Source organism: Ostrea edulis, chromosome 7 (genome assembly GCF_947568905.1).
Source record: "Ostrea edulis chromosome 7, xbOstEdul1.1, whole genome shotgun sequence".
NCBI lineage: Eukaryota > Metazoa > Mollusca > Bivalvia > Ostreida > Ostreidae > Ostrea > Ostrea edulis.
In genome coordinates this window covers 77,628,998-77,693,983 of record NC_079170.1, presented here as the reverse complement: position 1 = coordinate 77,693,983, position 64,986 = coordinate 77,628,998, and the positions used below count along the sequence as shown (strand labels likewise).

The 64,986-nt window shown below is 33.2% G+C and overlaps 2 protein-coding genes across 2 annotated transcripts; both read right to left on the bottom strand.

The window, feature by feature from the left end:
- Positions 1-17,529: 17,529 nt before the first annotated feature.
- On the bottom strand, positions 17,530-35,289 carry LOC125653704 (ryncolin-1-like). The gene is made up of 6 exons (XM_056145399.1): positions 35,158-35,289; positions 34,600-34,731; positions 31,327-31,472; positions 24,076-24,175; positions 22,662-22,832; positions 17,530-17,833 (listed from the first exon to the last, which is right to left on the bottom strand). Exons 1-6 carry the CDS (start codon positions 35,243-35,245, stop codon positions 17,580-17,582), a joined length of 891 nt encoding a protein of 296 aa, XP_056001374.1. The 5' UTR covers positions 35,246-35,289; the 3' UTR covers positions 17,530-17,579.
- A 13,015-nt stretch (positions 35,290-48,304) lies between these two features.
- Positions 48,305-51,645, bottom strand: LOC130048542 (ryncolin-1-like). Its single transcript, XM_056145400.1, has 3 exons — positions 51,527-51,645; positions 49,136-49,306; positions 48,305-48,592 (listed from the first exon to the last, which is right to left on the bottom strand). Exons 1-3 carry the CDS (start codon positions 51,609-51,611, stop codon positions 48,411-48,413), a joined length of 438 nt encoding a protein of 145 aa, XP_056001375.1. The 5' UTR covers positions 51,612-51,645; the 3' UTR covers positions 48,305-48,410.
- Positions 51,646-64,986: the final 13,341 nt, after the last annotated feature.

The following is a 64,986-nucleotide window of genomic DNA, read 5'->3' as shown; positions in this document are numbered from 1 at the left end:
ATAGCTGCAACTGTTAAATAGTATGGATTTAGTCAAATGTATGGTATAATAATAATATTCCTAAAACGAATGTATTTGCCTTATCAAACATATCCTTTACTACCCCTGTCATACGTGAAACGATGCATTGATATCAATGCAATATAAAACATATTTTCAACTTTGTTTTTTATTGTAAACATGATTTTTCGTCATTCGTTTTTCGTTTTTCGGTTTTTGTCACTTGTTCAATAGGGGGTAATAACACTAATTTAGGTAATGATGGATCAAATGATGCCAATATTTATGCAATTCTTGATCCAGCTACATATAAAAATATGCCACTTTAGAATTAGTGTAACAAATAATGCGCTTCAATAAGTAAAGCACCGTGCATCATGTCTTCATGTGTGTTCAAAAATTATATATATTTCTATATCTATATTTTTCTTTCATTTCTGTCAGAGTATTGCTAGCCGATAAAATAGTGTTACTATATTTATCAATATCAAAGGTAAATACATTCAAATATAATGGAATGAATATACCATTATTATAGATAGAAATGTGGTAAAATGTCATGAAAGGTAAATATAACGAACAGTGATGAATCTCATAACTCCTATAAAAATACGAAAATAGACAAACAGATTTAGACAAACACGGACCCCTGGATATAACAGAGGTGGGGTTATATGCCTAAACCGAGTAAGCATCCCCTGTAGACCGATTACCCCCGCCATGATCACTATAACTTGATTATGCAAGCTGAATTATTTGTTGTCAAAATCAGTGTGCCAAGAACGGCATAACAATCGATATGAAACACATCAGACAGCATTTGTACCAATGACAGGTTGTATTGGCGAACTAGATCGTAATAACGATCATTGGTTTTGCGAAATGCTGACTTTTAAATGACACTGTTCAAAGCCCTGCACCATCAACTTCGTTGTCGTTAACCTGTCTAGATATGTGTTTTGCAGATTTCTCTTAATAATAAGGCAAACTCGCTCTGAAGGTTTTCTATACAACTAATCAATATTTCCTATCAAAGTGTTAGTGAAATTATACATACAAAGGGGGAAATAACTTTATAACAGTAGTAGAAAAAATAATTAAAGGTGTATCATATGTTCTCCAATGATGGTTAGAAGAAAACGTAAAACATGTCCAGAATGTTATCTGAGTTTGCCATACGTAACGTTTTTCATGTTGATCCAACTTCAGGGGAGTTCAGGAAATCGTTCTATTAATGACCCCATCCTCCCGCTACGTGTGGGGGATAGCATGAGGGAGTTGATAGAGAAGGTGAAGATAATGAACAGTGATTAATCTCAAAATTCCTATAAAGAATACAAAATGGAATGTTGGGCAAACACGGACCCTGGATACACCAGACGTGGGATCAGGTGCTACGGAGGAATAAGCATTGTCTGTCGACCGGCCACATCCACATTGAGCCCTATAACAGTATTAGGTAAACGAAGTAATCTGCAGTCAAAATCAATGTGTAAAGAATGGCTTAACAATTGGAATGTAACACACCAAACAGCGTTTCACAGGAATGACAGGTTATATTTGAAAACTAGATCTGTTTAATGATAGAGTATGAAACTAGATCTGTTTGATGATATAGTATGATAATACCGCATTCTTTTTAAAATCATGTGTTGTCCTTTTCAGAAGATGACTGATTGCTAAGCATCACGAATCAGCAATGGTGTTAATGTGCTGTGCAAAATCATCTCTGATAATTGACTTATTATCATACAGTACCTAGTGAGAAGGCCCTGTCATATTGTAACAGTTTTGTCGCGTTAGAAAAACAGCAATACAACTACATGTGATTAGATAAACGAGTTAACGAGTTTTTTTAAATGAAAAATACAATATTGTATACGCTTACTTGTTTAACAGTTTAATTTTTTGGTTTAATCTATGTTCAGCTCTGTTTTACATGCAAATGGCTAACAAGATGTATTTGGCTTGAGCATCACTGAAGAGACATTATTTTTCGACATGCGCATCTGGTGCATCAAAATTGGTACATTGTTTTTGTTTGAAAGAAGAAAACATTGAAGCTAAACGTTACATCACAATATATTGTTTACGTCGGGTAGAATTATATTTCCCTTGTTGAATAAGTAGCCGAGTCATATAACTATCACTGTATATTATGTTGCATAGTCATCATGTGGATGTTTCTGTGTGTTTAACACAAGGGGAATTTCATGAATAATATTCATTAAGAAGTGAATCAATATTTCGATTTCTAATTTATCATTCTGAAGTGAAGTATGCTTACCACTCGGGACACGTGAATGACATTTCATCCCACCTCTGGGATATCCATGAGTCCGTGTTTGTGTCTATTTTGCGGGGGTCTCCTTGGCGGAGTCGTTAGAGAATTGCTCTCTAAATCACACGATATCTCACCTTTGATCGGTGCGGGTTCGATTCCCGCTCGCGACGGTAAGTGAGAACGTTTCTCAGTATACTTGCGGAAGGTCGGTGGTCTCATCCCAGGTGCATTGCATCTGGGTTATATCTTCCACCAATAAAAAACTGGGCGTCACAATATAACTGGAAAATTGTTGGATGTGGCGGAAAACATCAATCAATCTCTATTTTGCAATGCTTTATAGGAGTTGTGAGATTGATCACTGCTCGTTATATTCACCTTGATAGGAGTTGTGAGATTGATCACTGCTCGTTATGTTCACCTTTCATGCTCTGCTGGGTCTAACAATCACACCCTATATACATATTTTATAATTGAAAGATAACTTTGTATAATAATATTATTATGAAAGCAGATTATAATATTTAATGGCATTAAATTGATATGACGACCCCTACGTGCAACATGTCTATATGAAAAGAGAAATAGAGAAAGGGGAATACTAGTGTGCTATTCAAAAGAGAAAAGATACCAATGTAAAATGATATATGTATATATATATATATATATATATATATATATATATATATATATATATATACATACATACATACATACATACATACATACATACATACATACATACATACATATATATATATATATATATATATATATATATATATATATACTATTGTTACAATGCTCTTTGATTAAGTGTTGTGCTTTTTCCCATACGTCCATAATATTGCAAATACTATCTCTCCGACAAGTAGCTCTAGTACAAACCTATGAATTATCGTATTACTCATTTATTTTTCAATATAAACTTGTTTCACTGATATCTACTTACGGTTCGCTCTGTGTTCTTGGTCCAGTAAAACAAATATCAATTTCTGACAAGAATTTGGTATACAAGAGTTTAGATACTTAACGATGTTCGATTGATTTCAAAGATAAAGCTAAAATATGGGGATTGTTTCTTCATAGGATTTCTGAAAACTATAGTACAATTATCTCATGTACAGGTATAACAAGTTTAACTTTGTTTTGTGTTACATTTAATTTCGTATTTCCCCCGGATATTCCGATCACTTAAGCATTTTCTCAATCATGTACGTCAGTATTATTGCATTTTAGTTTTGCGTCAATTAAGTTTTGAACATTGAATATAATTACCATTTCTAGATACTTGCAACCAGGTTGTTCATCCACATGTTTACTTCCAATTGTCTTCCATCCACAACAAACACGACATCGAAAACTATCGTCCTTGATTTGACAGACCTCTAGACCAATGCAGCGCTGATCCCCATTACAGAACGTAGAACATTTCTTCAATACCTCCCCATAGGTTAATCCTTTTGCAGAAAAGATCGTTTTATAGCCTTTGTTTGACAATCTTCCAAAGAATTTGAAACGAAATTCCAGATGACGACGACACTGTTGGTACACTACCGGGACAGTAGTTATAAGGTAGATAAGTGTTAGAGAAATAGCTAACTTATACATTGCTATCTGTTATCTAATAAAACTAGTTCAACTGATCTGCATGTCTTGTAGTGTTTCTTGTTATCATGATGCGAGTTGTCATTATAAAGCATCTAATGAACACAAAAAATAGAAAAACGTGGGGATTGTTTAAATTTTTATATTCAATATCATTTGAGTTTAGATACTGTTTAATTATTTATATTCAATTACATTTGAGAGGAAATTATTCTTTTAAATCTAGTGTAGTCAAACAAAAAAGTAATTAATCATCTCGTAATACAAGATATAGTGTACATTGCGTAACTTTCGTTTTAATCTACAAACATCAAAATACTAAACGAAGTTTACCATAATAAAGTCATAATAAAACAAAATTCAACTGTGACATGTTGTAACTTTAATCATTGAGAATTCAAATTACTGTTTTATTTAGTTATATGTACATACATATCGTCATCTTCCATTAAACGTTAGGGTTTCCCCCAATACTACATATCTGTATCTTTCATGTCGTCAGCTATGTTGTAGGCGATTGCTAGGATTTATTTGGTATTGTGTTGGCCACATTATCTCTGTGGATAAAGCGTTCTCCTCGTGACGAGAGGTTGTGATTTGGAGTGTGAACGTGGCCGGTCAGCAGGATTCTTTTACTCCTCCTAGTCGCCTAATTGAACATCTTGTGTGTCCAAGGAGATGTGTTTGTTCTAATATCGATTTTGTATTCTTTATAGGAATTGCGAGATTGACTAATGCTCGTTATATTCACATTTTCATTGTGTGATCAATATCACTTATGTGATTATTTTATACATATTGATAGCAATAACATTGTTTAGTCTGAGAAACATACACAGTATTTTACGTAGGTAAATCACGGAAAATAATGGGAGTATTTATCCTATCAGCATTTTTTAAATATAATATTTTAATAAAGAAGGTGGTAATTATTATACTGCTATTGGAATGTCATTTTGTCTGCAGATTAATTGAAACTTCCCGACAAAAACATCATGGGGCTTCACAAAATAGCATCACAAGGAGACACGGGACGTACAGGTTTAAATTCCAAACAATGAATGTCATATGTTTCTATCTACAACAGCATTCACATGTTTAGTAATATAGTTGGGAATGTTCTTATCAAATGATTATTTCTTATTTATTGTTAGTATCATATATTTCTAATATTTGTCATATTACATGCTGTATTTTGAGTTATATATCAATTTGAAACATCGAATCGTCCCCAAAGAGCACATCGATTTTGATTTAAAAGTCACTCATCTGCGAATATCGACTTGGCACACACAGAATAACTGTTCGGCAGATGTTATCAAAGATTAACGGTACTAGACATTTTTTCATCGTCCGTCACATTTCAATTATATTTGTCCACGCTTTAATTATCTTAATCCTTTATTTTTCAATGTAACGACGTCTTTCACTTCTACCGACGATATTGATTGCAGGAACTTTGATATATAAAAATATTGGTTGATGTGACTAATACATGTACGATCATGCTACACTATAATAGGGGTATCCCTGGTATGTAAAACACTCTTAATGCCGTCTAAATACTGGATACCTACATAACGATCAAGGTTTTTGGCGACCTAATAACATTTTTTGAAGTGTTCTTTTTACAACTTTATATAATTCGGTGCTTGGTTGTATAGCATATTATGAAATAACTTTTATAGAATGGAGCAACCAGATTCGCACTTTGTCGTGTGTTAACTTACATGTCACTCCATTCACAGTTACTTTACCACTTCAGTAAGTGTTGAATAAAAAATATGAATCATTTCACGTTCGAATAACTTCAACATAGATAGCATGTAAGCAACAACAAAAAAGTTGTCAGATTTTTTTTCAAATTTATCTAAAATATAGTTGCTATAGACAGCATTTCGTTTGGCATTTTAGACTTTTTTGACAGGACAACAAATTCAAGAATGAGTCGTATGTTGAATCTATTTCATGGTGATGCGCCAAATCCTCTCTGTGATCAATTTACACTGTTTGATAATGCTGGAAATATTGCCAATAATGATTTGTTTTCATATATGAGATAAAAGGAAAATACTCTTGCTTTTTTCACAATGTCTTTAAGGATTTGACAACAAATCATTCCAAACCTTAATGACACTGCAAAAACATTTCAATCTAATTATCTTTCGTGTATATCTGAAGGAAAAAAAGAGTTTCAACATTTTTATGTTTTGATGAATACAATGGCTTTATTTTCGATTAAGATTAATGAGATTGATCACTGTTCATTATTTTCACTTTTCAATGAGTTAATATTCACTGTACTTATTTATATATGTTTTCTATTCTAATTGAAGACATATTCTATTTGGCTTTATGTAGACGGATTAATGAAAAATAGTGTGTACTGACGATTTGTATTGTTATAGGCTTGCTCGTTATATCTGGACCTTTTCTGCAATTACGTAATTCGTTGTCTCAGATCAATAGTTTATAAACATTCTTTTGTATTTGTGTGGAACAGTTAGCATGTTTTTTCCAATTAAGTCATTACAGTTGATGACCCAAAAAGTATCGACAGTTTCATTTTCAGATTGGATCGATTGTGACGTCAACTCAATGGCCTCGTTCTCATATACAAACAGAATGAGATCACCAGTGGCAGCTGGTCGAAGGAAAAACCACATGGGTATTCCGCTCTATGTTTTGTGACGTTTACATACACATTATTTAGTGTTTCACCTGCAAATGAAAAAGAAAGTTTGTGAGTGTATTTGTCTGTTTTCACGATATACAATTTTAGTAATTTCCACTATCTTTACAAAAATCTACGAATAAAGTTAAAAACCGTCTTTAATTCAACTACAAATCCTTCTTTAAATCTCATAAGTATTTAGTATAAGTGATGGTGTTAATGAAACATATTTATATGTAAGAGGTTTTAGTAATCTTGAAATCGCAAAACCTTTCGCATATTAACATAAAAAAGTATGAATTTTCAACACTTTACTCGACCATTCCTCAAGGTAATTTAAAGACTAAACTTTTGGACATATAGATAGTTGCTTTTTTCAATAAAAATGGAAAACGCAAACATTCCCATCTAGTAGTCGGTCATCCAACACGGTATTTTGTTAAACGTCACTTTGATTCCACGCACAAGAACACTGAAATTTAAATAAACTATACTGGAGTTCCTCATTGACAATGTCTTCGTGGTTTTTGGTGGTCAGGTATTCCAACAGTCTTTTGAAATCCCCATGGCCATAAATTGTTCGCCTTTGTTCACTGACTTATTTTACATTCCTATGAGGCAGATTTTATTTTTAAAAAAAGTCTACGTGAGAAGAAAAAAATATCTTGCTGTGACCTTCAAGTTGATATTTTGATATATCGACGACGTATAATCTTTTAACAATAATACTTTTCGTTCATATGTCGATTCGATATGTCCCAGTGAACTTGGAATAAAAGACACCACAGATTCGTCCATTCCTCCTTGATACTTAGATATTTTATTGAAAGTTGATATTAACGGCAAACCAAGAACTCAACTTTAGGACAACCGGGATGATTTCAGCTTTTCGATCGTCAACTTCCCATATTTATGTAGCAATATTCCACTATCACCTGCAAAAGATGTCTATATATCTTAACTTATTCGATACGCAAGAGCATTTAAATCGAGGCGGGATACTAGCTAAAAGTTGATGGTGTAGGTATTCCAACAGTCTCTTTTAAAGTCAGCATTTCGCAAATTCTATGGTTTTTATAATGATCTAGTTCATCAATACAACATTTTAATGGGTCAAATGCTGTCTGACCTTTTTCATAGGGATTGCTAGTCCGTTCTTTGTAAAATGATTTTGACTATGGATTACTCAGTTTACTTGATCAAGATATAGTGTTCACTGCGGGTTTGAACGGTTGAAAGGGTATGCTTACTCCTCCTAGGCACCTTATCCCAACGCCGGTGTGTCCAGGGGTTCGTGTTTGCCAAACTCGTTAGTTTTTATTGGTTTTAGGAGTTATGAGATTGATCACTGTTCGTTATCTTCACCTTTCAAATACAATCATTTATGAGAATGATACATAGAGTATTGCATACCCATATCATTTTATATCAAAATAACCAGATTGTAATGTGATTTTAAAAAGTCAATGTTTGCTTAGATTTTAATGCAATTAATACAATGACCTTTAGAAGTCATAATAATTTGTATCTACCATATCACATTTTTGGCATATGTATATTTCAATCATTTTGGAACAAAGGATAAGAAAAGAAATGACATAAAATCTTATCTGGTTTCTAAAAACAAAATACTTATCGATTATATATCTTTATTTTTGGCAGCATGTATAAACGAAATTAAATCTTCGACGAAATGTAACCCATATACTCCAGAATGTACAGTTCAATTTTGTTATTTGTTGACCATCCTCAATATGACTGCTAACATTGTACGCAATCACTTTCTTTAAATGTTCACTCTCACCATTTATAGTCAAATTAATTATGTAAAGCGTTAGAAGTGAGTATAACAACTGTTTTATTACATGATTGGATGATGTCCATCATTGAAACTTGTGTCTAGAGCTCACAAAACGATAGCAGGTATGTCATATTTGCCTATGGTGAAGTACACGTAAAATGGATGATCAATACATGGTGATTAGAGATACGGGGTATTTTGTTTATCATATGACTTATTAATGCAATTACAAAACCTAAAAACAACCCTCAGAGCATGTAGAATTTTTCAAATTATATCTGATCGGTCATTTTTAGATCGCGCTCGATGTTACTATAAATTAGCAATTATTATCTGTGATAGAAGTTATTCTTTCTGTACGATTAGTTCAAATTAGTAAAAACTGAAAGGCGACATGAGTAAAGACACAGGTTGCAATCGAGTGACCAAACAATATCGATTTTGAGTTTTATTTTAGCCCGATATTAAAGAAATCAAAATTAAAGTTACATCCACGTCGAAGGCACGTGCTCGTGATTGGTTTTGTCTATTTATATTAAGTCCCTTCCAGGATATTTTGTGCGTATTTAGAGATCACTGGTTATATGAAGTATCAAACATTTAGACGTATGTTTTGGATCTACAATTCTATATAAGTAACTTCCATTATTTGTTCGATGGTTGTCTACTGTAAAAACAAAATCATTTGATAATGAAATACATAAGCACTGAATACTTTCATATCAATTGATGTAATGCACATAATCAACCAAAACGTTTGAAATACAAAGGATTGTATTTTAAAGTGATACTTATCATAATGAATCGTCATCAATTTTGTTAAAGATTGCCTCATTACAAGACTAGATATGGGAAATCCGATTACTAAACATAAAATTCAATATTTAAAAACTTGAAACAATTAATTGCTTGGTGATTATTCCATCACATTTGTTTTTAAATTCATCGATGATGATATCGTTTACCAAGTTCCCTTTCAGCTTGAATTTGAATTCGGCCATGCTTGACAGAAACAAGCGTGTTAACACGTAACAGAGACCGGGGAGAATCCCATGATCATTAAAAACGAGTCTGATGTTTTGCCTTCATAACTGATTGGTCTTACGCGCTTGTTACGCGCTGACTAGACATTAATCTTATACGACTCGGACTTTTCACAGGTCACGAGTTCCATCCAGGTTAGTGTGGAAATGTTAATATATATGTGCTTTATACTATAATCAGGTATGCATAATTCCTGAATCAGTTTTAAATAGATAGGTAGGTAAATATACATCACTAAGATGATCAAGCACACAAACAATACAAAACTTAATTTTTTTGATTGACTTGACCACTCCTCAGAAACAGCGAGGGAGTTTTATATAAGACGGGTAAAGAAAATGAAAAGTTTAAGAAAACATACCACATCTGCAAACATATCTATATTGCTTGTAGTCTTTGGCTTGCCTATCAACTAGTATTCTAGGGTGTGAATTATTTTCGTTAGTAAGATTAATTATTGCAAAAAGGTGAAAAAAAGGAACATGGACCAATCTTATAACTCCTATAAGGAATACAAAATCAAGAGTTGGGCAAACAGGGATACCTGGATATTCCAGATGCTTATCAGATGCAAGGAGGGGTACAAATATTCCATTGACTGGTCCTATCCGCCATGGGTCCTATATTCTAATTCTATAAACGGAGTAAAACGTACTCAAAATCAGTATGTAAAGAAGGACCTAATAGATTATATTTCAGAAGATTATGGTTTTCATTTTGATAAATTTTCTACCAAGCCACTATTTTACTCTTAACGCAAATATTAACTGCCGTGAAAGAGTAATTCAAAATGGAATTTGGCAAAACATATCAGTAAATCAGACAGGAATTCCTAAAAATTGTTTGTAAAGAACGTTTAGTAAATTTGAAATGGAGAACCTTTTCAAAATCAACAGCGTTAAAAGTTACGATTTTTCAACATTGTACACTACTAATTCTCACAATAGAATACAAAGGGGGATTTATGACATCAAATACAACTGCGTACCTTATCCTATGTTCTTACCTTGTGATGATACATCAAAAAACCACTTTGTTCAACATCATTCTAATTCTACCCATTATATTCTAATTACATACAGTACGGCCATCGCGGATCCCGTATTAGACCGCGCTCCCCCCGCGGTGTGTTAATCCTTCCCGCGCTATCACTCCGCGGGATTTCATCGCGGTGCTGATTTACACCGCCGCGGTGTGAAGTACCGTTATTTACCTGTTAGGACAAACTAAATGTACGATAGCTATTTCATTCGTCGGCAGAAAATGAGTACGGCTTGCTTATGGACAGCTACCTCGCATTACACAGTTACATACCGGTGTATTAAATAAATCATTTTATAAAAAATGAAAAATAAAATCAGGGACGTACTAAAACCAGATATACTTAGGATTTAGCATATTTAATACACCTCCAATTTTTTTATTCTAAAAAATAAAAGAAAAAAAAAAAACAAAAGGAAAAACCAGCATTTAATTTTGTTTTTTATTAGTATTTTTATGCTACATTTAATGATAAGGATTAAGAGCTGTGTCCTAATATTTTTACAGTGACAAAATAATACAAATAGATCTACAAATGACCATATACGAGTGCAAGATTAATATGTTCTGTCTGTTTTAATGGTGTTTGTGTAGATTTCGAGAATTGGTTAAAAATTTATTAGTAACAAAATATTATTTTGTATGTTTTAAGAATAAAAAAAATGTAAATTTTATATTATGCTAAAAGAAAGATTTTTTGTTTTCTCATTTCAATCGAACATCGTTTATATGTACATCTGTTGGGTCCCTGCTGCACGTGTTCTTAAAACAACACACGGGGAGAAGACCCTGTGTGTCGAATACAGGATGTCAAAATGGTAATGTCTCTACTCGAGGGCATGCGATCTGCTTATCAGCTTACAATTACCTATACCCTCCAAATTTTACCAGTAATTAAATTAGGCTGTTTGTTTTTAATTCCTTCGTCAAGTGCTAGTTTCCTCGCTTACAACTTACTAATTCCTTTTATAACGGTACATATGAAAGTCAGTATCATCAAAACTACTATCTAATTGCATGTTAAATCAAAATTTAAAATACGTTGTAGAGGAAGGTCACACATATACGAGAGGGGTGGCGTATACCCCAAAACTGTGTTTTACTTGTTATCTACTTTTTGGTATTATATTACTTCCTTTAAGATATGCATTGCGTTATTTTTCCCTCTCTCTCAGATGTTTAAAGCCCCCAAAATGTAATTAAAATTTGAGAATTCGGATCTAAATAATATTTTATTATAATTAGATTGATGCTTTATTTGTATTGATTACCAAGCGGTGTTTGTGTGGCTAGTCTAATGTTGTCTTAGCAGGTTCACGGGTAGAGCGTGCGCTGATCGAGGTATGGGGCGTTGAAGCAGACAGGAAGTGTTATGTAACATATATACACATACCCGAGACGTTCTCTACACAATGAAACCTGTTACGTTGGGACGTCTTCACAATGTCTAGAAGAGAAAATGTACTGTGTTAGGTATAGCTATAGGGACACCTATATAATACTATCTTTCGAATTGGGGGAAAATGGTTTGGAGATAATATTAATATATCTCTCTCGCTCTCTCGTTCTCTCTCTCTCTCTCTCTCTCTCTCTCTCTCTCTCTCTCTCATATTTTCTAAAGATTAGAATTTGCTGATGCAAGGTTTTCCTTTCCCAACTTTGATATAAATTTATGTTATCCATGTTTTGTTTTTAAATATTTGTACAAATACATTGTATAGCATTAAATTCCTGAAAAACAATTAATATGTGATTGATACTGACAGGGATAATCAGTTTTCGTGAAGTTACCTTTGCCGTTTTACGGATAAAGCGTATATATATGCACTTGTATATGGTCATCTTCCGACATTGGTATATGGTAATATACCCTTATATTGAATGTGTGGTTCAAAAAGGTAACATGAGAAGTTTTTGTAAAATGTGTTTTACAAGCGATTCATGCACATATATATGGCAATTTAATGATTTATTTATAGTATTGCTGAACAAACGATCTGTTTTTAGTTTATGATCAGTATGTATATATGTGTATTTTTTTTACGTTAACGAGAGATAACTCGCGTTAATTGATGGCATTAATCATCTACAGGTGAGACCGCGGCGAGAACAGTGGAACCGAAGGGGAGCGCAGGATATGCAGGGTTACCTGATATATACCGCGGTAGCTCTATCCCGCGGGGGGGGGGGGGGGGAGGAAAATACGGGATCCGCGCTGACCGTACTGTATTTCCGTTTAAATATATATAAATCATAGTCGTAACATACGTCATTATCATTATCACTATATCTGCTAATGTAAACAAACATTGAAGATATTTGGAGATTTTTAACGATGGGATGGAAATCATCTGAACTGAGCACTGGTTGTAAAGAAAACATTGTCACATCGGTCCAAAAGGGGTACAAGTCATGTAGAAATGGTAGAATGTTCGGTATTCCAGAGTCAATAGTTGTTAGAGTCTGAAAAAAAAATAGAAAGCAAAGGGACGTAGATTATGTCAGTTGGTGTCATTTAAAATTATGTTGGTGATTATTGTGCGAATACTTTTGTCCAAGCTATGTATGTGTAATCAAAACAAATGACAATACTCCAACAATATTCTTTTGAACTGTATAATGCGTTATGATGAACTTTTCTGTATATTAAATGCAAAAATACAATTGTGTATGTCCATTCTACAAAAATTGGACTTTTTAAAATTATAATTATTGTTCAGACATACGTGTATATTTAGTTGATGTTATGATTAATTTGTTTTGCTTATATTGTGTTAATACCAACATATCTAGACAAATCAAGATGATGTGAATTAATTGATGGTTAATCTTAAGTGGAAAAAGATTCATATTTAAAACATTATAGCTCTACAACAAGCGTATTGACCCACGTTTTTCTTTTTAATTTCATAATTCTCCTTCCATGTAGACATCAGTAAAATACTCCTAAAACAATGACAATGCTACAAAACCCAGGAGAGCGAACCTCTTTAACGAGATTTACTCCACTGATATGTCGATTCGATACATCACAATTTAGGACGGATTCTTCTCATAATTTGGATTCGTTGAGATTCGATATATTTGAAATGCGCATCTGGTGCATCAAAATGTGTACCGTATAAGTTTTACATTGTATACAGTGAATTGTAAACAGTAACTATGGATGTTTACAGAGTTCCTGTTGATTACACCGTCAGGAAAGTGAATTTTGTGATGCAGTCACAGAATTTTCCAACCAAATTTCATCAAACAGATATAAGTTCTATATAATTGTAATACATTAGAAATTATGTCTTTATATATTTGCAGCATGATCACGATGTGTGAATATATTTCTGTGTGTTTGCAAACGAAAACTATTAAACGTTGCCAATTTGAATAAACTGTTATGCAGAGTGAATTTCCTCTGCTAGTTTTAGATTTTTGAAGGTTGGTCATAATTGCTGTCAAACATTTCGTGATTATTTATTTTTTTTGTTAAGTTTGATAGAATAGCACTGGTGTAATAATGTAGAAAGTGACAGGAAATAGTTTTCTCATTTTTAAAAGAAAAATGTGGGTTGGGAGATTTAAAATGGTTCCGGCAAAGATAACGAGTTCAAAATATCATTGGAATTGTTATTTTTTTCAGTTACGACTTATTATTATAATTTTGAAAATCTTTACTTGCTGTGGGGATATATCTAGTGGATATTTTTGAGGGAGCCAAGCCGGTCTCGAAAAGTATTCTTAGAAATATGCAAGGATTGTTATGTAATGGAGATTTTCATTTGTTTTACATATTTTGCCTATTATTTAGAAAACAAAATATTTCGTAGAAAGCCACAGTGGTAACATCTGTCAAACTGAATGGGTATGTAGTAATACTCTAGTGCAGATTCAATTATGTTAGAACTGCAGCTCTACTATAAAACTGTGTAGAAACGGATTAGGGTACAGTATGTCACCCTAGTTCATGATGGTGACAGCCAAATCCTCTTCCACTTTTTCTCCTTCAAAAGTTGATTTTTCTTAGCTCTAAATTCATTTTGTACCAATTAAACAGGTAGTGTTAGTTTTAAATGACTATCTGGATATTTTATTTACATTGCACGTACTTAACAAGAACACCCGCTTCGAAATTTTGCTACAGATTATGGCATTGTTTTTTTGTTTTAAATGTTAATACATGATTAGTAAACAGTTTTTACGCGATTAGGGTAAAGTTATTTATCGTACATTCAAATATGCACTATTTTTGATTGATATTTTTCTAATTGATATAGAACTGTAAAATCTTTAAAGAAAGTGTATCCGAACAAAGTGTAATAGATCTTAGAGGTCACATCGCTTGCAAACGTTCTTCTTTTATCAAGTGAATAAGAATTGAAGTTGCCTGTAATTATCAAATTTTAGTCCATTTTGACGTATAAATTGTCCATTTCATGTCCGTTATTTTTATCATATGGAGAAAAGTTGATGTATTTATATATTAATCTGTCGTGAAATTGACGTTTTCGTTGGTGTACTGTATTGCATGTACATGGAATATCTCTGCGGTTGTCACGAACATAAAATACGTTTTCAAGGAGGACTATAAATATAAAAAATACATATATCTTGCAGAATGGTAACTGGACTCCGGCGGCACCTCAGTGATACATATATCGGAGAACATTCACTTCGTGATGAACGTTGCTAGCTCTTTCTAATATACTTTCGACGGTTATGACTTGCATAGTCTAATTTCCTTTAATTAATTTCAAAGATGTTTAATTTTTTTCTTTTATTATTTTATTTATTTATTTGAATTTTCACAATCTGCAACCTTGCTCTTTCATATTCACCATTGTTTTTGTTTAAACTTGGAATGCATGTAATATAATTTAATACATATATCCGTCATGTTTCTAACTGAAGGATGTAACAATTTCTATTTCATTTCCATGACTAATTCACTTACTATGACTAAGAACTAGTAACCCAACGTAATTCTTATCAATATATAGGTATGTTCACAATTGTGACCGATTCAATTGTTAATCCGATAGAAACTTAATTGTTTTTTCAACCCGGCGAAGCAAGTGTCCCGAAGAAGGATTTTATTAACCACCAAATAGGGTATTCTGTTTTGAGTAAGGCGAAAAATTTCACCATTCTTACAAATATGAGAATAGTATCAGTATGTATGTATACCATTACCTTTACATTAGTCTTTAACAAAGGACAGAGTCCCTCTAAAACACCCATGGGACATTCTGTATATAACAGTTCAGAAGATGACTGATATCGGAACACCGTATACTATGTAGCTTTAATGATTGATTCAATATTGTTTAACGCTCCTTTCAAGATTTTTTTTTCACACACAGAAACGGATATGCAGGAAAAATACCCTGTCAAGAGGCCGATGGACAACTATTTCCAGCAGAGCTCTAAAGTCACCCCTTCCATCTATTGAAACACGCTACTCGTTTTTGCAAAATACATTTCATCTTCATTTAGATCAGTTGTTGACATTTTTTCTTTGATTTTTATCAGACTTTAAGGCAATTTAGGTTCAAACGTATTAATTTCTTTATGATACATTGATTTGTAGATGGGCGGAAGTACATATATTGCTGCATCCAAATCAACTATACGCTGTTTTCCAGAATCAGTGTTTTAATCATATCAGATATATTATAAAATTGTACTTGAGTTTGCCACTGTGTTCACTTAAAAATTGCGAACATAGAGAATCAAATTCTGTGATGTTATATGACATTCAAGACGTTCCCTACCTGTTCTCTAAAATTATTTTCTCATCATGAAGAGTATGTAGCATCTTCGAAATAGGTTTGGATTTTATATTGCAGTATTATTACCAAATAGTTTATATCGGCCTGGATATCACCTAATTTGTAATACAAGGGCCACGGGCTCGATACCCGATTTCTCCAAAGATTAATACAAAATTGATATATTAGGATAAACCTTGAAACAAGAAATTGTTTCAAGGTTTAACTCATTTACTAATTGTATCTGTATGCGTTACCATAGTCAATTGATCAAGTTTGCTTTACCCTAGTCATAAATTTGTTTTACCTTAATGATGGTCGTATTTCAAAACCGCTATATCTCTGAAATAGGCGCTGATTATGCAAATTTTCTGAAAAATTCACTTTCTACTATTTGGACTATTAGAATATTAATCATCACTGTTGCAACACATACTCCATATATTTGTATAATTAAAGTTATTGAAGTTCTGCAGTAATTTCACATGGACATATAACGTGCCTGCTATATTTTTATTCAAGTTCAATATGCGCAAAGTATTTTTTACAAGTGTTAACGTGTTTAGTTAATTCTTGTTCTATGTTTGTTTCTATGTTTTTTCTCTTGAAAAAGTTTGCAATTGTGTAAAGAGGTTGCCAGCGTTAGGGCAAAATGTCGTCAACTTTTGCATGAATCTCAAGACGGTAGTAGTCGGCGTTCTTTATCGTGCTAACAATAAATGTAACAGGGATCTCCGTGTTAACAAAACCATGACTGTCATTTGATAAGCTGGACGCTTGGTTTTGGAAATGTCGCTACCTACGTTAAATATCGCAAGTTAGACAAGGTGCCAGAATCGAGAATCGAACCCGGAACTCCCCTGTTTGGCAGAGAAAGCCTTCACCACCAAGCTACCAATACAGGTAAACCAGAATATGAAATATATAATTTATAACGTATTCAAGTCATTTAGCCTCAATCATGTTTGTGCGCCCACTGCATTAAGGTGTAACCGAATCGAAATTACCTGGTCATTTCCACAAATTAAAACAAGATATATTTTCTTTGGAAAAGGTATGTCGTGGTTCCGATTGACAAAGAGTAGATAGGCAGAACTGTGAGAAAAATGGAAAGGCTACAATTTTTAGATAACGAATACATTAAATGTCATTTTAAACACAAGAATCGTACTCAAGAAAATACCTTCTAAATAGAATTATATTACGTGGCCTGTGATATACATGCATCTACGATGCTGTTTTAAAAATAGAAAAAGTCACGTAAAATCACATGACAGTAGAGATATACAATTGAATATGAATAAATAATGAACTGTTTGAATTTCTAAGAATTTATTAGTCAGCATGGTACATATCCAATTACATTCATGTCTTTGGTTTGATCATCATCTTTGAAGATTTCAAACTATCCCAGGAGCTTTTGTTACCCCAGTGAACCCAGGTCATTCCCTTACTACTGACCGTTGGTTTTCTATAGTATACACCATTAAGATTACAATGAAGACAAGCTTTAAACCACCATCCATTTCCGTACGATGCGGCACAGTTACTGCTCCATATGTCATTGTCGCTGTCTTTTGTGGAGAATTTCATCCCATTATGAACAGTAAAGGAATCCTCTGTGTAAGAAATGTTGTAAAGACAATATATCAACAGTGATATCAAAATATTTTTGTTACGTCAGTACGTATTGATCATGGGTATTAATAGAAGGACAGATATTGATATTTCTGTGTAGATGACGTAGGAAACAAGATGTCGTGGATGCAATTCATTGTGGGAACCAATTCGTTTATGGTAGGATAATTTGCTACATGTACAGAATATGGTATAATTACATATCATGTTTCAAAACTAACTGTGTAAGTCCTATGATGTGTTCAACCCCAGGTTCTATACACTATGTAAAGAACATGGCACAATTACATAAAAGACCAGAGCCACAAAGTACTAAAATTGGCCCTTTCACCAAAATAAATGAGACTTTCACAGTTGATGCTCTAGGATTTATAGGTCATAGAACAATTTATTTTATAACAATATCTTTTCTAGTTTTCGTTTTACAGTCGTTTAAACTTTGTGTTGTTTTTCAACAGAAAAGCTATATAACGTCATGATGTTGACGTTATGAGAATCACAGTGTAATACACAAATAATGGACGCATAGGTTAATATATATTTTTTGGGCTTATTCTGATTGTAAATCACAACTGTTAAAATACTAGGAACTTGTATATTTTCTATCACGATGTTTAAATTTGTGATATATTGCCCCCCCCCCTTCCCACTACATAACACTACAATTTTTTCCCCGCTGTATTGGACATACATTTGTAATTGAAAAATCGTGATCAAAAATTAAAATTCCTTGCAGTGAAAGGACCACAGCAAACAGTATTGTTTTACCGTCTATCTCAAAGACGAGTTTATGTTTTCAAGTTGCATATATATATCTATTTGTATCAACTTCCATTAAAATTGATATAATTGAGGATAAAAAAAAAAGAGAGAGACAACTGTATAATTTTGATTAAACTTGAGTTATTATAGTAACTAATTACAAAAATGGAGTTTTCAAACTATTTTTTTTTTTTTAAATAAAACACGGTGGACCTTGAAAATTGTCGGCACCTCTGAAGTCTTAATTTTCTGAGCGAGGTAGACATTTAAGTCCACGGAGATCTGACATCTGTGCCTCCTCTGTGCCACCGTGCACCTTCGTGTGATAAAAAAAAAAATACTAAGCGAAATATTAGTGGGTGAAAATTAAAACGTATAAAACGGCGACTTGTATATATTCATATCATTTAATGATATATATTATTGTAAATTTAAAATAGTAATTTAATTTTTAAAAATGTACCTTCACTGTCTATCTCTAAAGAATTACTATACTGATTTGATAACTTACTTAAATTGTTTACATGTTGGAGTTTGCTATTCGAAACAATTCATCTTAATTACCCTTAACTTATGACGTCCGTTCTGTATTAACTTTCCACGTTTATATGTTTGAAGCAGATATAGAGTGGACAGTGTCACTAAATGGATTTTAATTATCTCTAAGTAGAAACCTCAACATGTTTGTAAATCGGAATTATTTCTTGTATATAGATATATCAAGATATTGATATATATCCGTATGCAGACTTCCCCGCAGACGTTCACACCTTTATGAAACGCCCAAATTCTCGACATCCCGTACACAAACACCTGTACGTGTTAGTCGCACATTGTTTCACAGCACGAGCAGCACGAGTTCACCAAGAGAAGGATCATTTGACTTTGAAAATGAACAAACGAATATCACATGGTATAAATTGGCATTGATTTCAATTTGTTAAATAGCATGAATTATATCAGCTCAAAGAAATGTGGACCATAAAATGACAAGTAAAAGCATTGGTTTATTTGTGCGATTATTTTAAAAGATTGACATTTATATTAGTGCACCACATGTATTTTAATGTATGATTTTCATTGTAATTAAGAATATTAGATGATTTAGATCCGCTGTCTACATGTTTACAGGTAGTGTAGAAATATCAAAAAGTGTACAGTTGACAACGCGATTGAAATAAGAATGCGGACATTTTTTTGTTTATTCAGTGACTCACGAACTTACCCGTCTTCTGAAGGAAAGTTATAGAACATACTATTTTTTTTATATCGGTTATAACACCCGAAAACGGGGACAAAAATCATATTCGCTTGCCATGGGTTTTGGGTCGATTGTGCTCTTCGTGGGTTGAGCACATTTTGCTATTGAAGATGGAAATTTTCTTTAAAATGCCTAGATTGTCCGCTTGCATAAACATGTATTGCGGTGGTAAAAAAAAGTCTAGTAAATCCAATGAAGTTGTAGTAATATAGATTTTATATTTATTTCATTTTTGACTGAGAGGGCGTTAGATAGCTAGGCACGTAACATCGGTTTAAAAAAGGGAGGGGGGGGGGCAGTCCTAACTCGCGCCAGCCGAATAATTTAACATGGAAAAAAGAGAAATTAAATATATCAGAATGAAGTGGAATGGTTAATTAATAAGAATAATATTGTACATTTAAGATTTGATTAAACTTCCCGTACCTGTATACAATTACTGGTGCTCTCTCTCTCTCTCTCTCTCTCTCTCTCTCTCTCTCTCTCTCTCTCTCTCTCTCTCTCTCAGTTATAGATTCAGTACTGTTGTATAGCGTGTATGAATAGAAGCAACTAAAATGCAAATCGTCAAATAATGTTGTCTATATATATTTGTGTGTGAACTAATTGCATTTGAAACCGATATTTTAAAACATCCTTACAGTAGACTTGGATGGGTCCATGTGGCGATCTATCCACTGCACACTTAAAGAAATTGAATTTGGGAGGGGGATTGGGACAGTTTGAGTGGATGAAAACCACCACCGCCACCACACACATGTACACAATTTAAGGTTTTGAAGATTGGACAATTTAAGCACAATTTCCTGTTGCTATTGTAGGCTGGATTATTAAATTAAGATATATTTATTGGCACAACACATGTCCAGTTTATTAATTGGCAAAACATATATAATATAGCATTCAGTCCGTCTGTCATAATTTAATTTTACTTGTATCACGCAATTTGATTTGTTGAGCACGCTGAAAAAAATATTTGTTTATATTGTTTAAATGTAACTTGACATTGGGACACACCTCCTTGACAACCAAGACGACACTATTTTTCCTTTTCTAATTTTACATTGGACAATGGAACACTAATACGTTGATAGGCTTTCGAACTAGGCCATGAAATTGAAAATCAACGGAATCAAACATACACAATTCATAAATGCTGCACTGTCTTACCCCCCCCCCCCCAACCCCCCAAACAAAAAACAAAACGCACAGTCTTTGTTTACAAGTAAAGTTACATAAAAATAGAAAATAAAAAAACTCATGACATGTACAACGATATCATATGTGAAATCAAAACAAAACAAAACCAGTATATCGAGTATTTTCATATGGGGGTTACTTGATCCGCCTATCGAAGCATGAAATGCGTCATGAATATCTTACAACAGATGACGTCATGTCTCATCGATAACATGTGGATCGCTATCTATGAATTGCTTACATAATTTACTGTCGGATTTAACTGGCGGCAATGCTGCATGCTATGGTAAGTAATGTTGTAGTTTAAATCTGTTATTTTGAATTCCTTTTTGCCTGACCAGGTCATGCTAATATTCAGCCCGAAACTTGGATGTACTGTAAATCAAAGAAGGACTTGCTCCCAATGTACGTAAAGTTAGGTTAAATACAACAGTTATTTCGAATGTTGACAGTCTAAAGCTGCGTAGTAACACTTTTGTAAAATAAATAGAGCAAAAATTATTCGATATGATATCAGTACCATACAAGAATACTTGCGTGAAGCCTGAATATTTTCCGATATCCCAAAGTGAAAGAAGACGCCGCGCCATGTTCATTTCAGTCACTAGGCCTAACAGTTTCGGTAACTGTCGTTTCGTTCAATGATAATGTTTATGATAATAATGTAAAACTACCAAAATTGTACACAGTTTTTAAGCAACGATGCAATGAAGATGTATTGTGAACGACTTTAAAAGATGAAAACAACTAGGTATTGAAAATGAACATCTATAGTAAAAGGGCAAAACAAGCTGCAACCGAAAACTATTATTAGGTGAGGGAATTTCCCTTGCTTTAAAAATAAACACCGAACTAAAATGACCTATGTACATATACATGACACGAAATAAAAAATGTAGTTTCCTTCTCCATAAGATACTTAAACCAGCCATATTTTCGGTAAAATTCAAGTTTACCACCACTAGCGCATTATAACCGTAATATTTTTCAGCAATCCGGAATATCGTTTTTTTTTAAAAATAAAAATAGTGCTCATAGCTCGCCCTAAAATATTTTTGCATTTATGGTCAATTGAAAAGGTGTATATTATAAAAATACTTTAAATATTTTGGGCGAGATGAAACCAGTATGAGAAAACCTTTACAAAATAACCAGTTTTTGGTGAAAAATGACAGAAATACGGTACCATATCCGGTTCTAGTATGTATACAGCTTTAGTTGTGCTCCTATTTTTAAAATTTAACATGTTTTTTTAAGCCCCGGATTCTGATACAAATTTATAACACCAATACTCCTATTCAACACTTACTTTCATTTTAATATATTTTAAGGACCATAATATGGGGTTTGTGGCTCTGGTCCTTTGTTTGATATGACTTAATCTTATCTATCTAATGTGATCGACCCTCCTATTGTATACGGTATTATCAGAATACTTTATATTATATATCTCTTTAGAAATATGACAGTGTCTTGTAGAGAAACATCAATTTGGTATTTTGTTCTATTGCGCCATCTCATCGACAATCACCATATTCATTAATTTATGGAAATAGTGATACTAATTAATAACAATAAATACTTACTCATTCCGAATGATCCCCGGAATCCCGCTACTTTCAGCTTGTACTTATCCGATCTACTTCCGACAACAAACGTGGAGTATTGTACAAATCCTTGTTCCCCTTTAAACTTGTTCATGTCTATTCTTAGCTTCATTTTCCCGCTTTTTGTTAAATCATGTATGGCATTGTTACCTGAAAGAATTTTCAGAACATACCAGATTGAATGTATGAAGATATAGACAAACATCTTACCTAACATTTTTTTGCAAAAGTAAGTAACTAAAGAAATCAATCAGTAACTTAATGAATTAAAGATTCTTAATATTTCATGTTTGTAAACAAAACATATTTAAAATTCTGTTTTTATTTGTAAAGTAAGCTGCGGTGCACTTCTTCCCTTTCAGCTACGAATTGATACCTTATATTTTCTTTCAATACATGTTATAGAATTTCCAAATATTTAAGAGCCAGTTATAAATCAATTAACATATATGTACACGGGATATATTATCCTCGAAAAGATCTTCGAAACAAGTATACAAATAAATATTCTATTCCATTCCTCCTAATTTATTTACAGACCCTTAATCATGCTGCTACATTACTGGCACGGACCGGCCCGAAACGAACGTTGAATAGCTTACATGATACGCTGAACGATTTCCTCGAGAAGATGAACTCTAAAATTACCTGTATATGAATGATTTATAAAATCACAAAAACTTTTACCCGCGGGAAAATGAACCCTGAACAGTTGTTGAAATCCTCTAGTAGTGGTCCTGTGATGTTGGAAAGGGAAAAACAGTACATGCATGCCACAGTCAGCTTGGCATATGGACAGACATTGACCCCTGGACACACCAGAGGTGGGGTCAGGTGCCTAAGAGGAATAAACATACCCTGTTGACCGGTCACACCCACCGTGAGCACTAAATCTTGATCAGGGAAACAGTGTCATCTGTGGTGAAAATCAGTGTGCCAAGAACGGCCAAAGAAATGATATGAAACACGACAGACAACATTAACTTTTGACTCAATGATATGTTGTATTGGTTTACTACAGTGTATATCATTATAACGACCATACAATGATCACGCTGTCTGTGGAGTTGTAATAGGTGGTGATCTTGGATCAAACAGAACGCATAACGGTTTACACAGAACACTGGCCGAGTTGCGCGGAGCAATTAACTATTTGCAAGCAACATTGACTGATTCACAACGAAAGATGAACGATTAGCAAGGAAGACTGAATGATTTGCAAGGAACACTCAACAGTTTGCATGGAACGCTAAATGGCTTTCTCGGAGCGATGAACAGAATGCTTTTGAGAGGTAGTAGTACGCTTTAAAAGGGTCTGTAAATATAAGAAATTCAAGTACTTTGATTAAACTATGTAAACATAATTTTCACTCTACAAAAATTAAACATTAACCAAGCCAGTATTCGTGATCCGGACGACCGAATCCCTCCGCAAAATCTTTCCATTTTTTGTTTTGAAAGTTTGTGGATCCATCCATTCTTCGTTGTATCACCTGAAAATTGAATGGAAAAATAAATAACACATGATATACGCCAGTAGCGCAGTGGTAAAGTGCTCGTTCCATAACCGTGAGATTATAAGTTTGAATCCCTGAACCACGAGCTTGCCATGACCGCATCAAAACTAAGGCAGTAATTCTTCTTTTGCCAAACAATTTGCATTTATGAATGAAAATCAAGATGTAATATAATTAAGGTGACGATGAAAAAAATCGCCGAAAATGTGCAATTGAAATTAATTTATTAGGACAGATGGAATATTTTGAAATGTTGATGATATTGGATCAAATCTGATGAATTACAAATATCCATATCCAGGACGATGATATTTTATATAACATATATAAGACCGACGCCATAATACGACGTCTGGTGGTTTTAGCAAATATGTCTTCTATATTGAAGTCATCAAGTAGTTTCTATATTGTAAGGCACCTGATCCCACCTCTGGTAGATACAGGGGTCCGTGTTTGCCCTACTCTTTATTTTGTATTGTTTGTAGGATATATTAGACTGATCACTGTTCGTTGTCTTCACCTTTTGTTCAAACTTTGTTTCCATCCAGAGGGAATTTTACCTAGTTTAATTATTCTTTTGAATAGTACCCATATATTTTGATAATACATCTTTTCCATGAATTAAATGTTCTGATTGAATTTAATCGGACCCGGGTTTTATTTTTATTTTAATAGTGTTATACAATCAACCACTTCCTTTTTGAAAAAAATATATATCCACCAGGGATATCGACAGAATTTTAAGGTTTTTTTATTTGATACGATTGTAGTCTCAAGTGGCAATATTGTAAAATTGATCGTCATAGATTTAATTTTTATCGGACACGTACCCAATTGTAAAGTGGTCAGCAAAAACTGAAGCGACACTTTCGGGTGCATTTCCTACTCTTTCGGCAAATTGTATTTCTATATTTTGTATTGCTTGTAGGAGTTATGAGATTGATCACTGTTGTTTATCTTCACCTTGCATTTGGCGTGGTTTTTGTCAACGATTTGATTTGGAATAAGACAGGCACTCGTGATTTTTACACATTTTATCAATAGAAAATAAGACAGGCACTCGTGATTTTTACACATTTTTTCAATAGGAAATAAGACAGGCATTCGTGATTTGGACACATTTTATCAATAGAAAATAAGACAGGCACTCGTGATTTGGACACACTTTATCAATAGAAAATAAAACAGCCACCATTGATTTTTATATAATTTTAATAGAAAAGAAGTCGACATCCGTTTCTGTTTCAAGCCCAATACTATTTCAATATCTGTTATGACTTTGAATCATGATCATTATCCTTGATATTTACCATATTTACCATAAAGGGAAGCACTAATGTACCCATAAATTGTAATAAACTTCTCATCTTACTCAAAAAAATTCTGACTTAATAATTTCGAAAGTTTTAACTTAAGATACGACACTTCTCTTTTACTAACGTGTTTCTAAGTTTAAATCCTAAACTTGACTTACGAAATATTCTTAACACACGATCTGATGATGCGAAAGCACATTTTTTACGTTCGCTTTCAATATTTCATAGTAAATATTATAATTAGAATATCTATTTAACCAATGTGGGTCCACAACGGAGCATTAGGATATACAAGGTTCATACATATTCAATATTGGCCGTCCACAACTGAAGAGATGCTAAATGGAGAATTAACGATTTTAATGCACATAGATTACCAAATAAATCTTTACCAGAATTTAAGAATATTTTTGTAGGACAATATGTTTTAATGTACATCTATTAATACCTACATACATTTAAAAATACAAGGTCATCCTCAAAAATAGTTGTTGATTTTAATCGCCAAACTTGTGTTTTTCATGATTGCATGTGAAATATAAATAGTTTACATATATTCTTTAAATACATTTTAAACTATTATAAATTTCTAATTGCACATATATCTATAGGTGAAGTGACATAACTATAATACATTGGAATTATACTCTTAATATATACATATATTCGGGGAGAAAAACTGCAAATTTTCAATTCCGCCATTTTTAAGCCATATCGAACTTTTCGGTGCATTTACCAATGCAATTGCACTGTACAGGGTGCAGAAAGTGAACAAGAAAAAAGTGTACACCACGGAAAGATGTACACTTTATGGTCGGTGTAGAGAGATCAAGCGCGCCCTAGTATTCTAAAGGTAGAAGTACACGTACATTGGGAATAGGCAAATATATATATATGTTGTACCAGGTGGAGGGGGTGAATGTTATGTACCCCTACCTCTATACTTAGATTCAAATAACTATTCATTTTCTTTCAAGCACATGGATTGTCATTCTGACCCTCGCCTACCCCCTATTGAATGCATATAGAAAGAAAGGTTAATAACAAGGCTGTGATAATCTTGAAATTCTATACATGTTTAATAATCCTAGTGTAGCGTTGGTGTATTGTTCAAAGAATAAATTAGAACAATACCATATTGTACAACATCCGAACATCTAATTCAATGGTTAAATATTAACGCGTGTTAGGATATCTCCCCTGGTTTTTGTAAGGATACACTGAGACTCATTCAAAAGCCTAGAATTGATCTAGCTGATCATAACCATTTGGTGTCAAGCTTTTGATAACATATGTTGCCAGTGTTTAAAGTAACATGGCTCAATTTTAGGGTCTAGATATATAAGATCGTTTTTCAAAGTGGTGGAGGGAAGCCAAAAAACAAATTTACATCACAATGATATAAAATTATTGTCCAAAAATGAAATATTCCCTAAGCTTCAAATAATGCATGAAGAAGGGGGGATGATCGTTTGTTAACTGCTCAGGTTCATTTCATCATAAATTCTTACCATTCAATGCACGAGGGGTTGAAATTGATTACCACAAGATAGCGGTTGCTACTCCAATTTTAGATGCGGTTTGTATTTTCTGTAACAGTTTCTTTAATATTATATTCGCTACTTTATCATTTGCATTATGATGTCAAAGCAAAAGACCCTGACGTCACATATTTCAAAAATGTTTGTGTGGAGATTGAACTTAAAATTTCCCCGTGTCAAAATGCGCCTGTGTTATCCTAAAAAGTATTCTTGGACGTAGACATATGGAATATTCCAAATGTACTTTCTTTATTTTGTCTGTCAAGTAAAGATTACGTGCTTTCGAAAACGTCTAGCGTTCAACTTCGCTTTCGTCTTGAAAATTTTAATGAAGACGCTGAGGTTTGTTTTCATTTTTTCTAAAAAAAAAAATTTGGAACATCAAACAGCATGAAAGCAGTCATTTTTATTTTAATAGTTGACAGACAGTAACTTGCGAAAAAAATCTTAACTTAAGATAGGGTGTCGTAAAGTTACGATGATTTTTAGACGGGGTCACGTGACCCCGTCTATTAGTTTACTGTCAGTCGAGGCCTCAAAATGGAAGCCGTGTGGAGAACACATGAATTGAATCTACGTGGACGAAAAGAGTGCATAAACTGCGCTGATAATGTTGTACACATATTTGAAAAATATAAGATTAATATTTTGAAAAAAAACAATGTTTTTATTTTTCATTGATTTATAAGATGAATTTTAATTATCTTTCAAACAGAAACGATTTTTGTTTCCATGAGCAAATATTCTTACTTTATTTACATCCGGCCTTTTTTACGGAAGAAACCAAGAATATGCAAATGTATCCGGAGTTTGTCGTGATATTTATTCTATGCACGCAAAAAATAGTTTTAATGCAAGCCAACAATATTACCCCCCGACAATTATACAGGTTTTTTTGGACGTTTTTCTTATCTATTTTGAAGTCAAAAGGTCAAAGCCTCTTTTTCACTATACACTGTAGATTTGAGCTTTCCTCTAACTTTTATACATGGTACTTGCTGGTGCATGTCTATCAGACTTCAAATTCTGATGGCATTCAAGATACATGTTGCTTTTAAAATCCAAAGGTCAAAGTCATTATCACACTAAATACCTATTGCGGCTATTCAAAGGTTCATACTTATAACCTATATAAAATACGTGCATGTTGTTACTTCATGAATGCAAGGGTACATGATTTTCCTAACTGCAACTCGGCTATACGAATCTTTGATGCTTAATATTTTGAAATTATTATAGGTTATAGACTTTGTATGGGAAAATATGACGACCGAGTTTTTTTGGCGCGTAGACGGACCGAGCTTGCGAGGTCCGTCCGCGACAAAAAACGAGGTCATCATATTTTCCCATACAAAGTCTATAACCTTTTTATTATATACTTTCAATTTCATTTAGAAACTAACAATAATTTATTTTTTACAATTTCTTTATTGGTTTAACTGAGTAAAAGATGAAAAATTTGAAAATTAACGACGTAGTAATTTGCCTGTGTATTGATTGTGACGTAATGTTTGCGGGCCGGAATGTTTCCGGGCATATATCGTGTGATATATGCCCGCCAACTTTTAAAGAAAAAAGAAGAGATGAAATTGAAAGTATATAATAATATAATTTACAGCTCTTTATATTATATTATTTAAAAACAAATGTCTGGCTTGTGGACTTGTATATTTATGATTGACTATCATATATATGCAAGGTGAAGATTACGAACAGTGATCAATCTCATAACTCCTACAAGCAATACAAAATAGATAGTTGGGCAAACACGAACCCCTGGACACACAAGAGGTGGGATATCTTTCATTGCATAGGAAACTTCTAGTCCTAATGTGTGTCAAAAAAAATGGAAATTATGTAAATAATTTGTTAAAATGTTTACAATTTACATGTATATATTTACAGTTCTAGTAGTTTAGAAACTATTTCTATGCCCCCGAGATCGAAGATCAGGGGGCATATTGTTTTGGTCCTATCTGTAATTCTGTAATTCTGTCTGAAACTTCAACTTTGCTAATAACTTTTGAACAGTAATTGATAGAGCTTTGATATTTCACATGAGTATTCCTTATGACAGGACCTTGTGACCTCCACCTTGGAGTTTGACCTACTTTTTGAAAAATCTAACCTTGCTAATAACTTTTGAACGGTAAATGATATTTCACATGAGTATTCTTAATGGTAAGACCTTTCCATGGGTATCAACATTTTTTACCTGGTGACCTCGACCTTGGAGTTTGACCTACTTTTTAAAAACTTTAACCCTGCCAATAACTTTTGAACAGTAAGACCTAGAGCTTTGATATTTCATAGGAGTATTTCTTGTGACAAGACCTTTTTGTGGGTACCAATATTTTTTACCATTTGACCTTGGAGTTTGACCTACTTTTTGAAAATTTTAACTTTGGTAATAACATTTGAACAGTATGTGATAGAGCTTTGATATTTCACTGGTGCATTTGACCTACTTTTAAAAAGATTGATATTTGTCTTAACTTCTAAATAGTAAATATTAGAGCTTTCATATTGCACTTGAGCATTTCTTGTGACAAGATATTTTTACTGGTACCAAGATATTCGTCTTTGTGACTTTGGCCATTTTTGGAATTGGCCATTATCGGGGGCATTTTGTGTTTCACAAACACATCTTGTTTTATACAAATTTGGAGTGTTTACATGCCCATTTCATTATAACCTTTTCTGTTATACTAAAAATAGAGATGGAAACCCAGTATTGCAATTTATTTAACCCTGATCAGGCATCAGTCTGTATTATTAACTCAAAATATCACATTGCAACAGTATTATATTCTTTACACAGTCACAGTTCTCTGTTCTATATTGATGTTATTACAATTCAACAGTAATTCTTTTACAATTTTTAAATGTCCAAATAATGGCATATGCATAATATTCTAAAATGCCTAAATTTGCAGCACTTCGTTTCATATTGTTTCACTTAAAAAGACAGTTGTCTGGCTTGTGGACTTGTTTATTTATGTTGGACTGTAACATGTAAATATATTCCATTGCATAGGAAACTTCTAGCCTAAAGTGTGTCAAAAAATTTGAAATTACTATGTTACCAGTTTTGTTACAATGTTTACAATTTGCATGTTCTTGTTTACAGTTTTAGTAGTTTAGAAAATTTCCTTTACTAAAGAAAGAATTGGAGTGTTTACATATCCACTTGATTTTAACCTTTCATGTGTTATTGACAGGTTGTATTGTGCAATTCCAAAGTATGCCATTATCAATCTTATCTTTAACATTTGGTTTCAATATGTTGATCCATAAAAAATAAGGTATAAAACATATACTGTTATATGTCAACCTATCATATGTTATCTTTCTGTCCTGTTGACAAATTGAGCTTTGTTCCATACCTTTATCGAGATTTCTTTTCATTTACTTCATTATAGCATTCATGTTTTTTCACAAGAGTTCAGCACTTGATTTAGCTATGAATAGCTGAAGAGCTAAATGCACAAGTTAAAATGCTGACCCTCACTATAAGATACAAACCAAGAATATTGAGGTTTAATAAGGAAGGAACTATATCGGCGAAATGATAACCAAGAATATCGAGTTATGGATCATATTGATTAAACAAAACTGGTCAAAAGACTCGGGGGTCACAATACAAACATTCCTTTAGATATTCGTTTTGGCCTCAAAACCATAAAAAAGGAACAGAGTTCAAGAACATTTCGATTTTGAACACTTCTTTTCTTGTATCAAAAACACGAATATGATGTTGTACTTAAATCTGCAATCCAAGGCCTATGTCTGATTGAAGTATTTGTCTGGAGACTTTTCATATGAATTGTCATACTAGCATAACTGCACAATTTCTGAAAGTTATGCATTGAATAATTTGACCCCGTCTTTCAGTACTTTGATTTTAAACCTAACTTAACTCCATCAATTCACAAAATCAGCTGATTACGGAAGTCAAACTATTTTGGGAAAACCTACTGGTAAATTATATCCGTGAGTTACGAGCTGTAATTCAGATACGGCTACAAGAAGTTATTAAAATGAAAGGTCATATCACTAAATATTAAGGTAAGACAACATCAGGAGAGTAGTTCTTATTGAGTAGTTTATGTATACAAACAACCACCATTTTGAGGTCAGCAACGAATACTTATGTCGAGCGATTACACGTTACTGGCTTGTGCTAGTTATTTATCTTCAAGCGATATAATTCGGTGCGTGTTTTTGAGGAATTGATGTTATCATGAAAAGCTATAAATAACTGACTTACCGTCCATCCCCCTCCTTCTGTTGTCATGTCACAAAACGCCTTTTTCTTCATTCCTTCAGTGGGATAAATGGTATATACACCGTCTTTGTTTTTCCTGTGTGGCTTCATTTTCAAAATTTCTGAACAGTCTTTGTACTTTTCGGGAACTTTTGGTGAAGAATAGAAATATTCACAAAAAAATGCATGCATATCATTTTCTTGTGTTTCATTTTAAACTTGACAAAGTTGATGACAGCGCAACGTTAAATTCTTTCCTTAAAATACAATGTAAGGGTTTATATTAGCATGTATATCAAACGTACCCTATGGCTTTTACGTCGAATATATGAATCAGGCAGAAATAAAATTTACAGAAATTAAAATACGATAACATTAAGAAGTCTGAAACACAAAAAGCTCATCGAAAATTGAAAATATATCAATATAAGTTAGTCCGACGAATGAAGTTGTTGACAACACGGACGCTTATGAGCGCAAAGAACGTAATGGGACGTAATGTTAGATACGTTACGTGATATAGTCTGTCGTTAATTCGTGGTGAGCAAAAATACACAAAAAACATCTCGACCTTTTTTCGAGATTTTTCTGCAGTCAATAAAAGTCATTTAAAATAGCAGTGTTTCCTAAATGACTTGTGTAGCTGCACAGAGAAGAATAGAGGTATCCATAAAAAATGCATTATATCAGTAGAAATTTCACAAGAGTTATACCACCATCAACATTAATACACAATGTGGACCATCTCAAAATTTGTAGTTAGGATGACGGAGTAACAACGTGGTATTGTTTCTTCATGCCAAGTTTTCTGCTGATTGATGGATTGATTCTATCCTGAAAAATGTCAGTGATTTTTCACTCATATGGAGACGTCATCAATACCGGTGATGGGCTTCAAATATAGGCCTATGCTCGGTAGTTACAACAACCATTGAGCAGTGAGGGTTCTTAAGCGTGCCACACCTAATATGACGTGGGGTATCCGTTGTATAGTCATACCCGTTATCTTCAACTTACACAGAATATTATTTCGCATATTAAACCATTTGAGCGATGTAGTACGATACACAAGCACTAATTAAATATTGCTACATAAAAGTTTTTGCCCAAATTTTAATTTCGTATTGCTTATAGGAGTTATGATATTGATCATTATTCGATCTTAAGCTGGGGCGCATCTGCAAGAGTGTTATTTGCTGGAACAAAGCATAAACATTAAGAATGATTCGTTAAATCATTTCAATGTGATGCCTTTAGAGATATTGATTGATTGTATCTTGTTTAACGTCTCTCGAGAGAATTTTTCACTCATATGGAGACGTTACCAAGGCCAGGGGAGGACTTCATTTAGGCCTTTGCTCGACACTTACGGCCATTCAGCAATGAGGGTTCTTTAGCGTGTCACACCGACTGTGACACGGGACATCCGTTTTAAGGTCATCTCTGAAAACCATTAACGTTCACATCTGGTGCTGAGCGTTTGGCAATGGAACTGGAACTACCTATTTTAACCACAGGAGTTTAACCCATATGTCTCTGAACTCTGTGATACCATAAATATAGAAAGGGGTCTTAACCAGATTAAAAAAAACTACCCACTCACTTCAAATGATTAAAAAAATCAGAAACTAACTATGGTATGCGGTATGCGTAATTTAATTTTAATTCAACTCACAAATCCATGTAATGTAAACAAGGCTCGTGCCATGTTTTTGTTTATGCAGGTTAAATATAATAGTAAACGTTTCAATTAAAACATATTAAACAGTTTCTAGTGATTGTCAAATCTCATTGTGTTTTAAACATGCTATTTTTTATTAAACAATCTATATGTAAACAAAAACATGACACGAGCCCTGTTTGCATAACAAAGAATTGAGGATGCTGTATCTTGCATGTAACTCAACACCTGATATTCAAAGTTTGGTTGACCATTAATAAGCATTGTAAACAATAAAACTGGAAAAAGTAAAATTTGAAAATGTGTAGCTCAAATTGTGTCCATGTTCCTTTAATGTGCGAATTATTATCAATTTCGATTTCTTGAACATTCGTTGGTTTGGGGTTTGATTTTTTTTTTTTTTTTTTTGCTCTTTTTTTTTTTCATTGAAAATATTTCGGAACACAACAGTGACAAAATGAAAGATCGTATTGGATATTCTTGTCTACCAGCCTCGTTCAAGCTTAAATTAATTGTGCATTATATTAATTGTGATACAGAGGAAATTATATATCATTTCCAAAGGATTTGACAAAGAGGAAGATAAAGGGCTTCAATCAAAATACTTAAATTTTTCATATATCAATATTAATTCGTGGGAGTTAGAAGTTATCAAAAGCATATTCTACTGTATTTTTTTTTTGGGGGGGGGGGGGTCGTATTTGATCATAACTAATTAAAAGATCTAGCAAGTGTTTGAATATTTTAGCGATACATTCCCATGTTGCATTATGTGATGGAACACTACAATGATTCCAGTTTTTTACGCAAACTATGCATTGTTTTCCATCTCCAAGCAAATATGTATACCCTTGTTATTGTTCATGACAGTGCCCTGGTTTTGATTTTATGTCCATATTATAGATGGATGCTCAAATTGTCTGTTTTTGCCATTTGTAAAAAACAGAAATGAGAAATGTACCCATTAATGCCAGTTTAATATTTATTGACCATATATGGCGAAAGTTATAGATCCTCTCATATTATCTGTTTGTTCTAGAACAATTTTCAGTGTGATAAATATTTACAATTATTCATCTTGGTATGAATTGCTAATCCTTTCAAGTCTTCATTTTGAACAGCGCAATGTTGGGCTTCGACAGGACGTAAACTGTTTAAACGTGTATCCATGAATTAAAGACAGCACAAATACACACAGAGAAGATATAATTCTTATATTTGAAATAAACATGTTTAGTGCATATTTCGAATGTGTGGCATTTGTGCAAAAATCTAAGTAAAATCTGACTTCAGAAAAATGAAAAGTTCGTACTGTTTCCATATTTGTACTCCAAATACAAAACCCACCGGTATTCATTGAAAGTGATATTTGACTGAATATATATAATCACAGAAGTATTTTGCGTTAGTTTCATCCATCTTGTTTTTTTTTATCTCGTGGATACATATTTTATCGTTAAAGAATACTAAAGGAACAGCTATTGATTCAATGATTACATTCTAATTAAAAATAGTACACATATGTACGTACAATAAAACATCCTTCCTTAAACAGCAAGTCTAATTCTTGACAATGTAGTTAATTATATACTTACATTTCTTTCTGAAAACGAGACCACCGCCTAACTTATACTTGGACTGGAGAGTCAAAATCATTGGACCGCTGAGAGATGCAGACATATCAGTGTGTTTCCACGGCGCATGCTTCAGAAAAGAACCAACCTCACCTGTTGGGAGAGAAGGCGTATGAAAAAAAAAGATGTGTAGTGAAAAAAATATTTCAGGAAAAGACCACTTATCGCAATATTTCAAATTGTATTCCTTCTGAATTGTTTCTTAACGTTGAAGAATTTAGATTTTTTTGAATATGACTGTACAGATGTATACGAATACAAACATATCTAAATAAATTCCAGGTAGATCTAATATCGGTTTTACGAGTTTAGCTATTTTGAAATTAATTATTTCATCACACTGAATATTATCGATTATTTCAGTTTGTTATACATACACACCCTGGTATATGGAACTCATTTAAAATGGTTTGATATAAATACAATCATACATTATATTTAAAAGTTATTGATACACATCCTGGTATATGTAATGTATGTACATGTAGAATGCTATAAATATGATTATTATATTCTTACTTTTAACAAAGGCATGTGGTTTAATTCCTGAAGAATCCGTTTGTAATGGATGAAACAGGAAAATAACGCACAGCACCAAACACAACATTCTTCCTCGGAGGACGTGCACCGTCTGGTATGATTACACGACTCCTGTGTGTCACGATATCTGATATCATCACACAACATTGATCTGACATTCAAATATTCAATTAATATGAAATGCAATCTCCACACAGCCCTGACCACCGTGTGTTATCATTCTTGTTTTAAAATTCGAATTATTATTTTCATTTACCACATAATAAACAAAACACTGACATAACAATATCTCCAAGTAACAACATGTGCAATTATATGTAAAGTATTGTAAAAGAAAGTTTGTACTTTTGATAAAATAAAACCAATGAAAATAAGGTACATTTTGCTGATAATACATGTACAAAATATCAATAGTCAGTAAGTCCTTTGTTGCTATATGCTGATAAGGGTAATCCTTAATGCTTTTTAAAAGCTTATCTAATGTGTACAATGAATTATTTAAAATATATCGCACAAATACTACAAACTTACATCTAGCACAGACAACCTAGCACACACTGAGTGCGTGGATGATATTTCATAAGGATATAGATAGTTTAATATGTACATTGATTTCTGACAAATACAATATGTATGTGTTATTAGGTATATATTGTTCAGCTATGAAAAATCTGTTTCGTAGGAAATATCTGAAACTTTTTTTTTTAAAAAGAACTCCTTTATTATTGTTTTCGCTCATCATATTGGTTTTCCGGGGATAATATTGCTTTTAATCAAAGTACTGATAGTACTGAAATATAGTGGCGTGGGTTACGAAAAGCTTAACTGTGGTGACTTAAAACAGAATTGCCTGAATAAGGAATCATTAATGGTTTTTCATTTTGTAAAAATAATTCAATAATGTTAAAGCAGCATAAACGAATTCATAGATAATGTATTCAATCCAAAAGCAGAAACATGTACATATAGTTTAAAAATGCAGTTTTCAAAATTGAAGTAATTAATTATGCCTTGTAAATGAGCACTTTTGTTTTCTCAAGAGAATAGAGGAACATGAAACTCATATCCATGCACTGTTTTCCTTTTAAGCTTATAAGGAATATTTCAGAAATGATCATCTTGTACGATGGAAAATGACATCATAATCTATGGCCTTTCCATTTTGAAATATCCATATCATTTTTGCATACTGTGACACTCAAAACTTAATTGTTAAACTAAGAACAAGCAAGTTATTTGTCTTATCACAGGTCAAGATAACAATTTTTTATGTTTAAAGATCTAATTACCTATTTTTCAAAAGAAATTTCAAATTTAAAATGAGTCATTTTTCATGTGCATTTCTCGAGTTTTCAGAAATATATCTTGACTCAGACAGAGTGTGTTGGTCGTGATTCATTTCTGTTTATGATTTATCAAATTATCTCATTTATACATGAAATGTCAACTTCTCAATCATATGATATTTCAATCATGTAAACTCAATAACGATTTATCAACCTCTCAAAAATTCCCATATGTTCAAATAATGTCCTTCTATTTTAATCATTACAATATTTCTAAGGTTCATAGTTTCGCAAATACATGTACGAGTAGTTCTCACTTGTTCAAATAGTTCTCAAAGTGTTCAATAATTCTTAATATGTTCATAAAATATATTTTACTTTCTAAAGTATAGTGTCAATCATGGAAACCTCAAAACTACTAAAAAGTAAATAATCAACGGCAATGGAATGTTTATGTTCTCAAAACATTTTGAGTCAGTCAAATCCCATCGTATTTCAGTGGTGTATGTTTCTTTTGTCCTATTTTCTCTCATGTATAATCTTAAATTCTAAATTATTACTTATTTTCACCTTTAAACAGTTCTTCATGTGTTTAAAGTATTTTCATATGACAAATTATCCAATAATTCCTGAGTCACTAATTCTCAAACTAATATAATGTAGGAGTTATCAAAAAGCTATCTAAGGTAGACTCGATCAGAGTATAGGGTCCCGTGGAGATCCGCGTTAGAATAGATCCTCAATACCCCTTGCTTGTTGTAAGAATCGACTATATGGGGCGGTCCTTCGGATGATACTTTGAACACCAAGACCCCGTGTCACAGCAGGTGTGGCACGGCAAAGATCCTTCCCTGCTTAAAAGCCGTAAGCGTCTAGCATTAGGCCTTCACTAGCAATGGTGACGTCTCCATATGAATGAAACAGTCTCGAGTGGGACATTAAACAATATTCAACCAAGAGAGTATTGGGAGGATGTAAAATTCAAAATGAATATGCAAAACTAACTAGAACCATTTCAAGTTATTGCAGCATGTTAGTTAGAGGGGGGACTTTAAAAGCATCGATATAATCTCTTTATTTGGAAATAGAATGGGGTCAGTTTCAAATGACGCAAAAATAGCATGACTAAAAACAATGCATAAAGTGGACCAGAATTTTACTCCAACCTATCATTAAGATATATTTCCTGCTGAAAAATACACAATAATACACACTCTAAACTGCATTTACCTAAACGTAGATCTATAAAAAAAATTCTTGTGTACCAACTGTTGTAAATGATCATACACGATTTTGGTACAATTAAAGCAAACATTTATTCCATTGTAACATCATGGATAGTCCTCTGTGTACTTGTGGAAAAAATGAAGATCGGGTCCTAAAAAAAACGAACAATTATTGCCAATTCTAATGGTATACTTTTATCTATTTAACTCGTAGAGATAATTGTATGTTAAGATGTGATTCCATAGTAAAACCAAAATGTCGGTAAACAATTGATGTACGAATTTACAAGGCTTTTTCATATCATTTATCTTGGTGAACAAAACATATGTTCCGTTTTCCAGAATTTTATATCTTTGTTTTTGTGATGAGCAATTTTGACTAAAATTTAAGATGTTCGACTTTGTGCACAAATAATGGGGAAAATTAGTGATTGTAGAAAATTAGCGTGATTACCTCTACACAATAAGTGCCGTAAAATCTAAATCTACCTATTCAGCAAAGAAACTAAAGTTTTCCTAATTTCTTTTACACACGATATCCACGTTCTATATTTGACAATCAGCTGACGATTGCTGCTTGAGAAGTTGGTCATGACCTTATAGGGGAGAATATTTTAAAGAAACTGAAATTCTACAGCGTGCCGTCTGATTTTGTCGAACTTCTTTATTACAAGTTTTCTAAAAAAACACACACAAATTATCTATTGTCGTTAACAATAATAATAATACCGTATTTATATAGCACCCTTTTCATCCACCATGTACACTCAAAGGTGCTTTACAATGCATATATACCTTTCTACAGAATGTTATACACATAATACATAGACAATAAATAAAACATTAAAAAGACCATGATATAAAAGGCGTCATCACATGTATACAATCTGTAACTCTACCTATTCTGAGTGTACACATAAAATATGAAAACACAAGATACCATCAATATGCTAGATAAGAATCAGTTTCAGGGCATATTAAAATAATAATAATAATGAAATACACACACGCACACACGGCATATGATGTCTTGGTTATAACACATTAAAACATATAATGTTTTTGGTAGTTACTGAATTCAATTTACAAGTGGAAGTTTGGAAGAGTTTCCGATAATTTCACTTCAATTACAATTGCCGTTATAAACGTTGGCCAATTGATTTCAATTCGATTTTAACTATCTACGCAAATTACTTAAAATTACCATCATAACGGTTTTTTTTATCTTTTGCGGGAGGTTCAATCGGGTAATATAACATACCAGTGTTTGGGGATGATCTTTGCGTATGTAGCAAAAAATATTGAAAAAGCTTTTCAAAAACTGTTTACAATCATACACATACAATTTTGATAATAAAAATAACCCTATTTTCTTCATTTTTTGCTTGCAAATTTCTGCCGCTAGGGTCACCGTGTATATACAGTAACGTCCGCTGTGGCGATAGCACAAGACAGTGACTATGAATAGTCACCGTCTAAAAGCAGTAAATGCAGTGGACTGTATAACAAATCTACAACCATATCAATATTTACTAATGCAGTTTGTTTATACAATGATACTTGTTCTAGAATTATCAAAAAAATAAATAAATAAGAGACTCATTTGTTTATAAACAAGATTTATATCCACGATGTGTTGCCAGTTTTAAGGTCAGATTACCTCCGTTCATAACTCTTTAGATGTAGGAGATAAAACGGTTTTCATTTACATTGTTTATACGTTCAAGGACGATACGTCCACGCAATCTAAAAACACCTTCATGATATTAGCATTATTTGGGGTGTATTACGTGAATGGTATTTATTACTGATTATTTATATACAAATGGATTATGGCTCACGCTAGTTTATTGTAGCATTCATAAATAATGAAACGATTTAAGTGAGCTATTATCAATGAAATGTATTTAGATATATTCTTATATACACTAGATAAATAGTGAGTTCATAGTAGTACATGATTAGGGTGAGAGTTTTTCCTTCTGTTTGCGTTATAAAACTTTAAATAACTGTCGACGTTTTTAATTGATAAGACATAATCTGTATATGTTGATGTAAAACAGTTCGTTTGTATACTTAATATAATTCAGATTCTTTTGCCGAGGGGATTTTGTCCCCGCAAACACTTCTCCCCAATTTATTCTCGGGAATAACACTTATTATAGTAGTGGATGTGCATAAGAATAGCATGGTATATTTATTTTCTACCAAATTCAGGGTAGAGGTGGGGTTCTGAACTCCCCTTACCCTCTAAATATGCGCCTAACGTAGTCTCTACTATTGAAATAAGGATATTTAATTTTTTTTTTTAAAAAGCAAGAAAACTTTACAACGTAATAAAGATGGCACAATTGTGGTGGTATATTTCTGACACCACGTATCAGATATTCATGAAGATTTGTCAAATAATCAGTTATCCCCCTTACACCGGAAATTGGGGGCGTACTTATTATTGTGGTCCTAAGCGTTACATACACTGTAAATGACATTAACAATATGTGTTAGCAAAGCATACGCTAGTAAATTTTTTTTATCATGTTTAGGTTTAACATGTTTTTTATGCTTAGGTTTAACAGGCTGAAAGAGAGCTTATAGGAGTTATGAGATTGACCACTGTTCGTTGTATTCACCTTTCATGCTATAACAAGGCACGTAGTATTATTTGATAAGGAGGGCATAGAAGAAGCTGACCACAACATTGTCTGAAAATTCTTGACAATTAAATTTTAGAAAAAATAGAAAGCTCTAAATCTTCAATGATGGCCGAAAGCGAAAGTGATGACCAGTGTATGGAAGTCGAAGATAACGAACAGTGATCATAACTGCTATAAGCAACACAAAATAAAGAGTTGGACAAACTCGGATTTCTGGATATACCAGAGGTAGGATCAGGTGCCCATGAGGGACAAGAATCCCCTGCCGCCCGACCACACTCGCCGTGAGGCCCACATCGTGATATGGTAAACGGAAACACCCGCAGTTGAAATCAGTGTGTCAAGAACGACCCGACAATCGGCTGGAAACAAGCCAGACAGCACCCGACCCAACGAAAGGTTGCATCGTCAAACCTGATTGTCATAACGACTACAGAACTTTCGATATGCTGACTTTACACTAGACTGTTGAAACCCCTGCGCCATCAACTTATTTGTCAGGCTCTTGCGTATCAAATCAGTTGAGAGGTATAAACACCATATGCAGGTAATTATATAATATTGCTACATACATATGGGGAATTGGCAATGGATAAACTGAAATAATTCCGCTGGAAATAAAACTAAGTAATCCTTTCTATAGATAGACCGCTGTACGTACACACGTCAAAACAAACTTTGCATATGATAATAAAATGGGACATACCCATTGTTTCTACGTCCCTTATAATTATTTTTATGCTCATTACAGTAAGCAGAGGTGAAATGTGATACATACAATATTTGATTTTCAAAACATTGAATATATTTCAACAGGAATATTACGCTAGATATACCAATTCGAGACAAATGTGATGGTCTGTTTAATGGACATTGAGCAACATATAATTTTATCCAGTGTGAAATTAATTTAGTGATGGGAATCTGCGAGAATTTCATAATCGATGATTGGTTTACTGTAACTAACTAATTATCGATTATAATCGGACATAAAGACATCCTATTATAAAGTCATTTATTTACTGAGAAAGTGTAAATATATATTTTCTACATATTTGTATTTGTTGTTTCTATTGCTTAGAGAGTGTAAATGAATATTTTCTGTGTGTATTTGTTATTCTTCTACTATGTTAATATCCTTTACTTGCTTTACATGGCACGCTGTTTTTGGCTATATTTAGCTTTAAACTTCATAGTTATTTCGGATTTCAAACATTTCGGTTGAGCATCACTGAAGAGACATTATTTGTCGAAATGCGCATCTGGTGCATTCAAATTGGTACCGTATAAGTTTTACATGTATATAAAAGTCAATACGATTTTTAGAAGGGTTTACATGCCAAACATGGATATCGTTTGCTTCGGTTATAAAATATTAATATACCTGTATATCAAAGTTTAATGTCATTAATTACGGTAATCCGGCATACATGTAATTAAAATTCAGCAAAGAAAAAAAAGGAAAGAATATTTTATAAAAGAAAAAAAAAATTAGATCAAAAACACGTTACGCACGTGCAGATGGAGTAACAATAACCTTCGAAAGCGGTTTAATCTACGTAATTCACACATGTCTTTGCTCGCATCAAGAATCTCTTTGATGGATGGTCACTTCGTTTATATGCTTGAATCAAAGTACGCCTATCTGACCATGCAAACATGCATTATTCCCAGGGTATGGATACTTTCTCTTTTATGTGAGCCGTCATTACGGTAAATTAGGTTAACAAATAGGTCACGACTGGAATATTTGTGAAAAACTTCAGCTGTTGAGAAAACAAAATCTAAAAACCGATTAATGGGAATACAATTTTCATAATCGAGCGCTTAAAATTTGCCAACAATCGACTGATTTTCGATTATAATTGATGATTGGAACATAACTAGAAATGCTAGGCTAATAATGCACATCTATGCGTTAGTTGCACGTGTAAAACCTTATTTTGGAAGAAAAATCGATGAAAATAAGAAGAGTTAATATGAAACTCGTAAACATTGATTATGGCACACCATGAGATACTCTTTATATGAGACAGTTAAAGAACTGATAATTAATTCATCAAAATTATTTAACAGTTTGAGATTTTAAAATCATGAATGTATCAGTGGCGGATTTAAGGGGGCGCAGACGCCTCCCCCCTCTAGAAGTTTCAAAATTAAGGTAAATCATGATCTTTTCTTTAGAAATTGTGAACGATAAAAGAAGCAATAATTTCTTTCACTCTCGGAGAAATAAATGACAAAATGTTTTGATTTTTTATTTACTTTTATTGGGATTGCACCCCCCCCCCCAAAAACCTTAACATTTGCGTCATTTTATTAATTTCACTTTAATCCTAAATGACAGAAAATAGTAAAAATAACTACTTAGGAGACATATTTCCAGCCCTGTAAAATCTGTAAAATCCATGCAGGAGTTCAAGGCGGCCCCCAGACCCCCTGACTCATAAACTTGCGCCCACTCCCGGCCTAGTCCCAATTACTGGATCCGCCCTTGTGTATGATCCCGTAATCGTGTTTGCTTTGTTCGTTTGTTTGTCTGTCCGCAAACTGTTTAACTTTGGCCATAACATTTGAATGGTAAATGGCAGTATTTTCATACTTAATGTGTATTTTTTGTGACAAAACCTTTAGATGGTACCAAACATTTGACATTGTGACCTTGATTATTGACATACTTTTCGTGACCTTGGAAAAAAACTTGCTTAGGGTGTTGGGGTTTGCTTACGAGTTAGAAAATTCACGCTACATGTTTAGTGATAAATTGAATCGGGTGTATACAAATTAGCCGGGACGAGGGTATTGTTTTTTACCGTTCCTCATTTATTTCTCTACAAATATCTATAAGTTTCTTTGGGAAATATACAGTTTGGATAGAAAAGCCATTAACGTGGCGCCACGTCTCCTATCAGAAAATTTGCACCAAATATATACAGTTCTTGTCGAAGTAAAAAGTAGGTGTTGTTGAGCGAAGACCGCGACTTGATCATTCATGATTAAGACTTGTAGATTTAGACACCAAATTTTCCTTTAAAAAAAAAATATTATTGTGTTGGGATTAATTAGTCACGGCGACATTTTTGATGCACTCTTTTGCCACACATTGTTACAGCAAGTCAGTAATTATAATGGCATATCGTATAAATGCGAAGTCAAAAACACCCGATCCATCGGATCTATATGTCACTGTGATAAAGAAATAATAGCAATACAAAGACAATAAGTACGCATAGTGTTTTCTGTAAATCAAAGAATGTTTGTAAATATAAGCGGAATGATTATATGATCACTTGGTTTTAGATGTTTTGGAATCGATGTCTGTAATAATCAGACATAATATGGATAGTATACATAGAATATCGTACAACATTGAACTTCATTAATTAGCTTTTATACAAAGGCAATTGTTTTTCGTATGAAAATGTAATTAGTGGTCAAAAATTAGCACATGCTTGAAACAAACTAACTGTTTAGAGGATAAAATTGACTTAGCAGTATATTTGCAGTACTACCAAAGAGCGTCTAGATAACTTCAATAATCTCCCTTGTAAACTCTTCTGTGTCTATGGAAGCCATGCCGTAACAAAGTTTATGCTACGAAAATGTGCTAATTTAAATTAGCAAATCGACAACTTTCCCCTCTCTCGATTTTTCTCGATTTTTTATATGATCAATATAAGCATATTCCACTATAAGTTTCGCAAAAACCATTTCTGTTGCAATTAGTTTGAGGTAAAACAGTAGAATGACTGGACTACTGTTTTAAGTCCTTAGTAAAATTCCTTACCTGGCATTAATTACAATTAGAATTAGTAAATCTATATATTCCATGTGTCACCCTCAATTGGGGACCGAAATGTGCTGCGTGCTGCATACCATCTGCATCCATGGGGGAGACAACTTGTAAAGGATTACGCACTCTTTGTTATCTTCATTTTTCATTGTGAACAATGTATCCCATGACCTCGACATGTCAGTTGATTTTTATTGATTTGTCAGATGATTATATATCAATTTGTCAAAATAAACCAAATCGTTTTCATTTTCTCACAATCTTTTAATTCTAATAATTATGCTAATTTCATTTACTGACATCTACTCTCTCCTTATACCTGACAAGTTCACATCATTATATGACAGGCTGAAAAGAATGTCATAATGTCGAGTTGTCAGAACACATCATTATCTGCCAGGCTGAAAAGAATATCATGATGTCGAGTTGTCAGAACACATCATTATCTGACAGGTTGAAAAGAATATCATGATGTCGAGTTGTCGGAATACTTTGTAGACTTGTCAGATCTTTACGTCGAGTTGCTAGATCATTATGTTGTTAAACGGATGGCAAATGTCAAGCGTGAAAGCATTTGTACGTTTTTCAACTTAATATTTGACTAGTGGGTGAATTCATTTGTAAGGTTGACTTCATTATTTGACAAATGTTACCAGAACTATTCCACCATACACAGTAGAATAAATAAAATCCTCATAACTATAAATTCAATAACAAGATGGTAATGTCATCAAATCTTATGTACTAGTTCCCATGTACATAAAAAAGGTGAAATAAGGAAGTAATCCGTATTTAAAACCAGCCTGAAAAGAACGACACAACTACTAATTTTTTGTAGGACACACGGCAGAGAGCACACGCCACAATAGAATACATTTTTTGTTTACCTAAATATATTTTGATTGTGATATAGTAAAATAGATATTCCTCTAAATCTAGTTTATCCCTAGGTGGAATGACAGGTCTCATGAATGCCGCTAAACCTGTATCTGGTCTTCTTCATTTACGCCCTGAAAGTCTGCGTCTATTTTCTGCGAACGTGTTATAGTAGAGGGAATGTATTTTCCCCCTGGTTTTAAGGCAATCTAACTTATCAGTTGGAATACTATGAATTTCGTCAATCCTCCAGCTTATGAGTCACAAATGAAAGACGTGTTTTGCTGTTTCGTCTTTTTTTTTGTGGGTTGGCTCCAAATATCTTCCAGTTGATTAGTAATGGAATAACTACTCTGTGCATCAATTTGACCTTGATAATGAACTTCATTAACGGTCGTATCTTTTCCCAACTACATTAGTGTGACTGTGACATTTTAGTGCACCGATAATGCAGTCATTATCATATGATGCGCAAGGTATGATGAAGGTTAAAAAGAAGACACCAGAAGCGGAAATACAGCACGGGATTTTCTATTTCTGGCATATGATGGGATAGTATACAAGTATATCTAGCTATTGTGAATTCATGCGACGTCTATGTTATATACAAGTTTCATAATTTGTGGGATTTTTAAAGACATTATTGATTGCTCTATTGCGGAAATGTAAGATTGTGTTAAGTTTAAGGAATATCGGATGAATGTATATTTCGATTTCAGGTAATGGTATTGGGCACGTGTAAGCATTGGCGTTGATGATCATTTATCGTGAAAGATACCAAGATACGTATCAATGTTTAGAAAAAGACCTCTGGTGTGTCCAGGGGTCCGTGTTTGCCCAACAATCTATTTTGTATTGCTTGTAGGAGTTATGAGATTGATCACTGTTCGTTATCTTCACCTTACATTCTGTAATCTAATTGATGTCAACATAATTATGGGTATCTTTAGAATGTATATGATTAAAGAAAGTAACACACAGAATATCGTCATGACATTGACAATGACTACAGACCAGCATACAATAGCCGACTCAATAGGAGTGAAATATTCTCAACGGGACGTAAAACAAACAAAACCAAACAATACATATATTCAGCTTATCGTATCTCTCCAGTTGTAGGAAAATATCAATCACAGTTAATCAAAAACCTCTACTTCGCATACGGAAAGGTAATTCAAGGGCCCATTTTCAGATAGGATCTGGATTGTGACATTAACACCAGTAACGCCGTTCTCACACATGAACAGGACGAGATCTCCAGTTGCAGCTGGTACCGGGAAAAATCCATAGGAATAGTCCATTCTATGTCCTGTAACCGTTACACTTACATTATGCAGTCGATCGCCTGTCGATAAAATTGAATTATTCCACTTTAATAGAAGATGAATGACAACCATTTTGCACATTCTAAATTCGTGGCATCAATGAGATATCAACATTTTGATTAGTTCCGAGCCAATTATTGAAAATTCCTCTGCATTTCTTGCAAATATCAATTAAAAAAAATGTAACCGTTATTCTGCAATACATAGAGTACGTCAATAGATTATCAGAAAAGTAATATATATTAAACTTTAAAAGTAAATGCTCATTAAGTTCATATTGGTTTCCCGTTTTCAACATATCATGAGTGTTGCCTAATTCTCCCTTATTGGTTTTACGCTTTGTGTTTTGTTAACAAAACAATGAAATCTAAAACTTATTTCATCTTTATAAAGATTGATCATTATTTAAAATTATAAATGACTGAAGGATATTGATATTCAACAAAAAAAACCAAAAAAACAATCGTCTTCGCTCAAAAAGTGTTACACACAAAGCAGCCATGTTGCTACACTGATAATTCTCCTGCAACATACACGAAACGGCGCCTTTATTTTATCGGGCATGCTATTAAACCTAGTCTGGTCCCATTGCTTGTGCCCAATTTCGGCATCATATTTGGGTCCGATCCCAAGTTTCCCCTTGTCTCCACAGTTGGCCAGGACTCAAATTTGACCTAAACCAACACATATTTTGACCTCAACAAAAACTATTTTTCTAATCAAAATCTTGATTTGGTATCATTGATTTATTATTGGTTTTATTTTTTTTTTTAAAATCATAATGCAAACAAAACATGTTTTGGTTGTTTATTAAATGAGCATCTAAAAATAAGCATAGACTACCGCCCATTTTATTGATTCTATTGAAAATATATTAATCAGTTTATTGATAACATAATTTTCGTATCCCTTCCTTCCGTATGTATTTGTACACAAATCAAAAAGGATACGCTACTAATGAAATGATAGGCTTATTTATTATTTTCCTGAATTCTAGTTAACTTTATTGATTTGATTTTGGTTTTTAATTTTGAAAATTGTTGAACACAAATGATAAGTTTCATTTATAAAACTACAGGAACATATCATTCATCTGCCATAACATTAAAAGGCTAATAAAATCAATCAAAAGTTTGAATAAAAATATTTGGTTGAGGCCAAAACAGTTTTAACGGCTAATTTTGAGGACCGGCCAACCTTTTATGTCAGGCTAAAACTTAGGTTTGAGCAAGATTAGCGGTAAAATGGGAGTCAGGCTGATTTTGAGGTGAAATATTTTGGAAATTTACCCAATTGTTCCGATCAACGTTCCTGATAGTCGGCGTTCTTTATCGTGCTAACGACAAATGTAACAGGGATATCCGTGTTAACAAAACCATGACTGTCATTTGATAAGCTGGACGCTTGGTTTTGGAAATGTCGCTACCTACGTTAAATATCGCAAGGTAGACAAGGTGCCAGAATCGAGAATCGAACCTGGAACTCCCCTGTTGGACAGAGAAAGCCTTCACCACAAAGCTACCAATACAGGTAAACCAGAAATATGAAAGATATAATTTATAACGTATTCAAGTCATTTAGCCTCAGTCATGTCTGTGCGCCCACTGCATTAAGGTGTAACCCAATCGAAATTACCTGGTCATTTCCACAAATTAAAACAAGATATATTTTCTTTGAAAAAGGTATATCGTGGTTCCGATTGACAAAGAGTAGATAGGCAGAACTGTGAGAAAAATGGAAAGGCTACAATTTTTAGATAACGAATACATTAGATGTCGTTTTAAACACAAGAATCGTACTAAAGAAAATACCTTCTAAATAGAATTATATTACGTGGCCTGTGATATACATGAATCTACGATCGATGCTGTTTTAAAAATAGAGACAGTCATGTAAAATCCCATGACAATAGAGATATATAATTGAGTATGAATAAATAATGAACTGGTTGCATTTTTAAGAATTTATTAGTCAGCATGGTACATATCCAATTACATTTATGTCTTTGGTTTGATCATCATCTTTGAATATTTCAAACTCTCATAGGTGCTTTTGTTACCCCAAAGATATCAGGTAATTCCCTTACTACTGACCGTTGGTTTTCTATAGTATACACCATTAAGATTACTATAAAGACAGGCTTTAAACCACCATCCATTTCCGTACGATGCGGCACAGTTACTGCTCCATGTGTCATTGTCGCTGTCTTTTTTGGAGAATTTCATCCCATTATGAGGAGTAAAGGAATCCTCTGTGTAGGAATTGTTGTAAAGACAATATATCAACAAAGTGATATCAAAATATTTTTGTTATGTCAGTACGTATTGATCATGGGTATTAATAGAAGGACAGATATTGATATTTCTGTGTAGATGACGTAGGAAACAAGATGTCGTGAATGCAATTCATTGTGGGAACCAATTCGTTTATGTTAGGATCATTTGTTACATGTACAGAATATGGTATAATTATGTATCACGTTTCAAAAGTAACTGTTTAAGTCCTATCATGTGTTCAACCCCAGGTTGTATACACTATGTAAAAAAAAACATGGCAGAATTACATACATTTGTTTGAAATGATTTAAACTTATTTCTGTAATGTGATCGACCCCCAAATTATATACTCTATAAACATAATACTTTATACTATATATATCTTTAGTAATATGACAGTGTCTTGTAGAGACACATCATTTTGATAGTTTGTTCTATATCACCATCCCATAGACAATCACCATGTTCATTAATTTATGGAAATAGTGATACTTATTACTATAACAATAAATACTTACTCATTCCGACTGATCCCCGAAATCCCGCTACTTTCAGCTTGTACTTATCCGATCTACTTCCGACAACAAACGTGGAGTATTGTACAAATCCTTGATCCCCGTTAAACCTCTTCATGTCTATTCTTAGCTTCATTTTCCCGCTTTTTGTTAAATCGTGCATGGCATTGTTACCTGAAAGAATTTTCAAAAAATACCAAATTTGATGTCTGAAGATATAAACATGCATCTTACCTAACATTTCGTTACAAAATTACGTAAATAAAGAAATAAATCGGTAACTTAATGAACTGCAGATTCTTAATATTTCATGTTTGTAAACAAAACATTTGGAATATTCTGTTTTTATTTGTAAAGTATGCTGTGGTGCACTTCTTATTTTTCAGCTAAGAATTGAAACTGTATATTTACTTTCAATACGTGTTCTAAAATTTCCAAATATCTAAGAGTATTTTAGAATATATATGCTAAATCAATCAATATATTTGTACACGGTATATATTATCCTCGAAAAAATCTTAGAAATGAAGAAACGAGGATAAAAATAAATATTCTATTCCACTGCCCTCTTTTCATTTACAGACCCTTCATCCTTCTCCTACATTACTGGCACGGGACGGTTCAAAACGAACGTTGAATGGTTTACACGATGCGGTGAACGATTTACCAGGAACGAGGAACGCATACATTATATGTATGTAAAACTTATACAGCACCAATTTTGATACATCAGATCCGCATTTCGACAAATAATGTCTCTTCAGTGATGTTCAACCGAAATGTTTGAAATCCGAAATAACAAGGAAGTTTTAGAGCTATAATAGGGAAAAACAGTGTGCCAAAAAGTGGAGTCAAATTCGTCCAAGGATAAGAGCTATGCGTGAGGGAGATAATCCTTAATTTTGAAATGAATTTCTAAATTTTATAACAGCAATTAAATATACATCCGTATTTTCAAGCTAGTAACGAAGTACAGTAAAACTCGAAAATTCTGCATATATAACGAACACGGATATAGCGAATTTACGGATATAACGAAGTAAATCTCTATTCCCCTTGAATTAAAAAAGTGAACGTAAAAATCATCTTTTATAACGATTTTTTTATTTAAACTTGTGATTTTTAACAATCGCTTTCCATTGCCATAAAAGATCCACACTTACTACTTAATTTCTGTTAGTGTTTTTTCAAAAGAGGTTGTTAACGCAAAACAATACTTATACATACATTCAGCAAATATATTGTCGGTGTTTTCTATTCTCGTTAATTAAATTTGAAGTTTGGTTGCATTTATTTTATCATACACCCCTTTCTTTGTGTAAAGCAACAAGTAAATTACAAATGCAATAGACTGTTTATATGTATATATTGCACATAATTTTGTTGACATTTTTCTTTCGACATGTTCATTCGTGACTTAAGAATCCATCAAGAAAAAATATCATAAATAAATCAGTGTGTAGAGTTCTTGTATAGAAATATGTCTTCTCGAAATTAGGCTTAATTTCTCTTAGAAACAATAAAACGCAAGTATATCGATTGCTGCTTTCTTATACAACTGATATACATGTAGAACAAATCAGTTTTATAACGAATTCGTTATATTTCAATTATGAATTCGCAATAAGCGTATAGCGAATTATGCTTATAGCAAATTTTTACAGTGTCCGCAGAAATTCGCTTTATCAGAGTTTTACTGTACTTAGCTACTGGGCTTTAGAGAACTTCGGAGACTAATAGTCCACCAACAGAGGCCTCGACCCAGGGGTCATAATGTAAAACTTATACGACACCAATTTTGATGCACCAGATGTGTATATGAATGAATGATAAAATTACACAAGCTTTGACCGGCAGGAAAAATCAACCATGAACCGTTGTTAAAATCCTCTAGTAGTGGCCCAGAGAGGTTGGAAAGGGGGGTATGATACATGTATATCATAGTGAGCTTGGCACCTTATCCACGAAGCTGTATAGTATCTCATTCAAGCATGCAAGGTGAATATAACGAACAGGGATCAACAGGGATCAATCTCATAACTCCTATAAGCAATATAAAATAGATAGTTGGGCAAACACGGGGCCCTGGACATACCAGAGGCGGGATCGGGTGCCTAGGGGGAGTAAGCATCCCCTGTAGACCGGTCACTCCCGCCGTGAGCCTTATATCTTGATAACGTAAATTAAGTAATCCGTAGTCAAAAACAGTGTGCCAAGAACGGTCTAACAATCGCATGAAAGACTTCAGATAGCATTTGACCCAATGATAGATTGTAATGGCAAACTAGATCGTTCGCTATAACGATCATAGAGTGATCACGCTGTCTGTGGAGTTGTAGTTGCTAGTGATCTTGCATAAAACTAATTTACATTCTACAAAAATCAAATATTAACCAAGCCAGTATTCGTGATCCGTACGACCAAATTCTTCTGCAAAATCTTTCCATTTTTTGTTTTGAAAGTTTATGGTTCCATCCATTCGTCTTTGTATCACCTGAAAAATGGATGGAAAAGTGAATAATACATGATATATGCCAGTAGCGCAGTGGTCAAGCGTTCGCTTTATCCCCGAGAGGTCATGAGTGTGAACCCCTGAACCGCGCTCTTGCCATGACTGCGTCAAAACTAAGACAATCACATTTATAAGTGACAATCAAGACGCAACATAGTTAAGGTGACGAAGGGAAAATCCGCCGAAAATATGCAATTGAAAGATATCATTCATTACGACGGATGGAATGTTTTGGAACTTTTCTGATATTGTATCAAATATGATGAACTACAAATATACTTATTCAGGATAATGATATCTAATATCACTTATATAAGACTGACGCCATAATGCAACGTCTGGTGGTTTTAGTAAATATACCTTCTATATTTAGGTCATCAAGCAATTTCTGAGACTTCTGAAAGTTATGAGATTGATCACTGTTCGTTATCTTCACCTTTCTATACTGCAAGGGCATATGATCTCCCCTCTGGTATGTATAGGGGTTCATATTTGCCCAACTCTCTATTTTGTACTTCTTGTAAGAGTTGTTAGATTGATAATTGTTCGTTGTCTTCACCTTTCATTCAAGCTTTGTTTCCATCTAGAGGGAATTTTACCTAGTTGTATTATACTGTTGAATAATACACACATATTTTGATAATGCATTTTTTCCATGAATCCAATATTGTGATTGAATTTTATCGGGTCCAGGTTTTTTTTATTTTCATATTGTTATATAATCAACCACTTCCTTTTTTTTAAAAAATATATTCCCCTTAAAAATCGACAGAATTTTGAGGGTTTTTTTTTTTATTTCATACGATTATAGTCTCAAATGGCATTGTTCTAAAATTGATTGTCATAGATTTCATTTTTTTCGGCACTTACACAATGGAAAAATAGTCAGCAAAAAACTGAAGCGACACTTTCAGGTGTATGTCCTACTCTTTTGGCAAATTTTAGTTCTGTATATAACTTTGTTTGACGTGGTTTTTGTCAACGGTTTATTTTGAAATAAGACAGGCACTCGTGAATTTTACACATATTATCAATAGAAAAATAAGACAGGTAACCGTGATTTCTACACGTTTTATCAATAGATAATGACACAGGTACCCATGATGTTTACATACTTTATCAATAAAAATAAGACAGATACCTATGATTTTGACACATTTTATCGAGATAAAATAAAAAAGGTACCCGTGATCTTGACACACTTTATCAACAGAAAATAAAACAGGGGTTAGTGATTTTTACATAATTTATCAATAGAAAAGAAGTCGACATCTGTTTTTGTTTCAAGCCCACTACAATTTCAATATCTGTTTTGACTGTGAATCATGATTATCATCATTGGTAGTGACAATATTTACGATAACGGGAAGTACTAATGTACCCATGTATTGTACTAAACTTCTCATCTTACGCAAACAAATTCTGACTTAAGAATTTCGCAAGTTTTAGCTTAAAATACGACACTTTTCTTTCATTAAAGTGTTCATAAGTTTACATCGTAAACTTAACTTACGAAATATTTTTAACATACAATCTGACACTGCGCAAGTGCATTTGTTACGTTCGCTTTCATTATTTCATAGTATATATCATAATTATAATATTTATTTAACTAATGTCGGTCCATAAAGGAACATTAGGATGCACAACGTTCCTGCATATTCAATATTGGCGTTCAACAGCTGAGGAGATGCTTAATGGAGAATTAACGATTATAATGCAAATAAATTGCCATATAAATCCTTACAAGAATCTACGAAGAGTTTTGTAGGAAAATGTGTTCTATTAGTACCTACATACATCTGAAAATACAGCATCATCCTCAAAAATAATTGTTAATTTTAGTCGCCTAACTTGTTTTTTTTGATGAGTGCATATGGAATATCAATCGTTTTTATACATTATTTAAATGCATTTTAAACTATTGAAAATGACTACATGTACATACACATAGGTAAATTGACATAACTATAATACATTGGAATTATCTCTGAATATATACATAAGTATATATATTCGGAGAGACAAATCTGAAAATTTTCCATCCCCCATTTTTCAGCCATATGAAACTTTTTCGGTGTATTTACCAGAGCAATTGCGCTGTACAGGGTGCAGAAAGTGAACAAGAAAAAAGTGTACACCACGGAAAGATGTACACTCTATGGTCGGTGTAGAGAGAGCAAGCGCGCCCTAGTATTCTAAAAGTAGAAGTTCAGGTACATTGCGGAAAGGCAAATATATCTATGTTGTACCAACTGGAGGGGGTGAATCTTATGTACCCCTACCCCAATACGTAGATTCAAATAACTATCCATTTGTTATCAAGCACGAGCATTGTCGTTCTGACTATCACCTACCACCATGTTGAATGTATATAGAATAAAAGGTGAATAACAAGGCTGTGATAATCCTGAAATTCTATACATGTTTAATAAGCCTAGTGTAGCGTTGGTGTATTGTTCAAAGAATAAATTAAAACAATACCATATTGTACAACATCCGAACATCTAATACAATTGTTAAATATTACAGCGTTTAGGATATCCCCCTGGTTTTTGTAAGGATACACTGAGACTCATTCAAAAGACTAGAATTAATCTAGCTGATCATCATCATTTGATGTCAAGCTTTTGGTAACATATGTTGCCAGTATTCAAAGTAGCATGCCTTAGTTTTAGAGTCTAAAGGTATAAGATCGTTTTTCAAAGTGGTGGAGGGGAGCCGAAAAACAAATTTACATCACAATGGTATACAATTATTGTCCAAAAAAGGAAATATTCCCTAAGCTTCAAATAATGCATGATGAAGGGGGGGGGGGTTGTCGTTTGTTAACTGCTTAGGTTCATTTATCATAAATTCTTACCATTCAGTGCACGAGGGGTTGAAATTGAATACCACAAGAGAGCGGTTGCTACTCTAATTTTAGATGAAGTTTGTATTTTCTGTAACAGTTTCTTTAATATTATATCCGCCACCTTATCATTTGCATTATGATGTCAAAACGAAAAACCATGACTTCACATATTTCATCATGTTTTGTGTGGAAAGTGTACTTAAAATCCCTCGTGTTAAAATGTGCCTGTGCTATCCTAAAAAGTATTCTTGGACGTAGGCATTTGGGAAATTCCCAATAAACTTTCTTTATTTTGTCTGTGAAGAGAAGACTATGTCTTTTCGAGAACGTATAGCGTTCAACTTTGCTTCCGTCTTGAAAATGTTAATGAGGACGCGGAGGGTTGTTTTCATTTTCTCTAAAAAAAAAATCAGGAACATCAAACAGCTTGAGGGCGGCCATTTTTATTTTAATAGTTCACAGACAGTAACTTGGGGAAAAAATCTTTACTGAAGATGGGTGTCGTAAAGTTACGATGATTTCTTTTAACTAACTTAACTCCATCAATTCACGAGATCAGCTGATCACGGAAGTCAAACATTTTTGGGAAAACCTACCAGTAAATTATATTCGTCAATTACAAGCCATGATTCTAATACGGATATAAGAATTTATTAAAATGAAAGGTCATATCACTAAATATTAAGGTAAGACAACAGTAGGAGAGTAGTTTTTATTGAGTAGTTAATGTAAACAAACAACCACCATTTTGAGGTCAGCAACGAATACTAATGTCGAGCGATTATACGTTACCAGCTTGTGCTAACTATTTATCTTCAAGCAATATAATTCGGTGCGTGATTTTGAAAAATTAATGTAATCATAAAAATCCAAAAATAAGTGACTTACCGTCAACCCCCCCCCCCCCCCCTCCGTCTGTTGTCATGTCACAAAACGCCTTTTTCTCCCTTCCTTCAGTAGGATAAATGGTATATACACCGTCTTTGTTTTTTCTTTGTGGCTTCATTTTGAAAATTTCTGAACAGTCTCTGTACTTTTTAGTAACTTGTGGTAAAGAATGAAAATATTCACAAATCAATGCATATCTATCATTTTCTTGTGTTTCATTTTAAAATGGACAAAGTTGATGACAGTTCAACGGTAAATTATTTCATTAAATGCAATGCAATGGTTTATATCAGCATATATATCAAACGTACCCTGTGCCGTTTTACGTAAAATGTATAAATCAGGGCTGAGTTTGGGGATGGAACTGTCACTATCTGTTTTAACGACTTAGGTCTGTCGTGGCCAGTGTTCGAACCCCGACCTTCCGCATGTGGGGCGAGCGCTCTACCTCTAGGCCAAAGCGGCGGTTGCAATAGTTTAAAATCTATTTTCGTTTTCATAACTTTTTACAATAGTTTAAAATGTATTTTAAAAAGAATATGAATACGATTGATATTTCGTATGCAATCACAAAAAAAAACAAAAAAAAAAACAAAAAACAAAAACAAAAACAGAAAAAACAACCAAATATATTTTTGTACAAAAATATTCTTACATTTTAGTAATATTATTTATTTTGAACTTTATCTGCTTTGAAATTGTTAAATCTCCAATGAGGATCCCATCAACTGCTGTAAATCCATATTGAAGTTACATGTACTATGAAATACTGAAAGCGAAAGTAACAAATGCGATTGCGCAGCGTCATATCGTAAGTTTCGAATATTTCGCAAGTTAAGTTTACGATGGAGACTTAAGAACACGTTAGTAAAACAGAAGCATCGTATCTTAAATTAAAACGTACGAAATTCTTAAGTCAGAAGTTCTTGCGTAAGATAAGAAGGTTAGTAAAATTCAGCCCAGGCACAAAATCAGAAATAAAAATAAAATTTACAGAAATTAAATCTCGGTAGCATTAAGAAGTCTGAAACACAAAAAGCTCATAGAAAAATGGAAATATATGATTATGGGTGTGTCCGATGAATGGAGATGTCGACAACACGGACGTTAAGTTTATGAGCGCAAATAACGTATTGGGACGTAATGTTACATACGTTCCATGATCTAGTATGTCGTTAGTTGGTGGTGAGCAATAAATACATACAAAAAACAGTTTGCACTTTTGTGTACATTCAATGAAGGTCATTTAAAATAGCAGTGTTTCCTAAATGACTTGTGTAGCTGGACAGAGAAGGGAAGAGGTATTCATAATCAATGCGTTATGTCAATAGAAATTTCACAAGAATTATATAACTGTCAAAATTGATAAACATATTCAGTGTGGATCATCTCAAAATTTGTAAATGTAGTTAGGATGACCAAGTGACAACGTGGTATTGCTTCTTCATACCAGGTTTTCTGTTGATTGATTGATTGATTGTGTCCTGTGTAACGTCCCTCTCCATGATTTTTCACTTATATGGATATGTCACCAATACCGGTAAAGGGCTTCAAATATAGGCCTATGTTTGGCAGTTACAACAACCATTGAGCAGTGAGGGTTTTTTAGCGTGCCACACCTAATATGACTTGAGGCATCCGTTTTATAGTCATCTCCGTTATCTTCAACTTACACAGAATATTATTTCGCATATTAAACCATTTGAGCGATGTAGTACGACACACAAGCACTAATTAAATATAGCTACATAAAAGTTCGTGTTTGCCCAAATTTTAATTTTGTATTGCTTATAGGAGTTATGATATTGATTATTATTCGTTATCTTCACTCTTCATTTAGCTACAAACCCGACGAAGTATATTTTGTAATTTTTATGGGAGGTGTAAGATTAATCACTATTCGTTACCTTCACCTTTCATGTAATCCATACCCTTTACAAGGTATTGTGCAGAATCAAAAGACACCAATTGTTTTCAGTACTTCATGGTGCTAGTTTGAACTTACTATTGCTTGCAGAACTGAAGATTTAAATCAATTGCTGTAATCAATTATTGGTTTAACAAATTCATCGAAGTTAAACAATGTTTCTAATGAAATTGTCTATCTATAATGATATTTATATGCCGCTTCTAATCATTTGGTATACATTCAGGTATATGGTACGATCTAAAGCTGGGGAGCATCTGTAAGAGTGTCATTTGCTTGAACGAAGCATAAAAATTAAGAATGATTCGTTAAATCATTTCAATGTGATACCTTTAGATATATTGATTGATTCTATCTTGTTAAACGTCTCTCTCGAGAATTTTTTACTCATATGGAGACGTTACCAAGACCGGGGGAAGGACTTCATTTAGGCCTTTGCTCGACACTTACGGCCATTCAGCAATGAGGGTTCTTTAGTGTGTCACACCGACTGTTACACGGGACATACGTTTTAAGGTCATCTCTGAAAACCCTTAACGTTCACACCTGGTGTTGAGCGTTTGGCGATGGAACTGGTACTACCTATTTTAACCACAGGAACTAAGCCCATTTGTCCTTGAACTCTGTGATGCCATAAATAGAGAAAGGGGTCTTAACCAGATAAAAAAAAAACTACCCACTCACTTCAAATGCCTAAAAAAAATCAGAAACTAACTATGGTATGCGTAATTTAATTTTAATTCAGCTCACAATTCCATGTAATGTAAACAAGGTTCGTGTCATGTTTTTGTTTATGCAGGTTAAATATAATAGTAAAAGTTTAATTTAAAGCATGTTAAACAGTTTCTAGTGATTGGTACATCTCATTCTGTTTTAAACATGCTATTTTTTAATTAAACCATCCATATGTAAACAAAAACTTGACACGAACCTTGTTTACATAACAAAGAATTGCGGATCCTGTATCTTGCTTGTAACTCAACACCTGATATTCAAAGTTTGGCTGACCATTAATAAGCATTGTTAACAATAAAACTGGAAAAAGTAAAATTTGAAAATATGTAGCTCAAATTGTGCCCATGTCCCTTTAATGTGCGAATTATTATCAATTTCAATTTCTTGAACATTCGTTTTGTGTTTTTCTTTTTGGTTCTTTTTTTTCCATTAAAAATGATTCTGAGCACAACAGTAAAATGAAAGATCATATTGGATATTCTTGTCTACCACCCTCGTCCAAGCTTAAATGAATCGTGCAGGATATTAATTGTGATACAGAAGAAAGTATATACCATTTTCAAGGGATTTGACAGAGAGGAACATAAAGGGCTTCAATCAAAATACTTAAATTTTCCATTTATCAATATCAATTCCTGGGAGTTAGAAGTTATCAGAAGCATATTCTACTGTATTTGTTCTGGGGAAAATCGTATTTGATCATAACTAATTAAAGGATGTAGCAAGTGTTTGAATATCTTAGCGATACATTCCCATGCTGCATTATGTGATGGAACAATACAATGATTCCAGTTATTTACGCAAACTATGCATTGTTTTCCATATCCAAACAAATATGTATCTCATTGTTATCGCTCATGACAGTGCCCTGATTTTGATTTTATGTCCATATTATAGGTGAAGAGATGGATGCTAAAATTGTCTGTTTTTATTATTAATGCCAGAATAATGTTTATTGATCATATCTGACGAAAGTTATGGATCCTCTCATATTATCTGTTTGTTCTAGAACAATGTTCAATGTGATTAATACTTAGAATTATTCATCTTGGAATGAATTGCTAATCCTTTGAAGTCTCCATTTTGAACAGCGCAATGTTGGGCTTCGACAGGACGTAAACTTTAGTGCATACTTTATTTCGAATGTGTGGCATTTGTGCCAAAATCTAAGTAAAATCTGAGTTCAGAAAAATGAAAAGTTGGTACTGTCTCCATATTTGTACTCCAAAACAAAACCCACCGGTATTCATTAAAGGTGATATTTGACTGAATATATATAATCCCAGTAGTCTTTTGCGAAAGTTAATTGTTTCATCCATCTTGGGTTTTTTTTTATTTCGTGGATACATATTTTATCGTTAAAGAATACTAAAGGAACAGCTATTGATTCATTGATTATATTCTAATTAAAAATAGTACACATATGTACGTACAATAAAACATCGTTCCTTAAACAGCAAGTCTAATTCTTGACAATGTCGTTAATTATATACTTACATTTCTTTCTGAAAACGAGACCAGCGCCTAACTTATACTTGGATTGGAGAGTCAAAATCATTGGACCGCTGAGAGATGCAGATATATCAGTGTGTTTCCACGGCACATGCTTCAGAAAAGAACCAACCTCACCTATTGGGAGAGAAGGCGTATGAAAAAAAGATGTGTAGTGAAAAACATAGTTCAGGAAAAGACCACTTACTGCAATATTTCAAATTTTATTTCTTCTGAATTGTTTCTTAACATTGAAAAATTTAGATTTGTTTTTAATATGACTGTGCAGATGTATACGAATAATACATACCTAAAAAAAAATTCAGGTAGATCTAATATCGGTTTAACGAGTTTAACTAATTTGAAAATAATTATATCACCACACTGAATATTATATCGATTATTTGAATTTGTTATACATACACATCCTGGTGTATGGAACTCGTTTAAAATGGTTTGATAGAAATACAATTATATATTATCTTTAAAAGTTATCGATACACATACTGGTATATGTAATGTATGTACACGTATAATGCTATAAATATGATTCTTATATTCTTACTTTTGACAAAGGCATGGGGTTTAATTTCTGAAGAATCCGTTAGTAATGGATGAAATAGGAATAGAACGCACAACACCAAACACAACATTCTTCCTCGGAGGACGTACACCGTCTGGTACGATTACACGACTTCTGTGTGTGTCACGATATCTGATATCATCACACAACATTGTTCTGACATTCAAATATTCAATTAATATGAAATACAATCTTTATACAGCCCCCACTGCCGTATGTTGTCATTCTTGTTTTAAAATTCGCATTATTATTTTCATTTACCACATATTAAACTAAACACTAACACAATATCAGTGTATATTCAATAATATGTAAAGTATTGTAAAACATGTCTAGTTTTAATAAAATAAACCCTATGAAAATAATTAACATTTATGGTAATATTACGGAAAATCAATAGTCAGTACAAGCTTTGTTTCTCTAGGTTGATAAGTACATTATATAAACGAAAATCAATGAAAACAGTAGGGTGGCGTATACTGTCCTTGTAAGGTGCGTCAGTTACATGTATAAATTATAGGAAGTATATCACAAAAAGACTACAAACTTGCATCTACCACAGACAATGTAGCACGCACTGCGTACATGAGTGATATTTTTTTAAAATGATATACATAATTTATTTGCAAAGAATACAGAGTAATACAATAGGTGTGTTTTATTAGCTATGCATTGTTCAGCTATGAATAACCCGTTTCGTAAGAAATATCTTAAACTGTTTTTAAGAAAATCTAATTTATAATTTCGTTCACACATCATATTCGTTTTTCAGTGATAATTATGCTTTTAAAAAGCAGTAAAGCCAGTGTACTTTAGAACAAATCAATAACCATATCAATGTTAACTTACATATTTTGTTTACAATGTAAAACTTATACGGTACCAATTTTGATGCACCAGATGCGCATTTCGACAAATAATGTATCTTTTATAACAGCAATTAAATATACATCCGTATTTTCAAGCTAGTAACGAAGTACTTAGCTACTGGGCTGTAGAGACCCTCGGAGACTAAAAGTCCACCAGCAGAGGCCTCGACCCAGGGGTCATAATGTAAAACTTATACGGTACCAATTTTGATGCACGAGATGCGCATTTCGACAAATAATGTCTCTTCACTGATGCTCAACCGAAATGTTTGAAATCCGAAATAACAATGAAGCTTTAGAGCTAAATATAGCCAAAAACAGCGTGCCAAAAAAGTGGAGCCAAATTCGTCCAAGGATAAGAGCTATGCATGAGGGAGATAATCCTTAATTTTGAAATGAATTTCTAAATTTTATAACAGCAATTAAATATACATCCGTATTTTTAAGCTAGTAACGAAGTACTTAGCTACTGGGCTGTAGAGACTCTCGGGGACTAACAGTCCACCAGCAGAGCAATGGCATTTATTCTAGAATTATCAAAAAAAAAAAATCGTACGCGAGTCACTTGTTTATAAACAATATTAAATACACGATATGATGACAGTTTCACTGTCAAATTACCTCCCGTTCTAATTCTTTAGACGCAGAAGGTAAAAACGACATTTGTTTACATGCACATTGTATGCCAAGGACGATACATCTACGCAATTTAAAAGCACCTTGATGTTATTAGCATTTTTTGGGTTTTATTATATTGTACGTGAATGATAATTATCAAGTGGTTATGTATCTGCAATCATTTTTGCATAATTGTGGAAGTTATCTATAAAAATAGATTAGGCCAAACGTTAGGTTATTGTAGCATTCATGGGTATGGAAATGATTGAAGTGAGATATTTTGCAATGAAATATATTTAGGCCTATTCTGAATGTATCCTAGATAAATCGTGAGTTCACTGTAGTACATGTACACGAACAGGGTGCGGGATTTGTCCTTCTTTTTGTGTTATGAAACTTTCAAGAATTGCAGATGTAGTTAGATTTATAAGACATAACTTTAATAATCGCATGTTGACGTTGTACACATAAGATAATCCAGAATCTTTTGCCGAGGGACCGGGGGTGGGGTTCCCACAAACACTACTCCCCAACTATTCTCGGGAATAAGACTTAATATACACTGTACTACAATTGGGGTACATAAGATAAATTACGGTAGATTCCTTATTTTACGCGCGTATTTAATACCGCGAAATGACTCATGGACGTCAAATCGCGAGAGAAAAAATTGGGAGTGTTCTGCTGATAAAGTGTTTTTTTTTTTCACGTATCTTAGCAATATAAAAATTAAAGCGAGAAACATTTTGTTTGCGAGTGATGTTTCACGCGAAAGTACGCGATAATAAAGAACCTGATTCACTAACCCCAAAATATGGCCCTAGAAATATATAAAAATGAAAGTAAATGCTGAATGCGAGTATTGGTGTTATAAATATGTATCAGAATCCGGGGGTTAAAAAAACATGCTAGATTTTAAAAATAGGAGCACAACTAAAGCTGTATACATACTAGAACCGGATATGGTACCGTATTTTTGTCATTTTTCACCAAAAACTGGTTATTTTGTAAAGGTTTTGCCATAATGGTTTCATCTCGCCCAAAATATTTAAAGTATTTTTATAATATACATCTTTTCAATTGACCATAAATGCAAAAATATTTTAGGGCGAGCTAGGAGCACTATTTTTATTTTTCAAAAAACGATATTCCGGATTGCTGAAAAATATTACGGTTATAATGCGCTGGTGGTGGTAAAGTTGAATTTTACAGAAAATATGGCTGGTTTAAGTATCTTATGGAGAAGGAAACTACGTTTTTTTATTTCGTGTCATGTATATGTACATAGGTCATTTTAGTTCGGTGTTTATTTTGAAAGCAAGGGGAATTTGCTCACCTAATAATATTTTTCGGTTGCAGTTTGTTTTGCTCTTTTACTATAGATGTTCATTTTCAATACCTAGTTGTTTTCATCTTTTAAGGTCGTTCACAATACATCTTCATTGCATCGTTGCTTAAAAACTGTGTACAATTTTGGTAGTTTTACATTATTATCATAAACATTATCATTTAACGAAACGACAGTTATTGAAACTGTTAGGCCTAGTGACTGAAATGAACATGGCGCGGCGTCTTCTTTGACTTTGGGATATCGGAAAATATTCAGGCTTCACGCAAATATTCGTGTATGGTACTGATATCATATCGAATAATTTTTGCTTTATTTATTTTACAAAATTGTTACTACGCAGCTTTAGACTGTCAATATTCAAAATAACTGTTTTATTTAACCTAACTTTATGTACATTGGGAGCAAGTCCTTCTTTGATTTACAGTACATCCAAGTTTCGGGCTGAATATTAGCATGGCCTGGTCAGGCAAAAAGGAATTCAAAATAACAGATTTAAACTACAATATGACTTATCATAGCATGCAGCATTGCCGCCAGTTAAATCCGAAACACTAAATTATGTAAGCAATATATTCATAGATAGCGATCCACATGTTATCGATGAGACATGACGTCATCTGTTGTAAGATATTCATGACGCATTTTATGCTTCGATAGGCGGATCAAGTAACCCCCATATGAAAATACTCGATATACCGGGGTTTTTTTTTTATTTCACATGTGATATCGTTGTACATGTCAAGAGTTTTTTATTTTCTATTTTTATGTAACTTTACTTGTAAACAAAGACTACGTTTTGTTTTTTGTTTGGGGAGGGGGGGAGGTAAGACAGTACAGTATTTATTGTGCATGTTTAATTCCGTTTATTTTCTATTTCATGGCCTAGTTCGAAGGCCTATCAACGTATCAGTGTTCCATTGTCCAATGTAAAATTAGAAAAGGAAAAATAGTGTCTTCTTGGTTGTCAAGGAGGTGTGTCCCCATGCCAAGTTACATTTATACAATATAAACAAATATTTTTTTCAGCGTGCTCAACAAATCAAATTACGTGATACAAGTAAAATTAAATTATGACAGACGGACTGAATGCTATATTATATATGTTTTGCCAATTAATAAACTGGACATGTGTTGTGCCAATAAATATATTTTAATTTAATAATCCAGCCTACAATAGCAACAGGAAATTGTGCTTAAATTGCCCAATCTTCAAAACCTTAAAGTGTGTACATGTGTGTGGTGGTCTTCATCTACTCAAACCGTCCTAATCCCTCTCCCAAATTCAATTTCTTTAAGTGTGCAGTGGATAGATCGCCACATGGACCCATCCAAGTCTATTGTAAGGATGTTTTAAAATATCAGTTTCAAATGCAATTGGTTCACACACAAAAATATATAGACAACATTATTTGACGATTTGCATTTTAGTTGCTTCTATTCATACACGGTATACAACATTACTGAATCTATAACAAGAGAGAGAGAGAGAGAGAGAGAGAGAGAGAGAGAGAGAGAGAGAGAGAGAGAGAGAGAGAGAGCCCCAGTAATTGTATACAGGTACGGGAAGTTTAATCAAATCTTAAATGTACAATATTATTCTTATTAATTAACCATTCCATTTCATTCTGATATATTTAATTTCCCTTTTTTCCATGTTAAATTATTCGGCTGGCGCGAGTTAGGACTGCCCCCTCCCTTTTTTAAACCGATGTCACGTGCCTAGCTATCTAACGCCCTCTCAGTCAAAAATGAAATAAATATATAATCTATATTACTACAACTTCATTGGATTTACTAGACTTTTTTTTACCACTGTAATACATGTTTATGGTAGCGGACAATCTAGGCATTTTAAAAAAAATTCCATCTTCGATAGCAAAATGTATTCAGTCCACGAAGAGCAGAATGGACCCAAAACCCATGGCAAGCGAAGATGATTTTTACCTCCGTTTTCGGGTGTTATAACTGACCCTCCAAAAAATAGTATGTTTTATAACTTTCATTCAGAAGACGGGTAAGTTCGTGA

Coding starts and splice junctions, on each gene's coding strand:
- LOC125653704 (XM_056145399.1), bottom strand. CDS start 35,245: ATGTTGTGTTTGGTGCTGTGCGTTATTTTCCTGTTTCATCCATTACAA. Junction 34,732..35,157: donor ACCACATGCCTTTGTTAAAA/GTAAGAATATAA, acceptor CTCTCCCAACAG/GTGAGGTTGGTTCTTTTCTG. Junction 31,473..34,599: donor TCTCGTTTTCAGAAAGAAAT/GTAAGTATATAA, acceptor CTTCACCAAAAG/TTCCCGAAAAGTACAAAGAC.
- LOC130048542 (XM_056145400.1), bottom strand. CDS start 51,611: ATGGATGGAACCATAAACTTTCAAAACAAAAAATGGAAAGATTTTGCA. Junction 49,307..51,526: donor GGATCACGAATACTGGCTTG/GTTAATATTTGA, acceptor AAATTCTTTCAG/GTAACAATGCCATGCACGAT. Junction 48,593..49,135: donor TCGGGGATCAGTCGGAATGA/GTAAGTATTTAT, acceptor ATTCCTACACAG/AGGATTCCTTTACTCCTCAT.